Source organism: Nanorana parkeri, unplaced genomic scaffold, assembly GCF_000935625.1.
Source record: "Nanorana parkeri isolate BGI_ZX_2015 unplaced genomic scaffold, ASM93562v1 scaffold1376, whole genome shotgun sequence".
NCBI lineage: Eukaryota > Metazoa > Chordata > Amphibia > Anura > Dicroglossidae > Nanorana > Nanorana parkeri.
Window position 1 is genome coordinate 327,270 of NW_017307644.1, and position 72,089 is coordinate 399,358.

The window sequence follows — 72,089 nt, forward strand, 5'->3', positions numbered from 1 at the left end:
GGCTAGTGTTAGAACATATGACAGTTCTCAGTCCTAGGGATTGGTTGCTAAGACCGGACACTGCATCATCAGAGGAGGTCACATGATCCCACATACCTGACAGAATTGGGTAAATTAAGTGGTGGGCACAGAAGAAGGAACCTTGAGGCATTGCTGAAGAAGTAAGTAAGTAAATAGTGCAGGAGTGGGCCTGAATGTGCAAGGTGACAGGTTTTCATTAATTTATTATCAAGCAAAAATTAGTTAGATGGATTGGATAAATTGAGAAAAATGCAATCCGAGCAAAGAAGATTGTCATGTTGTCCACACATTCTGCATTTTAATTTTTTTGGTTAACCTAATTTTTTTAGTTTTCTTGGTAACCACAGAATCTCTCTCTGAGGTCACTCATATAGTTTACTATAGGAATGAGACCTGTAAGAGTATTAGGGTCAAGTATTTTACAATAACAATTGTATAGAGTCAAGGATTAGGGATAAAGGGTATATTTGGGAACTGCCCCCTCATGAATATGATACTTGAACACATTATATTAGTAGGACACATGAGTATGGTATTAGGGGTTTTTCACTAGAATCTCCCCCCATTTTCTTTTTTTTATAAACTATTTTTCTTTTGAATGTTTGGGGAAAAGAGTGCAAAGTTAGAAGAAGCTAGGAGAAATGGAAAATAAGTGAAATATAGAACTTGTATATTGTAGGGAAGAAAATAGTATAAAGTTAATATTTGTTAAGCTAGGGGTATATTTGGTTTCCAAACTATTTTCCTTTATTTATTTATTTATTTTTTCTTTCTTTTTTTGTTTATAAATATGTTTTGTATCGTCTTCTATAGGTAGCTATGTTGAATATAGTACAGCGCTATGAGTCTCCTGTTATATTAATTAATATGTTTAAACTAAAAATGTCCGTCAATCTCTACACCATAGATCAATTATATAAATAAATCAAAATTGTGTAATCACCTTCATTTATCCAGTGTGTCAGTGAGTGAAATTATATATGAAATTTTGCACAGAAAATAAATGTAATGGCTCTTCAAACCTAAGTTAATAAAAATATTATTAAATACTATTTTTAACTGTGTGTGTGAACTATATCTATAAACATATGAATCCGCCTATCATCATATGTAAAGTGCAATCAGGTAAGTGGTGTCAAAGTGTTAAAACACAAATCAAGTGAACACCAAGTGTATTGAGTGTATTGAGTGTATATTGATTTGTGTTTTAACACTTTGACAGCACTTACCTGATTGCACTTTACATATGATGATAGGCGGATTCATATGTTTATAGATATAGTTCACACACACAGTTAAAAATAGTATTTAATAATATTTTTATTAACTTAGGTTTGAAGAGCCATTACATTTATTTTCTGTGCAAAATTTCATATATAATTTCACTCACTGACACATTGGATAAATGAAGGTGGTTACACAATTTTGATTTATTTATTTATATAATTGATCTATGGTGTAGAGATTGACGCACATTTTTAGTTTGAACATATTAATATAACGGGAGACTCATAGCGCTGTACTATTCACTAATCAACGTTTGGGGTTTCTTAGCCTTAGCCCTGAGTTCCAGCAGCTTGCAGTCAATCCGGTTTTTCCTCTTTTGACATTTCCTTCTTTTTTGTCTCCAACTTGTTCTATAGCGCAGAATATTTGCCTTATCCAGTTATGTTGAATATGTATGTAAATAAAAAATGTATGTATGTGATGAAACTTAATAAAAAAATATGTTAAACCACATTTTAATTTTTAATCTGATTTTCTAACTTTTTATAAGACAATTTTATTGATTGCACCATTCAACCTACACGGAACACTGTACAATCAAAATTGTCAGGTGCGCAGCTAACTTTACTATATGACGAACCTCCACTATATGTCTATTTAGTTTGAACTGAATGGTAGAGAAAAGAAAATACTGTTCAAAAAAGACATTTAGATTAAAAAATTATTTTCAAAAAAATATTGATAACAAATGTCCAGTTCTACAATCTCATGATGAATATTTTACCCAATCACCATTTCCTACAATATCAATCAATTTGTATGAATATGTTTGATTATATGTGAACACATATTTAAGATTTTTGTACTATTATATCATATCGTGGTACATTGTACAATGCAATTGTGTTCCATAATCAATAGATTGATAGGTCTTGCTAACGTAAAGGCATATAAACATTTAACACATATTTTCGAAGGTACTTATTTAGTTTGTGAATAGTCTTGGCCTCCATGCTCCAGGAATTGGCTCAGTCCTGCAGCCTTTTGTGTTACCAGTTTCTGAAATAAACAGCCCAGCTTTTATAGCCACACTGTTTCTATTATTATTATTATTAATATTATTATTTCCACTGTAGGTACTCTGCATAGCAAATTGATCCTTTTGCAAAGCCCTTGGCATAACTTGTACACAAAGGTCTGTGAAGGTTCTCATTCATCCAGGTCATGGTATATCTGTTAAAAAATAAGTCAAGGCAACTGGACTTGCTGTATTTTTTCCCTTGAAGATGTTCTGAGAAAGCTGGTTGGATGTCCAGTGAAACGTCTTCAAGGAAATTAATTCAGCAAGTCCAGTTGCCTTGACTTATTTTTTACAGATAGTACACAAAGGGTTCATCTCCCCGCTCTTTCTGCTGATGGGACACTGTCACGTGGGGTGGGGCGAGAGTTCTTATCCCTGTGTAAGCTTCAGCAAAGCATCTTGAGGTGTATCTTTTTCTTACCAGCATGGGTTCACTTTAAGCTAAGCTAAGCTAGTTGCTAGATAGTGTCTGCCGCAAAAACTAGACTGGTTTAAAAACAGTCCTGAAGTAAGTGGACAACCCTCCAGGTGATTGAGTTCCAGTACACAAAGCCAGATCCATAAAGACATACTGTAGTTTGATGAGTTTGGTGTGGAGGAACTCATGTGTCCTACACACAGCCCTGACCTCAACCCTAATAACACCTTTGGAAGGAAGTGGAACATCCATTAGGAGTCAGGTTTGCTCATCCAGCATCAGCATCTAGCTCCACAAATGCTCTTTCAGCTGAATGGGCACACATTCCCACAGACTTACACCAAAGTCTCCCAAAGTTCCCAGAAGACTGGAGGCTGCAATAGCTGCAAAGGTAGGTAGTCCATATTAATGACTATGGTTTTGGAATGGTATTGTTATAATTACACTCTCTCATCGCTTCGACCAGAATGTGAGCTGCTAGACAATCAGCTTCAGCATGCGCAGAGATTTTCCAGCTCTGGGACAACAACATAAGTACCAGCAGAATGAAAATAATTGTCCTTGGGGCAGATTAACTGAGTAGTTAACCGTTTACACAGATACATGGCAGCCACTACCAATTTCTCTACCATGGAAACATGTATTATTCACAGCATCTGCAATTCTGTCCTTAAAAGAAAATCTCTGGTTCACTTGCTGCCCTGCCCAGACAGGAATGTAACAGAGTTTCACAACATGGTAGCTTATTTAAAGCGGCAAAAGTTCCTCAATTTCTATGTAGAGCATGCAAATCCTTTGGCTCAACTGTGGGTTTCTCTTTAGATTGAACTTTTTTTTCCAACCTGAGTAACTATGTAACTATGGAGATTCAGATTAATGACAATACAATATCTTTTTAATAAAACGAAATAAAAATGGTGTAAGAAGATATTTACAGAAAATATATTATGAAGCAGAGAATAAGCAACAGTAAAACAAAAGGGATTTAAAGTGAAAAAATACTTTAGTAAAGACCTCCTTTTGGTTCTGTGAAGTGTCTACTTCTCTTGCAGAGTAAGTCCAATGTCTTATATCAGAATCACTGGTCCCTTAGAAAAGTGACTCACAGTAACCTTGGTAATTTCAATGTCAAACCAGAGCTCCAAAGCTGTAAATGCAACCATATGTTGGTCCCTGAAGAGGGCCTTACATAATTACCACACTCAATTAACGTGTCAGAGGCAGGTGTTGAAGGGACTGTCGAGTATTTTATTTTGCTCCATGGGACAAACGCTTACTGCCAACTATGCTAAATACATCCACAATTCCATCTCAAAAGTTTTCACAATCCAATACACCAACATATTATTGCACTGAATTCGATTATGATTCATTAGAGACCAAATATGATGTCAGTCGGATGGCTCCCGGGTGGTCTAATATAACTTAAAAGTCTTACGGCCATTGTAATATGGGTATGGTGTGTTTGGTGTCTAACTGATTGGCTTTTGCCCATACAATATGAGTAACTAATTTTTTTTTTTGGAAGTGTTTATGGTGGATTTGAGATTGACATTTATGACAAGCCTCATAAGGAATCTATTTCAGACCCTAGCTAGTAGGATTCAATGATTTCTCTGCATTTTGTTAAATGTATCTTAAGAACATCAAAGCACATTTTATTACATGTGTCACCTTTCATGAATGCCTAGCACAGACATTTACGGAGATTGAGATCTGAACGTGTTTGTTACCAACTTGTGACAGTGCCATCCTCAGGGGAAACTGAGGATGGCACTGTGTTCAGTATGACTCCCCAATTCTTTATACACAATATGGGGTTTGTCAGATTATTGTTATTATTGTCACAGGGAGGTCCAGCAAGATAATTTAGGTGTCGGGGACAGGTGCCCACAAACGTTTGGCCATATAGTGTACTTCACCATGTATAGGGGTTAGGGATGAGCCGAACACCCCCGTGTTCGGTTCTAATCCAAACTTTCGAACATGGAAAAAGTTCTAATTCGAACTTAGAACTCAATGTCAACTTTTTTGGTAAAATATAAAAGACGGGGTCACGTCGGGTAAATAGACACCAAACATGCCAAGCTTAAAAATTGCACGCACTCGCTAAATCGCCAAAAACTAGCATACCCAAAATTGGCCATAGGCGACACTTAAAAAGCTTTTACCGCTCATCAGTTTAGTGTTATCAGTGATTGATGGCCCTAGAATTATTGCTCTCACTGCGACGTTCGCGGCGATATGTAACATGTGCGGCGTAATGGGCGCAATCGTCGTTTTTGCAGGTATGTGCACCTGATGCATGTTTACATGCGTGTATGTAAGGGTGGGGACTTTTTTTAAAAATTGTTTTTTTTTATTCTTTTTTAGGTGTAACTTTAAAAAAAATTTGGGGAAACTTTACATTTTTTTCCTATTTTTTTTTCCACCTAACTTTATTGATATCACAGAGGGGGGCTAAGAAACCCCTATATGTGATAGCAAAAGAAGTGACAGGTCCTCTTTATGGAGACATCAGGGGTCTCCAAGACCCCTAATGTCACCTAGGACCCCCCACTGAGTGAGCTGATCCGTTTGAAGCAGCTCAGTGTGACGTGTCGCAGAGACTCTAGCAGGTCTTGCAACATGATCCTAGAGCAGGGGTCAGCAACCTTAAACACTCAAAGAGCCATTTGGACCCGTTTCCCACAGAAAAGAAAACACCGGGAGCCACAAAACCCTTTGACATCTAAAATGAAGATAACACTGCATATATCATTTTTTACCTTTATGCTATGTTTAGCATGTATATAGGTATATGTGGGCTTAGTAACGCACTGGACTCAGGGCTTAGTAACGCACTGTACTAAGGGCTTAGTAACGCACTGGACTCAGGGCTCAGTAACGCACTGGACTCAGGGCTTAGTAACGCACTGGACTCAGGGCTTACCGAAACCCCGCAGAGCCTACCTGAAAGTGACCCTGCAGAGCACACCATAGACCCAGCCCATCTGAGACTCTCTATGGTGGGCTCTGCAGGGCCTCAGGTGGGCTGGTCGCCAGGGTCCCTTCTCTTGTAACTCCTCCCAACTCCTCTTACCTGCTGCTGCTGGGGCTTGGCCTCCTCCACCCCCTCCCCTGTCACCTCTGTCATGCCGCCCCTGGTACAGCTGATACTCATTTAAGAGGCCCCCCAGGCTGCCCAGACTCCTCTCATGGGTACCGGCCCTACCCCCCTGATGGCGGTGTTCTATCAAAGTTTGTGACTACGTTACAATGTGTGACTGGTGACATGGTCACACATTTCAATTTAATCATGCCCAGTTTTTTTGGCGGTGGAATGTGTGACCACCAATAGCTCAAGCATTTCAACACATTGTCAGCTGTTCCAGGAGAACTGATCTGCCCTGGAACAGCTGTTCGGTCCTGAAATGTCACTTCTATCCGACTTTGTGAGTGCGATCTCACATTCCACCCCACTCATAAAGTCCGAGAAAAGTGACATTTCAGGACCGAACAGCTGTTCCAGGGCAGATCAGTTCTGCACATACCATCTGCGATGCCGATCTCCCCTGGACAGGGAGCCGCAGAAGGGGGATGAAAGAGCCACATGTGGCTCCGGTGCCGCAGGTTGCTGACCCCTGTCCTAATATGAAAGCCAGGCTTCTGCCAGCCCCTCCCCTTCCAGCCCACCACTGCAACCAATCACATCTTTGAGTCACAGTACACGGAGTCTAAGAATCGAATGAGTCTACTGGTTAAAATAATCAAATGATTCTACTTAGTTAGTAGACTCATTTGATTCTTTGAGTTAAAGAATCCTTAGTCATCAGAGGAGTTACTAGTCCCCACCAGTAGAACAATTCACTGACTCAATGAGCAGGTCGCAGCAGTGATAAGGGGCAGTCAGCAGGGAGATTTACACATTTACAAAAAAATAAAAAATACAATTTTTAAAACAATTTTTGGTTTAAGTTTTTATTTATTTTATTATTTTTCACTTACATTTATTAATAGCGTTCATATCAATGTTCCCCAGGAGCTGCCTGACACCCTTCTTTGAATCAGAGTCCTCTGATTCGGATCTGAAGGTTCAGACAGCTCCTGAGCTTCGGTTCACTTGCTTGTCAGCCGACTCAGCAAGTGAATCGAAGATTCGGTTCATGAATCGGTTCTTTTGAATGAACTGATTCAAATGAACCGATTAATTTAAAAGATCCGAACTTCCCATCTCTACTACATAGAGCCGCGGTGTCAGCAGCCTTATATAGTGTGCTGCAGGGACTTAGCTGTGAGACATGATTGGGCAGAGTCATCATGACTTTGCCCAATCATGGCTCTAAATGTGTACTGAGCCCTGATTGGCACAGTCTGCAAGACTGTAGCCAATTACAGTTTTGGAGGGCGCAGTGCATTGTGGGATGTTCCGCGGTCGAACAGACCGCTAACATCCCGCAATGTTTGACGTTCAGCGAACGCTAGAACAGGTTATGTTAGTTTGAGTCTAACCTATGTTCGATTCGAACATGCAGCCCATCACTAATAGGGTATATGGTGGGTGGATAGGAAAAATAGGCAGATCCCCATTTCCTTCATGTGACAACAATTCCCATTACCAGTGTTGGGCTCTGTTGTATGTATTGGGGGTGAGGGGAGGCTCCTAATCCTACACATATACTAAGTTTCAGAACTATGTGCATGGTAGTTTAAATGTTTAACTCTGAAAACTAAAAAATGAAGAATTTTGACTGGCGTTACGCTTTAATGTGCTTAAAGCTGCATTGAACATCTCTTGTGTTATGATGAAGCAAAATATATTCCCAAATCTACAGTAATAAATAAGGGTCATAGACATCATTTATTTGCTAATTACCATTACTTCAGGCCATGTGCACATCCTGAACTGTTGGTCTATGGAACAGATAAGGCACTCATAGAGAGAAACACCTATTTACTGTATACTGTAAGTCTTCTGCAAGAAACACAAGTTCTACAGCTAGATTCAAATATGTGGTCATTTATTGATTTATTCATCAGTGCCAGTGTTACAAACAAACTGGAGTTTTACAGTAGATACTGAGTGACATAAACATGGCGTACAGCTTCCATGACAAAAAGGATAATAATAGAAGACACAAGACATAATCAAGTGTAAAACTAAGGTTGTTGTATTTACAACAGTGATCATTAGTAGCAAATATAGTATAAGTAATGTTTATTCAGTATGGGCGAAGTACAAGCTCACTATAAAGTGGAATTCCAGCTTGCCCACCCCCTACCACCACCACAACTAATTTTCTTTTTATGGTGCTTCTCCCTCTCTTGGTTTGAGCTCTTCTGCACAGGGACTTCAAGAGGTTGATACCAAGTCAAATTCACCTACTGGGAACAGCTTGTGGACAAAAAGACTGCAGTATACTATTATGATTTGACACCAGCAACTATACCAGCTTTAAAATTTCATATAAAAGTACAGTAAACCTTTAAAGAGAACCAGTGCTGATTGGGCTTATGCATGTTAATGAATCGTACATGTACAGACATACCCATGACCACACACTGATAAAACATGTCACCACTTGGGTGGGTATAATCTTATCACCGAACAGAGCCTCTCCTGATTCAACTCTTCTTTTTTTTTTTGATGGAGTGGGGAAGAGTTAAAATTTCTGCCTGTGACACCACTGGGCAAACTTTTTTTCACTTCCTGTCAATGTGGCACCATGATGGGAAATGGAGATACATAGGACACAGAGGCAGGAATGAGGAAGGCACAGACAGCAATAAAAACATTGTCAATAGTGCTATGTCTTATGTCTATATATATATATACTTTTAAAACAATTTTTTTAATGTATTTATTTATTTGCCTGCATCCCCATTGTACAGATTTACTGTCAATTTCTGTTTACACTTGAAGTGAGGGGAAATTTCTACAGTAGGGACTCTGGAAATAAAACCAAATAGAGGATCTAATCCCTCCATGCTCTCCAACATAAAAAAATTTAAAAGCTGGAAATCAAAAAGAAGGAGAAAGGGCAATGGGGCTCTGTGTTTGATGCTTTTATGGTCACTTAGGAGCTGGAAGGCAAAAATGGTTTGGTGTGACCCATGGTTCTCAGCCATGCAGGTTGAGGGTCTCCTGGATTCTTGTTTCATATGAAAGAAAATTGATTTTCAGATTACTCAGGGATTTATGAATTCTGGATTGACTCTTGGAGCTCAGAGGCTTTGTGGAGTCTTGGGTGGGATGAAGCCTTCAGCCCAAGGTTCACACTTTTCCTACAATCAGCACTCTGATTGGGCAGATACCCACAACACATTACATTTTTTACAGTAAAGACTGTGCAATCATAATAATTAAAATCTGAATGGCCCCTTCAAGAACAAACCTAGTTTTGGCTCGTTTGTGTTAAAATAGAACTACATGTAACTCATTTAAAAAAAAAATTTGAATAGAGTGGAGAGGCATTAGAACCACTGTCAGGTTTTGTTGCTGCCTGTGTTCTCATTAAAGATATTCACTCTCTCCCATTATCCTGATGTGATGGCTAAATCCAAAATGTTAAGTTGCCACCAGAACAGCAATAGAGGGGGGCACCTTTCAATCGAGAAATTTGTTCCTCTGACAAGTAAGACTGGATTTCCCTGACATTGTACATATATCCTTCTTCCAGTGGAGTCTAGGGGACCTGATGTGAAGGGAAATCTGCCTAAGACACAAATGGCAAAAACAAAACTGACAGCGGTTTTACCCAAAAAACTTTTGGCTAAAGATATACTTTGGGCTCCAAGCTTGATATACATGCCACTGCTACCATTAACAGGCCTGGGGAAGATATATTGTTGATGGTACTTACTATAGTACCATAGAACAGTATTTACATATGGTACAATAAGGAGAATTTAGATTTAAGAACTCTGATTTAAAGGCCCAAGTGCTGTAGTCACCATGTGTTAGAAAGCCAATATATAATGTCCACTCTATCGGTTTTAGGTGGACTAACCCTTTGAAAAAAGCCTCAAGTCTACATTACAAAGCCCTGGGCGGCATGTCTTACATACTGTGATTTATTTAGAGCAACAGCAATGTGGCTATTAGCCTCTTTTACGGACAATAAAATAATCTGACAATATACAGTACATGTGAATGAAACATTTAACGTTAAAAAGAGATTGGTGATCAGTACTTGCTGAAGATGACGACAATATGCTCATTGTTGCTGGGTATGTAGCTACTGACACCTACAGAAAGAAAAGGTGAATGTGGTAAAGTAAGTTGAACAAGTTAATTGTGTAATCTTTAAAGGATAACTGCGTTAAAAGTACCCCACAGCACCCCCACACCAAAACATATGTCTATCTTTACCCCTCCTCCACACTTACTTGGAGCTAAACAGCCTATTCTCTGAAAGTCTCCCAGCTCTGCTTCTTCCTTGAATTACCATTAATTTCTATGGAGATAGACAACCTTTTCATAGGAATTACTGTGTGACTCCCATTGAGCCATTGGTGACGAGGAAGCATGGAGCCGGCTTCCCAGCCATGTAATGACTAGCTGCCCGGCTTCCTGATTGGTCAAGAAGCTGGCCAGTCAGGAAGCCAGGCGGCGAGTCATTACCCGCCCACCGGCTTCCTGACTGGCCAGAAAGCCGGCTCCATGCTTTCTCGTCACCTGGTGATGAGGAAGCATGGAGACGCATGGAGACGGCTTCCCTGCTAAATCGGGAAGCCAGGTGGCGAGTCTTTACACACTGACTGGCTTCCTTAATGGGACTACCGGTATCGCATTCGGTATCGGCAAGTACTGAAACAAAAATATCAGTACAGTACTTGTACTCGGAATCGGTGCATCCCTAATTTTTAGTCATCTGAATTCTTTTAGTTTTAGTTTTGTCAACTAAATCTCTAGTAGAGAAAATTGCAATGTATTTTCGTCATAGTTTTAGTCCTATTAACTTAGTTACTTTTAGTTTTCATCAGTGACAAACATGTGGATGACGAAAATTATGACAAAACATTTTAGTTGATTAAATTAACACTGGGTACAAGGGAGAGGTAGGTAATCAATTTTGATTAAACTGATTTTGTTGCAAAGTTACTGATTTCACTGTCAGCAAAATTTTGCCGAAGTGTAAACTCTCAATTTTGCTTAAAGGAGAACTATGGGGTTAACACTTTTCCCCATAGTTCTCCTTAGGGTAACGGGAGGACACAAACTAGCGTCCTCCCATCACCCTAGGCTCAGTATACCGCGAGCTACAGCTCGCGGTATACTGAGACGCTGCAGCCGGAGCGGGTCCCGACATCGATGTCTGGATCCTCCCAGCTGCTTGAGTGACAGCTGGCTCTGACTATCTAGAGGCAGAGCCAGCTGTACCCGCCCCCCCCCCCACCTTTAATGAGCTTCTAAGGTAAAATTTTCTTTAAAAAATATCTATTCTATATTTTCTCATTCTTCATCATTTTTTTTATTTTTTTTTAACTTAGGGTAGATTAGTACTAAAAAAAATTACAGTGATGATACACAAATAATGATTAGAAAAAAACCACACAAGTTTAAAGAACATTAAAGGAAATAAACTTAATTTCTTTTAATGTTTCTTTGTATTTGTGTTTTTTCCTTTTTCTAATTTTTTTATCATTATCTGTGTATCATCACTTTAATTATTTTAAGTTAATAAGGGGCCATTTTTTGTGGCATAGGAACAGATCTCAGAGACATTTTAAGTCCATTACATTCTTGAAAACCAAAATCCAACTTAATTTTACGTTCCCCCTTAACTCCAATGCATTTTGCTAAAATGGCGAAATTTCACCAAAATCTCTGTTCCTCCCTGAAATTTCAAGGAAATGAAAACCTCTCATCATTTTCTCATTTCCAGAAATCTGCCCTTCTAGTCAGACTCATAATGTAGGACGGCACACCCAAGTCTACTGAGTACTCACCTACTTCCAATGGACTTATACCACTGAAGAATTGCCAGTATGTTTTATCATTAGAGTTTCCAGCAAGGTGGTTAATGGATGTAATAAAAACTCCCCAAGAGGAAGTTTGTGTCGTAAAGCTGAGGTATAGTAAGGCAGAAAAAGGAGAAGAGTTAGGAGATGCAACATTTTTATATAATTACATACTTCAGTAAAAAAAAAAAAATGACACATTTCCTTCTAGTTCAACCAAAAAAAAAGAAAGAAAAAAAAACATTCTCACAGTGCTAAACTATCCCTTCATGCAGAGGAAGTCAGACAACCATTATAATGCTTAGTCCAGTTTGTTTTAACAGTTAAGAAAAATCCTTTCCAGTCTCCAAACGCAACCAGATACTCCTTGGATCAACAATCTACGGTACAATGCTATTTCTTATAGCCAACTCTATTTTGTGATTGAAGAAACACATCTCGCTCCCCTGGAAGTTTATTTTACATTTTGAAAGCTCTCACCGTAAAGAAGCATTTCTGCATGTTGTGGGGAAACCTCTTTTTTTCCATGCACCAAAAATTGTCTTGTGTTTTTTTGCGGTAACCTTAACTGGACAACTTCACAAAATTTACTATATGGACCATTGACACTATATTGCTAAAAGTATTGGGAAACCCCTCCTAATCATTGCATTCAGGTGTTCCATTAAATTCCTTGCTACTATATATTCCACGGTCAACTGTTAGTGGTATTATAACAAAGTGGAAGAAACTGGGAACAACAGCAACTCAGCCACGAAGTGGTAGGCCACTTAAAATGACAGAGAGAGGTCAGCGCAGGCAGAAGTGCACAGTGCGCAGAAGTCGCTAACTGTCTGCAGAGTCAATAGCTACAGACCTACAAACTTCATGTGGCCTTCAGATTGGCACAACAGTGCGTGGAGAGCTTCATGGAATGGGTTTCTATGGCTGAGCAGCTGCATCTAAGCCTTACATCACCAAGTGCAATGTAAAGCGTCGAATGCAGTGGTTTAATGCATGCCGCCACTGGACTCTAGAGAAGTGGAGACATGTTCTCTGCAGTGACGAATCACGCTTCCCTGCCTGGCAATCCGATGGACGTGTCTGGGTTTGGCGGTTGCCATGAGAACGAGCGAGTTTGGGGGTGGAGGAACTTGACTGGCCTGCACAGAGTCCTGACCTCAACCCGATAGAACACCTTTTGGGATGAATTGGAGCGGAGACTGCGAGCACAGCCTTCTCGTCCCACATCAGTACCTGACCTCACAAATGCGCTTCTGGAAGAATGGTCAAACATTCCCATAGACATACTCCTAAACCTTGTTCACAGCCTTCCCAGAAGAGTTAAGGCTGTTATAGCTGCAAAGGGTGAGCCAACTAATTACTGATCCCTATGGACTAAGACTGGGGTGCCATTAAAGTTCATGTGCGTGTAAAGGCAGGCGTCCCAATACTTTTGGCAATATAGTGTATGTATCTATAGCAACAAACAAATTGGTACAACAAACGGCGAAAGCGCACTGACAGCTGAGTAAAAACCTTAAAGAGGGTACATATGGGCAAAGAGATTCAGTATGCAAGCTCTAACTGAACAGGGAGAGGAGCCCTGTGAATACACGAACAAAATCACACAATGAAAGAGCGCTACTACTGTGGAGAAGACTCCCGTTTCAGTTGTCAGCATGTCGCATGTGAGCTGGGCAAATGATCTTACGATGCCGGGAGTGTTCGCAGGCAAACAGTCTGAAAGCTGTGATGGATGGTCGTTAACAACGCGGACTCAGCTGGCCAGGCTAAGCCGCGGTGCCAGGGGTAGGAGGAGGTGCCAGGGGTAGGAGGCGGTGTCAGTGCCGGACCGTTCAGGGACCTCGAGGGTCTAGGCTTGAAAAAGGGCAGAGCCTCGAAACGCGTAGCCGCCGATAGTTGGACACTCTCCTTGTCCTTTCCTCTCATCCTCCCTTGCTTGTGACAGTTTGGATACACCGCTAGCACAGACCCTCGAGGTCCCTGAACGGTCCGGCACTGACACCGCCTCCTACCCCTGGCACCGCGGCTCAGCCTGGCCAGCTGAGTCCGCGTTGTTAACGACCATCCATCACAGCTTTCAGACTGTTTGCCTGCGAACATTCCCGGCATCGTAAGATCATTTTCCCAGCTCACATGCGACATGCTGACAACTGAAACGTGAGTCTTCTCCACAGTAGTAGCGCTCTTTCATTGTGTGATTTTGTTTATGTATCTATAGGAGGTGATCATATATGGTATAAATGACAACTTCTGAAGGTAAAATAAATACAGGTCAGTTAATCTTTCCACATAGCATAGCCCCTCTATGCCTCTTATTATTACATTTCCCTTCTCAACATGGTAAAGTTCTGCTTAAGTGGGTTGGTGGGTGGGTTTTTAACAGACTATTACTTGGGTTAAAAAAATAAATTCAATAAAAAGTCTCTGCAATAGAAGATGTATTATACTCACCTCTCCTGTGGGCTGTATGTCTACCGATCCTCAATTTCATCTTTGCAGCCTTCATAAGACTCTCCAGTATTTGACAGTTGCAGGAGTTCCGAATTCCTGTGCCCCCAGCTGTGTGCTGTGGTTCCTTTCTCAGTCCCCTACCTCAATGATGGGCCCTGTAGTGTCATAGGTGATGGAGGATGGAACTACAGTGGCAGAGGACACTGGCATCCATTACTCCTGATAGTGTCAAAGGCCAAAGTGCCTTACAGAGTTTTCAGGTCTGAAATTAAGGGGAAGATACGACCTCCAGAGAGTTTAGTATTATACCTCTTCTAATAAAGGGACTTACATAGTATTTGAGGTTGAATAAAGACATTAGTCCATCAAGTCCAACCTATTAGGATCTCATTCTAGGAGTACCCGTACCCCTGTATATTACGGTCCCTTAAGAAATCGTCCAAAAGTTTCTTGAACAATTCCACATTATTTGCTGAAATCACCGCCTGTGGCAGTGAGTTCCAGACCCTAACTGATCTTACTGTGAAGAACCCCCTTCGCCCCTTGTGCTGGAATTTTTTTTCCATCAATTTTAGGTGATGGCCTCTAGTTTTTGTAACGGAGTTAATTTTAAACAGTTTATCGCTAATGTTGCTACCACCATTAAACATTTTGTACATGGAAATCATATCCCCCCTTAATCTCCTCACCTCTAATGTGAACATGTTTAAATTTAGTAGCCTCGTCTCGTAGCTCTGGTCCTCCATACCCCTAATTAGTTTGGTTGCCCTTCGCTGGACTTTTTCCAACTCAAGGACATCTTTTCTTAGTACTGGTGACCAGAACTGGACCGCGTACTCCAGATGAGGTCGAACCAATGATCTATAAAGTGGCAAAATTATAGACTTGTCCCTGCAATACATCCCCTTTTTAATACAGGACAAGACCCTGCTTCTCATCTGGATTTGTTTTTTAACCTGAACGGGTTGCTTTAAAGGTCTGCATGCGCACAATATCGTAAAACAGTAATGAATTCTATTTTTAAAGCTAATGTAACATAGCATAGCAGCCATGGGGCCCTGAGTTCAAGTACCATGAACATACTCTTTGCATAGAGCTGTTCTCCCTGTGTTTTCCTGGCTTTCTGTTGGATGTTTTGATTTGGTCCCACAATGGTTGCTATCTCATTAAAGAGGTCCCCGATTAACTTTCCTGTATGGAAATAAGTCCTGGCAGCCCAAACGTTAGTCACAAAACGGCACTTATTTAAGACATCGCCATAAATCGACATCTACTTGACAATACTAGACAGACACCTTTTAATTTTGGATGTAGTAGGTGAGGGTTAGAATGTCCTTCAGGTTTTTTTGTCTGTTTCACTGCTGGTAAGGCTCATGGTCACTGTTTTTCTTGGTGACCTTCATAGCTGCCCCAGAGCTCATCTCTCCTCCTCAAAGCCGCATAGCCACCCTACCTCTGAGAGCCCTTCAACTCGCATAAAGCCACGTGGAGCCCCTTACTTTAATGCATCCTATAATGTAACCCCCAGCCTTTCACCTCCCCTGCCTCATCCCACTGACAACAACACAGTGGATTTTTTTTTCCATTGGCACTGATGCAGCGCCATTTGTTTCCCTTCCAGTGACACCACTAATGCAGGAGCATTTTTTCAATTTGCTAAAGTGTGCCACAGCCGTTGGCACTATTTCGGAGCATGCCGCCCCCTGCCCCACCCGTATTTTCAGCTCAACCTTTTTAAAAAGTTCCCAGGCATGCTTAAAGTGCACCTGTGCCCAGAATGTAAATAATAGAACTTTAAAACAAGCCCTCATTCACCTCTGTATTCATAAGCATTAGAAAAAAATAATAATTTTCAAACTTCACCACAGAGGCAGGGAAATCTTCTCTGCTTTTTTCTATGAAAGCACATCTTGGCAGGCTGCCAGCCCTCTAAGGTAAATGCAGAGCAGATATTTCTAAGCTGTTAGAAACTACTGAAACCTTTAAATTAAAGGTAAAGTCCACATAAAAAAAAATCCAATATTCATAAATAAAAAAAAATTGCATTTATTATTGCTTGCATTAGATCCAGTAATGCATTGCATCCGTGCTCAGTGGAACGAGGGTGCAATGCTTTAGCTCATGCAGACTCCTCCTCTGAATATGGGTGTAACCTGACACATGGTATAAATGGTAAACTTAGCCTTTAAGAGTCTGTTATATCTTTGAAGAACTTTGGGATTTAGTTTCTTCTTAGTACCAGTGACCAAATATCCGTAGTGTGAGCACAGGTGCCCTTTAAAAGTAATATTTAGTGTGGAGCTAAGCTTCAATGACCTCCAAAACTGTAAGCGTGCCCAGACAGAGGCTATGGCCCGGCGTGCTGATAAACACTCTGAGAACTGTACATGTGTTTCATTATCAAAGGTCAAACAGAAAAATAGTTTTTGTCAATGCTAGGCTTCGAATTCTCACCTGAATTCCTTGGAGTTCACTTCAGCAGCTTTTTCCATGACCTGCAGTAGAGTGGACCCTTCTCTCACCTCTACAATGATGGAATACTTAAAATGGTTCCCTATTAAGTCATTCACAATGGAGAATTCCACCGAGATAGAGCGAACTATGTGTGGAAGTGAAAAACAAAACGGGATAAACATGCATATTGAAGAGGAACACAACTTTAATACCAGTAAGCAAACAAACTGTATGGGAGGGCAACACAAATATTGACAGATTTTTTTTGTAAAAAAATAAATACTTAAAGTGACACTAAACAGGAATTAAATATAAAAAATGCATTCAAGTACCTTAAAGTGACATAAAGTCACAAATCTTTTCCTCCCCCAGCCATGCTGCTTTAAGGACTTACCTTAAATGATGTCTCTTGATCCGATCATCTTCTTCTTTCCACTTGTATTCAGCAATCCCTCCAGCGCTGGTGACGGTCTCTGATCCAGTGTGTCTTCTGTGTACCACAGTGTCTGTCCGATGTGCACGCTCCCAGCTGCGTGCATTGACTTACACTGCGTCTCTACTCCTCTCCCCGCCGAAGATCTCTACTGCGCATGTGCCAGACCCATCATCCAGCTTGGCTGCTGGAGAAGCTCCAGATCTTCAGACGGGAGCAAGGGGCGCTGACAGAGGTAAGTAAATAGCATTTTGGTAACTTTTTTTTTTTTTATGTTTTTACATATATCTACTGCTTGCTAGAGTTTAATTATACTTTAACTATTAACAAAAATGTATCTTATTTGTGCATCACTCGGCTGTAGATCCTCAAATCATCTCTGAATTGGTGCTGACACTGTCCTTCCTTCTGGAGGGTGGCTACTTTTGTTCCCCATGGTGCCTGTGTGTCTTGCAAAGTAGCCACTGCTCCAAGCTCACTCATTTGATGTACTACAATCTCATGTTTAGTTTACTCATTTGTATTGGCATTGTAGTCTATCATGGGAGCAAGCTTGGAACGTTGGCTACTTTGCAAGACACACAGGGATCATGGGGAACAAAAGTAGCCACCCCCCAGAATGAAGGGCAGTGTCAGCATGAATTCAGAGTTGATTTGAGGATGTACAGCTGAGTGATACACAAAGAAGGTCCACAATTGTTAATAGTTAGGGTACTTGAATGCATTTTTAAGGTTTAACTCCTAAGTTTAATGTCACGTTAAAGATGCTTCAATGACCAGTCCACCCAAAGTGATGAGTGGCGCCTGGTGAGTTGAGACACATGCTGGATTGGAGTACTCAAACAGAAAGATCTTCCCACCATAATTCTTGGCTTTGCTACGGTCTAACTGGGATTTGTGGGTGTTCCCACCAACTTTTTGTATTCTAGCTCCTCAGTTTACATTCACCATAGTATCAAATCAATATAAATTGCAGCAGGGGGTCCTTCATAATGGGCATTGCAGGTCTGCAGACCTGGGAATTAACCTTGTCCCCAAGAGATAGAATAGACAGGTGGTTTAATTCTCCAACATGTAGCAAATAATGAAATATGAGTTTTGGGTGGGCTGACCTTTTTCACTGAAGTCATTAACATCTGGTTTCCGGTTTACTGAACCTGATTTGGTAAAATACTTGCAACATACTTAAGTAAAATAAATGTAAAATACTTCTTTGACAATTTCAGCCCCTTAATATTGCACTAATTGATTATGAAAAGTGAATAGATATCCATATCAGAGTTAAAATCTGATATCAGCACTATAAACCAATGTCCATATTTGGCACTCACCATCTTCCTGTGCTCCCGTGCCCTGGAGGCACAATAGGCAAGCAACACAGAGCAGGTACGCTAACATGCTCACTGTTGGGTCCAAATAAAACACCTATGCTTCCAACTCCTCTTTATATACCCACATGACCATCCAGTCCAGATCTCCACCTCTTCAAACCACGAGTGGAACATGTCATATTATCTGAAAGTTTGAAACCTTTATCTTTTGACTCAGCAAACAAAAGGCGCTTGGAGACTAGGTTCTCCCGGAGAGTTATGGCTGTGTACATTACTCTGGCTGACAGACAGACATTCTCTCAGACCAATATTTTAAAAGCTCTACATATTACAAGGTTACCTTCAACACAACATATTGGATACTACTGTTGCCTTTAAATGTATGTCAGGGCAAAATAGTAATAATAATAATAAAAACAGTAATAATAATAATAATAAAAACAGTAGTAATAATAATAAAAATAGTAATAATAAATAAAATATGCAGTACATCCCTGAAATACACACAAGTTTTATCCCTTTAAAAACAATGCAAGAACATACAAATATAATGATCTGCCAGAAATCTAGTGAGCTCCTTCCTGTAGCAAGCTGACAATGCTGCCAGTGCTATACAGAAATCCCAAGCAGCTTTGTCAGCAGTTTATGAGTTCTCTGCTGGACTATATAGTTCCACATACCCCGTCTCTCCCTATCCCTCTCCACGTCTATACATTGAATTTTTTCCTGGTAAAACAATGCTGCTGTTTTGACTCCTAAAACCTGCCAACAGACTTGTCTAAATTTAGGTCATGCATGGAGATCACCTTCAAAGTTCACATATAGCTAAAACTAAATGAATGACTGCCTACCCACTGGCTGTTCCTCACTTTCCTGGACAGCCAGGCTACATGCTCAGATAGGAGACTGCTATAGATTTGTTTTTCTGTATGGGGTCCTCCCCAAAATCCATACCAGACCCCAAGGGTCAAGTTTGGGTTTTGAGGGGGGCCTCACATCTTTTTTTTTGTGAGTTTCCCTTCAAAATTAATACCAGACCCCTATCCAAGCGTGTAACCTGGGTGGTCAGGGTAGGATTTGTCAGCTGAACATGTCCTCCATTGCCACTTCTAAACCACACCTGGTCATATGCCCTGAAGAAGAAATTAAAAACAGCATGGGGTCTCCCCAAAGTCTATACCAGACCCTTATCTTTGATAAAGGTCTGGCATAGATTTTAGAAATGGAGATTAGAATCTTCGTAGAATGGAGGTTCTCCTAAGCATGCTCAGAAAAAAAAGAGACAATGCAGCAGACTTCTTCACCGGTGTCTGTGCAACTCCCTCACTGCAAAGAGGAGAAAGGACATGTATGTATAAAACAGGTGCCCCCATTAGAAGATTCCCCGTTATGCCCTGTAAGAGACAAACATACAAGCAGCCACTCACCACCACCACAACAGGACCACAACAGGACCACAACAGGCCTCTCTTAGTTCTTACATACTTTGCACTTACATCTTTCCAACTAAACATGTCCTGATGGGACATGATACCAACAAAACATAAGATGCCGTAAGAGTCACCAAGAACAATGTATCAACCCTCCAAAGTAAATTCTCAGGGTCTCATTAGCATCTAAATGGAAATTTCTGTAGCTGTGTTTTTTTTTAACACAATAGTAGACAGAGGTCAATAAATAGTGGAGCCACGTAAAGGTAACAAGTGATACAATGGTAACCTGCAGCTTTAGATGAAGCATACTACTGTAAATTTGATGTATGTGATTCTGTGCTTTTGGTTATTAAATGAAATAAATCAGATACCATCATTGTCTGGACATGGCAGACTTTTCACAGAGACATAGCTTTCACCCCAAAGGAAAGGCAGCAGTTGGGCGGCAGCGATGGGCAAGGAGTATGTCTTCTGGGGTATTAGTCCAATCACTTTCTGTATCGTTCTAGGGCAATCCCAGGAGTCCAAGGAGTAATACGCCTGTGTAGCTAATAAAGCCTAAGAAATCATGGAGACACAAGGATTTAAACTACAAGATCCAAACATTTTAAAAGAGGCTGATCTCTACTCCACAAGTCCTAACACTAATGAAAAGCTTAAAGTAGAACAACACCCTTCTATCCCTTACAGCTAAGAAAGGTGCCATCTTAACCTCTATTTGTATTGCAGTTGCCATGATGATGCACATGTGATCAGCTATGAAACCAGCTTGAGGAGTGATGAGGGACGAGGGAGCATGGAGCCGACATCTCGGTCAATCAGGATGCCAGACAGAATGTAATGACTCGCTGCTCAGCTTCCTGATATTGGAAGTTCGGGTATCAGGACAGGCATCGGATCATTTGGGCGAGTACGAGTACTCGCCCAATATTCGGTATCGGCACCGATACCAATACTAGTATTGGTGTAGGTGAATTCCTAGTAAATACTATATAGCATTGTAAGTGTTTTGTTATATGTGTTTAAATGCAAAAAAATAACAGCATGCCAGAAATTCAGAGCTCAACTGCGTCCTGTTTACACTTCCTGAGTTATCTCAGGGAGCCCTCTCAGCTCTTATCTTGAGCTACAGAACAATTACTCTCTATGTTGATAAGATGAGGAGAATGGGATGAATTAAGTAGTTAAACAGGGCAGGGCGGACAATATTGCTTGCTATGAGCATGAAAGGTGATCTATAAATGATAAATGTAGCTCTTTCATTAAAAACAAAACTAACACTTCCCACCACCATTGATGACAATATACAAAAATCTCTAAATATTGCAAATAGATGTTGTTCTGCCCAGCAGTGAAAATTCCAATTCTCTGCCTGCAATATCAAAATCAGCTACAAGATGGAGCTGAAGAGAAACATCTCTATTTACACTAGTTTAGACCAGTGGTTCTCAACCTGTGTAACCTTAGGACCCACATTTGTCCTTGGTCATTAGGTCGCGACCCAAATCACACTGCAATGGAACCCATGTCATTAGAGTACTGTGCGTTCCGGTGAGGGCGTATGAACTGCGGGTGGGAAGTACGTATGGGGTATCATTCAAATGAATGTATTGTAGGTGTGATTGCGTCGTGCTGTTTAAGCACTGTACTAGTGTGAAAGGACCCTCAAAAACACTGACATACATACACAGACACAATCTCACACACTCACAGACATTCTCACACACATAAACACTCCCAAAATTGTTTTAAAGATCCACCCAATCTTCCTACCTTACGAGAACTGGAGTAGATCCCCAGCCTGGGGTCCAGTTTGGGTTGCTGTGATGGAGCTCCATCCATATGTGCATTGTTTGTACAGATCCTTTGCACACCCCATAGAGGTGCTGGGAGCCACAATGTGACATCACTCTGGTCTAGGCACCTTTACAAGGCACATGAGGGAGCTGTAAGCAAGGCAGGTATGGATGGAGCTTCCTCGCGGCCATAGCCCCATCTCATCCCACCTTAAGCTAACACCCAGTGCCGGGCAGCATATTTTGAATGGCTGCTTGACGCGAGAATTGACAGTGCTGTGAAAGGCATGCAGCGACCCACTGAACATGGGGTCGCAACCCACTTTTGAGTCACGACCCACCAATTGAGAGCTATGGGTTTAGACTGTTTTTCTTAAGCAAAACTCCCAGCACTCTTCTGCTCAAAGAGAAGGAAACAAGAGCATTCTGGGAATTCAGCTTCCATTTTAGAACAGAGAAGAGAGTCCACTGCCATCCTAAGCACATGTCTGGAGGAAAGCGCCCAAATGCCTTTAGGCAGCATCACTGGTATGGTATATTTGTGAGCTGACACTATATTTACATGTTTTATATATGGATTGTATGTTTCTATGGTCTTTCACCAGTTTCACCCATCCTGTTTTGTTAATAAAGCATCAAGATTTCACTCAGTCTGGCTTATTGCAGAATAGGAGGGTTTACCTGCATGTCGAGCTACATACAGACCACAGGTAGCGGAGACAGAACAGATGCAATTTGGCATACATTAATAAAGTGCTGCAGAAATCAAAAGTCCATTATATATAGGGACAAGCTTTGGGCTCGGGTCAACAATGAGTTCAATCCAAATCCAAGCTGTTCACAGTTTGTCAGATGGGTGAACGAACTGGCCAGTGATTAAAACAGCCCTCTTATCCCTTACAGCCAAGGGAGGTGCCATCTTAGCCTCTAGCAATATAATAGAAAGTAGAGGGACTCCTGGACTGTGATGCAATGCAAAAATCCTTTAAAGGAGAACTATGTGGTTAACACCTTTCCCCATAGTTCTCCTTAGGGTAACGGGAGGACACAAACTAGCGTCCTCCCGTCACCCTAGGCTCAGTATACCGCAAGCTTGACTAATGTCTGCTTTCCAAGAACTGTAGCATTGTTTCAAGCCGTAAATACATTCAGTGATTGTTTGCAAAGTCCTATTACATCAAGTGGCAGCTTGAATTATAGTCAAGGTGTGAGCATACGTGGAACTTCCTGGGATTTACAACACATTAAAGTTTATGCAAGTATATTCATGCCGGGCAAGTAGAGAAGCATCCTATTCAGGGAGCAGAACTTGCTGCTCCTGCCCTGCACACAGGCTGCTGATCAACGCCCATCTTATAGCATGGTTCACATAATTCCTATGCAATTTCTCAAGTCAGTCTTAGCAACACTAGCTGATTGTCTGTAAGCAAAATCCTTAATCAAGTACCTAGAGCCCCAGCTCATCCATGGAATAGAGAGGTAGAGGCAATGTTCATAGAGTTAAAGAGATCTATGCTACATGTAAGCCCAGCTGTTGGGCAGCAGTGAAGATATCATTCTGCCTGGTAATGAGGAGTAGGAATGGGCTGCATGTTCAAGTCGAACATGGGTTCGATTCGAACAACGCTAGTTTGATCGTTCGCCAAGCGCAAGAACTTTGTGGGATGTTCACGGTATGTTCGACTGCGCAACATCCCAAAAGGCAATGCAGCTTTTGAAGCTCTAATTGGATAAAGGCTTGCACCTGACCACAGGTCAGGTGCAAGACTTTGCCCAGTCAGGGCTGAGTACTCTGTTAGAGCCATGATTGGGCTGAGTACTCTGTTAGAGCCATGATTGGGCAAAGTCATGATGAAAACAATCCTTTCTGAAAGTTCTACACACATTGACTTGCTTTGAGTTCGAGTCCAAATTCAAACTCTTCGGAAGTTCGAATACAAACCGAACTCGGGCCTGTTCGGCCCATCACTAATGAGGAGACCGGATTGACATACAGTCTCACGTGTTTCACCTGTATATCTGCAGACTTTGTAAAGATGTAATCCCAAAGTGCCTCCTAAATCCTTTAAAACACCTGCCTATTGCCTAATCAATACTCTTGTAAAGAAAAATGCCTGCATGCCTGTCTGTGTGCTTCAGCAAAGTTTAACTACTATTTTGAGTACATTCAGATCATTCATACAAAGGACTAACAAGTGAAGGAAGAGAAACACTCCAGGATTTAACGAGTCATAACATTAAAATTAAAAGGCAAGTGTGTAAAACGTACATGGCAGACTCAAAGAAAATGATTTGTAACTAAGTGGCAGACTAAATGTATTGCACATGGAATATGTGTTATAGAGCTGATAGTGGAGGAGGAGAAAATACAACTTAAAGGGGTTCTAAACCCTCTGATTTTTTTGCCTATATCTACTGCTAGCAAGCAGTAGGTATACAGTAGGCAAAACGTTTAAAAAAAAAAAAACCCGCTTTAACAGCGGTTTAAACTTACCCTGTTTTCGCCGCGTGCTCCCGCCCGAGAATCCGAAACTGCTCAGGCGGCTGCAAAGCATCTTGGGGTGGGCGCATGCGCAGTTCAGATTTTCGGCCGGGAGACGAGCAGAGACACAAGGTAAGTCTATGGACGCAGGCACCCGCATGCAGACACCGTGGGACAAGAAGTGCCAGCAAGCAGAGAGGAGTCAGCGCTAGATAGGACAGCCGACGCACCGCTGGAGGGACAGATGAAAACATCAGGAAAGAAGAGGAAGATCGGATTAAGAAACCTCATTTAAGGTAAGTTCTGACATTAACATTGGGGGAGGGAAAAAAAATGTTTGACTTTAATGTCACTTTAATGAGTTAGAAAAAGAAATAGGTTTTGGGAGAGGTGACATTTCCTATGCTCCTGTAGGACGAGTGATGAGTGAAGGGCCGATGACATAGTTCCGGCGCAACATCCGTGCACGAGACTCGCCGCAACGCTATGGGAGAAGCCTCACAGCTCCGCGCTCCTCATAGCTAAACAGTAGAAAAGCATCATGGCACACTCACAAACCAGCATGTAAAACAACTTGTCTCACCACTAAGGATAATAACAGAGGTTTGGATACACGTCTTCTGCAGAGGATGTGAAAGCCGCACTGCCCCGCCAAGGCACTGGTGACAAATTGTTGAGTGCGTTGTCGTTTGTTTTGCTTGACCTCATAGCTAAACGCCGCATATTAAGCCGACTACAAGCCGACCCCAAGGCACAGATTACTGGACCCCTGGATCTTACTTCTCTCGGTCTTTTTCATATGATCTCCTTGCAGCGTGCAGGCTACCGGGCTCCTTTCAGTCCACCATCGACCGCAGCATACATCCAGCATCCCAGCAACCAGCAAATCTGAAAAACGACTGTGGATTGCAGATGGGGGGCAACAGCAAGAAGAAGGACAAACAGACCTCGCAGAAACCAATTACTACAACCCGGACCTCCCGGAACCCCCCTACAACATCAACGATTGGGACATATTTCCCAGGTACAAGGTCGAGACTATCTGTGGGGGGGAGTACTGGGGGTTCAGTGCCGGCCTCTCCTGTGGGGATAGGCCGGGAGCATGGTAGTAATGGTGCCCGGGGTGGTGTGCAGGAAGAAGCTGAGCACCATATGGGTTCCCCTATGATGCACCACCAGGCAGGTGCAAAGACACCCCAAAGTGGGCGAGAGGAGTCATTTGGGGGCCCGGTGCAGCACAAACCTAGCCTAAAGACTAGGGATGCACCGATACCACTTTTTTAAGGCCGAGTATGAGTACCGATACTTTTTTTTTTCAAGTACTCGCCGATACCAATTACCGATACTTTTTCTTAAAGGGGCAGGTCACATTTTTTTCTAAAGCAATACAAAATCATGATTTTAGGTCAGTTTCTTAATATTATGAAGAACATGAACACTCTGTAGTGTGGCACAGCTATATCCAATTCTGCATACCTGGCTTTATATTATAAGAACTTTATAATATAAAGCCAGGTATGCAGAATTGGATACACTGTTCACTGTCTAGACATGTGATAATCTATTTTCCCCACTAGGGGGATACAAGCCTTAGTTAGCAATGGCATGATAAATATTAATTTCATTATTCAATGTCTTTTTTTAAGACCGCTGAATTGTTGGAGCAGGAGGGGGCGGAACAGCAGGATATAGGGGTATACCTACGAATGCTCCCAAACAAAGAGGACATGGAGGGCTATATTGCTAGATTGGAAAACACATATAAGGAAGAGATACAGTCATTAAAAATCGACATCATAAACCTAGGAACTCGGGTAAATGAACTGGAGGAGGATATGGAAATAGGATCATCCAGGCTCGATGCGCAACAGAAAATCATTAAAAAACAAACAAATATGATCCAAGAACTGACATATAAAATAGATGACATTGAAAACAGGAGCAAACGTAACAATATACGGATCCAGGATATACCCGAATCAATAGAGCCGCATGCCTTATTTTCCACAGCTAATGCCATACTGAATGCTATACTAGGAAAAGCACCTGAATCTGAGTTGGTGATTGATACTGTATACAGAGTTCCCGGACTGGTAAGAAAATAATCTACAAGAACTAGGGATGTGATTTGCCGGTTACACTATTATGCTGAAAGAGAAGCAATATTTATAGCAATGAGATCTAGGAAATCAATAACCTATGATGGATATAGTGTGACATTATTCCCGGACCTTTCAAGACAAACACTGATTTTTTTATCGAAGCCCGTGGACGTGCATCAAACTTCCCCCTGTGAACAAAAAAAGTGAACCGTGAAATCACAGCACACAAAAACGTGCACAAGGGTGCAAGGTCCTTCGAAAGAATGGACCTACTTTCCCGACCCCGGGGCGCAAGGCTCCTGACAGGGATTGAGACTGTTGGTCCACCAACCCGAAGGCCGGTGGACCCATTTCCTTCGGGGACCTGCCGCAACAGGTCCCTCACAGTATCCCCACTTTTTTCCCTCACAGTACTAGGCAAGGCGTCTCTCCCGAAGAGAGACCCCCTTCCTGGGTGGGAGGAGACAGAGAACCCCGTAGGAGGCACGGAATCTCCTCCCAGCGTCAGGAATAGGCCCCGAAGAAACCTGCACCATCAGCATCTGTGGGTCAAATTTAAAATAAAAAAGTGCCAAACATGCATAGAGTGCATAAATAAATCTAAAGTGCCAGTGCACCATGCTGACAGGCCTTAGGGGCCGGAGTGCAAAAATATTTCCCCAAACTAGCCATAAGGCCTGTCCAAGAGGCTTGTGCAGAAATAAGCAGTATGGTGTGTGACCAAGTGCTACAGTGAGTCATGTGGGGTCCCATACCCAAGTGACTTTCTGAGCACCCCTGGGATGCCACCCCCAGGGGGCACAACACCACGGGCTTCCTGCGCCCCCGAACCCTCGAGCCAGACCAAGCTTCGCATCTGTTCAGTCAGAAAGCCATGTACTGAGCGGTTCCCCTCTCACAGGAAGCCACCCCACACGCTCTTTCACTCCAGCGAGTACTAAGTAACCATCCCCCGCAAGGATGGTTCTTTTCCCCACCGAAAACTGATAAGAACAGATACTACACTTGATCTTAGCCAAAAGGCCAGAAACACTGATGCTCAGAAGAGCATTGAGGCCCCTATTAGAGAAGTTACAGGAAAGATCTATTAAATACAGATGGGGGTATACCTTCCAATTATTAGCCTACAGAGACGGGAAAACAGCAAAATTTAAGTCACTAGAAGATCTCCCAGACTTCCTAGATACCATGGAATTACCCCCAATACAACTACTTGAATGGCCATTTGAACAAATTAAAGCAGGAGAAACATCAAGGCAGGACTGGAAATCAGTAAAGCCACAAGGAGTAATTGCAAAATGAGTAATCTATGTCGGCTTTTGATAACATTATGAAACAAGGGGAGGGTGGAGACGCATTGTTGGAATGTTAGCGCACTGCCCCGGGGGCCACCCCACTCTCCCTACGGTTGGTGGAGGGCAGGGGGTGAGGGCAATACACGGGACGGTGAAAGATATAATTGAGTTAAAATATAATATGCATAGAAATATAGGAAAATAGAACCAGGCTATAGAAAACTTGACTAAAGGGCGAGTCTTGTGAGGCGTGGTGCACTGGACGGACGTACACCTGGCCATCACAATCCTCAATAGAGCCCTATTTTTTTTAAGGGCTCTTCTTGCTTGAATATGTGGGATATGGGAAAAAGAAAGATGTCTTACATACAAGAAAATTACAAATGTATGCATGTTGTGAAGTCAATTGGAGTGAAGTTGTATAAATGCGAGGTGAAAGAATGGAATGGGAAGCAAAGGAAGCAGTATAAGTTGTTGAATCTGAAATGTTGTTATAATGTATGTGAGGTGAAATGGTCTTATGCACAAAGCAAAATGCATTTTGAAGGATTTATAGTCAAGAAATGAATAGGTTGACATTTGCTACTTATAACGCTAATGGTTTCAACACACCAGAAAAACGCTCACAGATTTTATACCATCTCCATAAAAAAAGAATAGATATCCTATGTTTACAGGAAACGCACTTTAAGAGGGGGGTTAACCCCACTATAAGAGATACACACTACACGAAATGGTATCACAGCACTAACCCAGAAAAAAAAGCAAGGGGAGTATCAATAGCCTTCCATAAAAATGCACAAATTGAGGTAATAGACACAATCATAGATGAAAAAGGGAGATATATGTTTTTGAAATTAACACACTTTAAACAAATGTACACACTAGCGAATATTTATGCACCAAATAAGGGACAACATAAATTTTGTAAATGGGTATTGGGTAAATTGGAGAAATATGGGGTAGGCACACATATGGTAATGGGAGATATGAATTTAATTTTTGACACTGCTTCAGATACGACAGGCAACCCCCCCCCCCCCCCCCCGCTAGAGATAAAAATAAAAAATATTATAAAGAAGGAGACAAATGTGGAAAATTATTAGCCAGGAAAATCCACCCAAGGCCCCCTAATAGAAATATAACACGAATCAAAGATGGGAATGGCAAGTTACAACACTTCCCGTCCGCGATAGTAGATAGCTTTGGAAAATACTATGCTTCCCTATATTCAATACGTGGAAAATATGCTGATATGCAACCAGCAAACTATATTAAAAAAATTCAGAAATATATAAAGGATGCAAAAGTACCATCACTAAATATCGAGGAGGGAGACAGGTTGAACTTGACATTTTCAGAAAAGGAAATTAAAGATGTAATATCCTCTATTGAATAATAAAGCCCCAGGTCTGGATGGCTTTACAGCCCGTTATTATAAACAGTTCGAGGAACAATTGAGACCTTTTTTCACTAAGACATGTAATTCAGTTACTGAGGCATGCCCCTTCCCCACACAGACAATGGAGGCACGTATATCAGTGCTTCCTAAACCAGGGAAAGACCTAACGGAATGTGGCCACTATCGCCCTATTTCTTTGATAAATATCGACTTGAAACTATATGCCAATTTATTGGCAAATAGACTAAAAAGTGTTTTACCTAAAATCATACATAATGATCAAACTGGTTTTGTCCAGGGACGGGAGGCCAGAGATAGTACTACAAGGGTTATAAACCTAATAGGACTAGCACAGAAAGAAAATAAACCACTATGTCTCCTGTCAATAGATGCTGAAAAAGCATTTGACAGAGTAAGTTGGCCCTTTCTTAGAGAATCCCTTATACAAGTAGCAATGGGAGAACAATTTGTTTCCAAGGTGATGGCATTATACACGCACTCAACCGCTAAGGTAAGGGTGAATGGGGATTTGTCCGCCCCTTTTCCCATTCTCAATGGAACACGACAGGGATGTCCACTGTCACCCTTATTATATGTCATAGTGATGGAACAACTAGCGGCTACAATTAGACAAAACACATCGATAAAGGGCATGATCTCCCCAACACAACATCATAAAATGGCATTATACACGGATGATATACTCTTATTTATAACCTCTCCACTGATAACAATACCGAATGTTCTTAGGGAAGTAAAGGAGTATGGCGACCTGAGTAACTTCCATATAAACATATCAAAATCAGAATTCTTGAATATCTCATTAACGAGTAAGGCACAAGAGGGAATTATGCAAAGTTACCCCTTTAAATGTCAACTTCATTATATTGTGTATTTGGGTATTAAAGTCCCTAAAGATCTGTACACACTGTATGTAATCAACTTTAGGGACTGGTCAGATGGGATATTCGATCAATTCAATACATGGAACTGCCTGAGCCTGTCGTGGATGGGCAGAGTAAATGTCCTAAAAATGGACATCTTGCCGAAGATCATTTACAGGTTTCAGACAGTTCCTATTGGTCTACCAAAATAATTTTTTCAGAAACTCAAATCGGCCGCAAGGAAATTCGTGTGGGCTAATAAAACCCCACGAATCAGCGTAAAAACATTATCGAGACCAAAAGAAAGAGGTGGGCTGGGAATCCCAGACTTTGAATTGTACCACAAAGCGGCCTTGCTATTAAGAATATTGGACTGGATACATGGAGGCCAAAGTAAGGGGGGAGTAAAATTGGAGATTGAAACATCGCCCATACCAATAAGTAAAGTCCCTTGGTTGCCAATAGAACATAGACCCAAGTGGAACACCCTACCCTTTTTGTCCAGACCTGTGCTACAAGTATGGGATAGGTCCATTACTAAATACAATTTGTCCTCTAGACCTGGACCCCTGATGCCCATTATAGATAATCCTCAATTCCCTCCAGGTATGCAGTCGGCCCCCTTCTTAAACATGGAGAGTAGCTCCATGGAGCGACTATGCCAAGTTCTAGAGATAGGAAAAGACGAGTTGAAAATAGAATTAAGACCAGAGAGACAAATTGATGGGAAACTTTGGTTAGAAGCAATGCAGTTATCAGATTTTATAAGGAGCCTTAGGACCTATAAAACCTTAAATAGGCCACTCACGCCATTTGAGAAGATGTGCGTGAGTAAAACCCCTATCTCGCATATGTTATCTGCGGTATATGGCCTGCTGCGGGAGGAAGACGCTAAAGGATATACAAAGTATATGAAAAAGTGGGAACAAGACTTGGGAAAAGAAATTTCAGAGAAAGAATGGGAAATAATATTTACCATGGCCCATGGCTCTGTTACCTCCACATTCCTTCAAGAAAACAACTATAAAATTGTGTCTAGATGGTATAGGTGTCCAGAAGGAATTAAACAAATAAACCCAGAAAAATCAGATAGATGCTGGAGGTGTAATGTTGAGGAGGGGACATACATACATACATATCTGGTGGAGCTGCCTGAAAATACAGCCGTTTTGGGAATCGATATTTGAAATATACCGTACAGTGGAGGTTTCAAGTATTGAAAAGGATCCCTTAATGGCACTACTATCATTGTACCCTGGTCCTATAATAAAGGTAAAAAAGGATATTTTAAGATTTGTATTGTCGGCCGCCAGAGTAGGTATATCACATAAGTGGATGTCTACATCACCACCTACAATAGAGAGTTGGGGGAACATAATGGAAGAAATAAGATACATGGAGGAACTACAGTATGTGCAAGAGATGCCGACAGGAAGATAAATTATGATAGGGTGTGGGAATATATTAAGGAAAAATTACCGAAATTTAAAAAAAAAAAAAGTTTCCCCTATATTAAATGATAAAACATTTATTATTACCCAATTTTTTGGTAAAATATAAAAGATGGGGTCACGTCGGGTAAAAAGACACTAAACATGTCAAGCCTTAAAATTGCGTGCGCGCGCGAAACCTCAAAAAACGATAATACCCAAAATTGGCCATAGGCGACGCTTTAAAAGCTGTTACCGCTCATCAGTTTAGTGTTATCAGTGATTGATGGCCCTAAAATGATTGCTCTCACTGCGACGTTCGCGGCGATATGTAACATGTGTAGCGCAATTGTAATTTTTGCGCGCTGGGGCACCGGACGCGTATTTACGTTTATAGGCGCGTAAACGTGGGGGTGGGGGAGTTAAACATTTTGGGGGGGTTTTTTCCCCTTTTTTTATATGTGGCTTTTATTTTATTTTATTTTTTTATGTGTTACTTTTCTTTTTTTTTATTTATATATATTTTTTTTGCACTTATTGTTATTGCTATTATATAGGGGGATAACAACCCCCTATATAATAGCAAAGGCACACTGACAGGTCCTCTTTATGGAGATATTAGGGGTCTCTAGGACCCCTAATATCACCTATGGACCCCAAAAGAAGCTGATAAAGCAGAGATCTGCTTTATCAGCTTCTTCTCTCTCCAGATGACTGACAGGTGAATGCGGAAGTGATGTAATACACATCACTTCTGCATTCACAGCCGCGAACGAGCACATATAGGCGATCAGCGGGCTATGGACCCGCTGATCGCCTATATGTGAAACACCCGGTGCCGGGTGTTCGCATTGGACGGGTCTTTTCTGCCCGTGCGTGCCCGCTAGGGGGCGCGCGCGAGCAGAAAAAAATTGCCGTCTGGAGACGGCAACCCGCAGATGCTGCAGTGCCGTCCGTCCGTTTTTTTACTACGGGCGGACGGCAAGAGGTTAAGATAAGTAAAGAATAAAGTAACACATCACTAATAGAGGGAGGGGAAAGGGTAGAATGGGATCCACAATAACACTTCGATATTAGGAATTATAGATCTATAGCACGGAATAGTACACAACGATTAAATACACAAATAGGGTAGGGAACACAAGGACAATGATAACACAAGAAATAGTGTGTAGATACACATATGGGTATGATGGAGAGTAATTTTGGAACAAAAATGGAAGATGAAAATCACAAACACATATAAAGAAGATCCCCCCCCCTCCTAGATAAGGTCATGAGTTAGTTATGAGTCAGGGTTGTAAGGTGTGAAAAGAGAAGAGAGGGGAAAGATGAGAATGAATGAGGAAGGATAATGAGTCGGAATGGGTAATGTTTGCTATTGAAAGGAATGTTTTAGACACTTGTAAAGTAGAATGTGTTTTATTTATGCTATGAAATAACAAACAGATGTTTACAAGTTTTATGAAATTGGTATAATTGAGATGACATAAAATGAAAATAACAATAAAAATATATTAAACCAAAAAAAGAGTATTGAAAAGTCGCAACAGTTCTCTGAAAATATGTCAGGGGCGTCCTGAGGCCGGGTGTCAACCAGAGCGGGTACCGGGTGACACTCCGCCATGACGTCATCATGCATGCGTGTGACGTCACGCAAACGTGACATAGTATTTGAGGTTGAATAAAGACATTAGTCCATCAAGTCCAACCTATTAGGATCTCATTCTAGGAGTACCCGTACCCCAACCGGCCGGCGGCCTTGGTGAGGGAAGCTGGCAGAGAGAGGAGGGCACGTTCACCCGTATCCACGTATGCTCACACCTGGACTATAAGTCAAGCTGTCACTTGATAAAATAAGACTTTGCAAACAATCACTGAATGTATTTATGGCTTGAAACAATGCTACAGTTCTTGGAACGTGGGCATTAGTCTCTACATCAGCTTTACCACTTTTAAACTGCACACGTTGCTTTTTGCTCATGAAGTATTGATCTGATTTATACAGTGGTAATATGTTCCTATCGTGCTCATGCCCAGCTCACTAGGTAAAGTGGCAATTGAGGAGTATTTGGTGGAGAAGTGTGCAGCGGTATGGCAACACTGTCATTGTGTCAGTTTTTCACTTTAGGAATCATATTTACTTTAGGAATGATACTTTGTACATGGGAATTATATTGTGTCTTTTTGTATTTGTTGTGCATTAAAGAACCACTCAAAAAAAATGGTCTTAACCCTTGCAATGGGGCTACCCTTGGACTGCAAAGGTTAAGTGCTCATTTTTGCATGGGTGTAGGAACCGGTCTAGCAGCCAGCCGGCAGCAAGAGTCAGGTGAGTATAACTTTATTTTCACACAAGACAAAAATGAGCACATAAACTTTGCAGTGTGGGTAGCCCCACCCCCGGCAAGGGTTAAGAACATTTTTGCCTGGAGTTCTTGTTTAATGCACAATAAATACAAAACAACATAATATAATGCAATAGTTTAAGATCATTTTTGCCCGGAGTTCTTTAAAGGATTTTTATATTGCATCATAGTCAGGCAGTCCCTTTACTTTCTATTATACTGCTAGAGGCTAAGATGGCACCTTCCTTGATTGTAAAGGATAGGAGGGTCCAGTTCCACTGCAATAACAAGTATTGTTTAAATCACTGTCCAATATCGTTCAGCCATCTGACGAACTGCAGACAACTTACAGTCCGGGGTGTATCTACTGCAAGGCAAAATAGGCATTTGCCTAGGGCGGCACTTTCCAGGGGGGCGCCAAAAAATGCTGCCCCTAAACCAGTTAGATAAGAGAAAAAAAATAAATGATATTATAAATTATTCATAAATTACTGCCAGTACCCCTGGAACTGGTGCTTTGACTGGGTGACCAACGGCAGCTCCTTCCTCTTTTATGTCAACATGCTGTGCAATGTATTAGCGTGAGTGACTTTCGTTCGGATGCACTGGCAGTTCGGACCTCCCTGGGAAGCCAGCACCCAAATCTCTGACTTCAGGCAGCGGAGGAGCTTCCGCAGGACCCCAGGGCTGAGATGCAGATGGTCATCATCCTCATCGACACCTCCGTGGTGGCGAGTCTGGGGAAGTGCAGCCTATAAGCTCCGTGCAGGGTTTTGTCTCTGGAGCGGGGCAAGCTACAGAGCCCAGCGGCCAAGGCAGAAGATGGGTAACTGCAGAATTAGACAGCCCAGCCAATTAAGGCAGAAGATCGGTGTTGCAGCTGCAGAACTACGTAAGTTTAATTTTGTTGTGTGGTGGGGGGGGGGGGGTGCTCGGGTTTAGTCTTGCCTAGGGCAGCACAAAACCAAAATACACCACTGCTTACGGTTGACCCAAGCCCAAAGCTCGTCCCTACATATAATGGCCTTTTGATTTATGCAGCACTCGTTATTAATCGTGTAAAATTACATCTATTTGCAATATATAGAGATTTTGGTATATGCACTTTATGTCATCAGTGGGGGTGTTTTCATTTAAAGTGTTGGTTCTGTTTTCATTTTAAGTACTACATTTATTATTTGTAATCCACAATTTTGCTCATAGCAAGAAACATTGTCAGCCCTGTCCATTTGTATATTGTTAAACTGCGGAATCTCTCCCATCTCTCCCATCCTCCTGATCTTCTCACAGAGAGAGTAATTGTTCTGAGAGGACTCGCTGAGATAACATAGAAAATGTGAGCAGGACACAGGAGAGCTCTGAATAGCTGGCAAAATGAATTCTTTTTTTACCTATCAAACACATACTGTATATAGTCCCAGTGATAGCCACCGCACTCTTTTTGTCAGGTAAATCCTTGGTGTTCATCCATAAAAATATGAATACAAATCCAAAGTTGATATAGACACACTCTATATATATATTAGAGGAGATAAGTCAAAAGCTTCACCATTTAATTGTCAATGTTTCATTGGAGCTCAGTCCATCTTTATTAAAGGAGAACTATGAGGTGAGTGCTTTTCACTCACCTCATAGTTCTAGCCGACCTGTGACAATTAGACTGCCACAGGTCGGCTCAGTAGATCGGAACTTGATAAACTTTGACAATAAAATGATGATGCTTTGACTTATCTCCGCTGCAAGACCTGTATATATGGAAAGGTGTTGTGTAGCCTTGTCCTTGGCTGACAACAAGGCTGCCAAGATCACCAGGTAAAAAAAATAATGCAGCCACCACATCTAAGGACTGATAATCTGCAATACATAACATTTTTATACCTGGGTTTAGATACACTTTATCACACCTCATCCCACATACTATAAGTGTACGTGCATACCTGTCCAGCTAGGCCTGTGCTGTAAGCATTGCCGATGAGTCCATCATTCTGTTGGCTCACTATATACACCAGGAGATCAGAAAGAGTTTTATTCACTGATTTGAGCGTCTTTTCAGGGACATTTTCCATGCCAAGCACACACACCAACCCCATCGTCACTACAGCCGCTGTGTCTGTAAAGCAAGAGCTTTGGTTATGTTGATAAAGAAAACTCAACCTCAGATAAATTAATGTTCACATCTTGCCGACTTCTCAGTTAATAAAACAAGAGTGACAACGCTAACTTCAGCATTCTAATGCTGCTGTAGTGTTGTCACCCTTCTGTGCTGCACTTAGCATGCCGGCAAGGCCCCCTAGTCAGCTTGTATGATCACAGTCAGTTAGCCATGCCTCCAGGAGTGTTTTTCTAATAGCAGTATATGAGGCTGACAGTGACTGGACCCTGAAGCTTTTTTCTACCCACAGTCCTAGAGAGCACAGTTGAAGAAAGGGTTAAAGCAGTTACAAGACTGCTGAAAAAAGTTACTTAAAGCAAGGTATCTAAATGTTTTTTTTCCCTTCAGAATAGAATTAGCATAGTTTATAACAAACATGCAAGCCGACAAAAAATTTGTATCATTTCAGATTTTTCGTTCTTTCGGGTTTCAGGTCTGAGCGCTGTTTCGTTATTCAGATTCAGAACTTTCAGAATTTTGTTTTAGTTTTTGACAGGGTTTTCTGATTCGTCAGAAACCAGTCACATGTCCGATTTAGCTTAATTTGAAGATCTGAAAGTTCATTAAAAGAACATTCAGGTTCTTTTGCATTTGGCCTCAATGAAATTTGGACATTCAGGCAGTGGCGGATCCAGGGGGGGCAACGGGGCAATTGCCCCCCCGAGATAGAGAGCCGCTCCCTGCCTCTCCCAACCGCAGTAGTAGTAACACCAGCATCCCAGCACAGCGGCCGGGACATACAGCTGTCACAGAGTTTACTGTGATTCAGTGTAAAAAAACGGCACACTCCAAGCACTATGCCGTTTTTTTTTACACTGAACCGCAGTAAACTCTGTGACAGCTTTACAGCTATCCGGCCGGCCGCACCAAGCAATCAGGACCCAAAGCAGAGGCAGCACTGTAGTTAAACAAATTAGGCGGCCGTCTCAGCCCATGCCGGGGCTTTGCAGCTGCCTAATTTGTGTGAGTACAGACCGCCCAAGGTGACAGCGGCGGCAAGATCCCAGAAGGAGAAGCCAGGGGAGTGCGTTGTACACCGGGGGGAGAGCTGGGGGGGCAGTGGACACATAGGTGGTGAGAGAGGAAAGGGGTGGCACAGTAGCAGTGGAAGAGCCAGATGGGGCGGGGGGCTTATTTTTTGGCGGTGCCCCTCCCGAGAGTAGACTCTGGATCCGCCCCTGCATTCAGGTGCATCTGATTGTCCAAATTCACAGACTTTCGGCCATATCTGCATTCGGAACAAAACTTACATGTCTAGTTTATAAATAATAAGCCTGAAATACACCCAGAATATTCCTAAAGTGGACCTTTACTCCCTTTTACAAAAAATCACATCAGCATGCAGCTCTGCATCCTGGTTTAAAAGCATCTTACATTTATTAGTTAAACAAACTTGTTTTTCATTTACTTACACATAGAGTTCATCTACTTCCTGGTCCACCTCTGGCACAAATGATGTAAGTACCAAAGCATTGCATCTTGTAAAGGTTACATTGGCAGAGAACTGCTGGGAAATCTAATCTGTAATCTGATGAGATCTCAGGGAAAGGCATTTTTCTCCCCTGAGATGATGTGCATGGTCACATGTCTTAGTCACATGTGCCAGAGTTCCAGGAAGTAAAGGGAGAGCTAGTAATCTGCCCTTAGTTAACATGGCCACTGTCAGAAGACTGGGGAAGAAAAGAGAAATACGGTATGCAAAGAATACAAAGCCTGCAATTATCTAGAAGTATGTGTTTGTTGATTGTCATTGCTAAATGGTGTGTTTGAATGTTATTTGAAAGTTATGGGTAAAGTTCCTTTAAGTATTGAGTTAACATTGTGGCAGTGTAAGCCAATGCCACGGTGTAGGATGGCGACTTTGGCACCCAGGACTCTCAGCCAGAGGGGCTGAGAGGGTCCAGAATGTAAGCAATGTTTTAAGGAAGAGCCTGGCTTTTCAGGTCCGTCCAGGTTTTCCTATTTGTAGCTGGGATCTGGAGCTCTGGAGATTTCGTAGAGCTCTGGGTGGGATGAGATCTCCAGTCCTGGGGCCAGGTGTTGCCAATGACCAGCCTGGGCTAATCAGGTGGCTGAGAGCAGCCTTATCAGGAAGCCAGCTCAGTGCTCAGAGAGGAGTGTTGGAGTTGTGTGTGCGCAGGGAGCACACGGACACAGACCACCTCGGGTGCATGCTGGACGCACACGGAACAGCCAGGGGTGGCTGGGAGCGGTCAGGAAGGTCGGTGACCCCAGGGACCTGTCGGACAAACTGCTGGGAGAGCAGAGTGAGTGCCCACGAGGGGAGAGGTCAGGAAGGTCGGTGACCCTAGGACCTGCGGTACAGACTGCTAAGAGAGCAGAGTGAGGGCTCTCGAGGGGTGAGCAGTGTGAGTGTCTTGAAGCTGAGGAAAGCTACAGAGCCATATAAAGGACTGTCTTATGTTGCTGCTGCAAGCTATTTTGTGTTTGCCCTTTAATATACTGCATTTTACTTGACTTACCTGGACTACAGTGTAGTGTCCTTGTTACAACATATACTTTAAAGCCTTGGTTCTCAACTGGTGTGTCGCGACCCAAATGTATGTCGCAACCCTGTGTTCAGTTGGTCACTGTATGCCTTCCACTGCACTAGCTGAGAGGCTCCTCAGCCTCCCTCTAGCTCAGCACTGATAGTTCTGACGCCGACCAGCCATTCAAAATATGCTGCCCTGCGCCGAATGTCAGCTTGAGGTGTGGTGGGCTGGGGGTATGGCTGCATGGGAGCTCCATCCATACATGCATTGCTTACAGCTCCCTCATGTGCCCTGTAGAGGTGCCTGAACCGGAGTGACATTACATTCTGGCTCCCGGCACCTCTACAGGGCCCACAAGGGAGCTGTACAAGTGATGCACATATGGATGGAGCTCCGTCGCAGCACAGCAGCCCACACTGGACCCAAGGCTGAGGATCTACTCCAGTTCTCATAAGCTAGGAAGACTTATGTTGGATCTATTCTTGGATCTAGGGTGGATCTTAAAAAAAAGAAAATATTTTTTTGGAGTGTGTATGTGTGTGAGAATGTCTGTGAGTGTGTGAGATTATGTCTGTATGGGAGGTGCGTTTCGTTGCCATTCATTTGAATGGCACCCCAAAAGCACACCTCTTGCCCACAGTTTGATCACCCACACCAAATGGGGCAGTACCGCAATGCTGTGCATTCCAGAGTGATGCGCCTTGAGTCGCAACGTAATGACCAAGGACAAATGTGGGTCCTGAGGCTACACAGGTTGAGAACCACTGCTTTAAAGCATTCATGTCTCCATTAAAGGTAATGCTTTACAAAAAGTTCAAATCTGATAGTTACATCTCAGGAAACTGGGTCAACTTGTAAAAAAAGCTTGTTGTGGCATGTGTTTGCCATAGACTGGATCATTTGATCCCCCATTACCATGCCTGTTATAGAGTTTATCTACTGCCATCAAACTTTTTGCTCCATCTGAAAAAGCTATCTTCCATTTTTATGTGAATTACAAGCTCATTGTAGACTAGTGGTAAAGTCCAACAATAACTGATAGTATTTGATCTACACCTGACCATGTGGTAACCTCCCACTCATGCATAGCTGTGCTTTTGAGAACACCGTGACAGGCTCATGAGCTCTGAAAAGGCTGCATTCTTGATTAAGCCTCTAAAAAACAAGATTTTAGATTTGAGACTCCTATTATATAACGCGTTCCCTACTTGTAACAGTCATCGTCTCAAAGTGACAATTAGAACTTCCCCTGTGTGCACTGCAGCTGCTCTTCCAATCACCATACCATTGCAGGGAAAGGGGGTTAACTCCCACGGTGGCTGGAAACAACAGCTTCCTGCAATAGCATCAGATGACATAACCTTTTGCTGGTGAATGGCTTGCTTTGTGCTGTGAGTCCACCATGTTGGACTGGATGCAGCTTAGTAGTTGGAACTGAACTTGTGAGTCAGAGATCACAATCTCAGAATGAGCTTGCTGACTAGTAAGGGACTTTTACAGGCATACATGATGAAATTTTTTCAGAAGACATTGATGTTATTTGCATATTATTTAGTGGGGGTTGGGGGGATTAGGACATGTAACCTTTATCAGTTTTCTTGCTACCTAAATTTTGACCCAAATTTGGAGCTATATTTTTTTTATATTAAGCTACAACCACAATTGTGTTTTATATTGCAGATTTCCATCCTTAAATCCAGTTTGTATGCTCACCTACTGAACCACAATTGCTTGGCGAAATGTTTTTGGCCAGAATGTGTGCTGCTGAAATAGCATAAGGTTTGGACATGATGCAGAGACCGAGAACGTCAAGACCGACTTGGTACCAGGTGGTTAGTACGGATGGTGATGACTGTTTTTTTTCTGTAAAAAGAAGATGGTTCAGTAAACAATTGTACACTATATAACAATCATAATCACTCCTGCCTTTTCCTAAAGTAAAAAATCATGTAGCTTGAAATCTAAATGGCTTCATATCAAATCTTTATAGAAGGGTCAAAACATGGGAACCTCCTAAATAAACTTATGTTTTTCTCAGCAGTGGAAGAAGAAGAGGTACTAGAACACCTTTTTAACCCCTTCGTGACGGGAGACGTACAGTGTACTGTACAGTGTGTCACTTTGTGCCTATATGACTGGCCACATACACTGTACGTGACGAAAAACTATGAATTTTGCAAATGTGGGTGGGATGAAGCAGACTCTAGTACCCACCCAGTTTTCCCTAATCTCCAGCGCTCATCATAGGCAAGACAGTCCACCAACAAAGTGTGGCTTGTTCTTTACATGGAAATTACAATGATTTTATCAATTGTATATCTTTTCAAAATAATGTTTTATGCTTTTGCATTTTACTATAAAGTAAGTGGAATTTATCATAACTGGAGCAGACAGAATGTAAAGCAGCTATGAACAATCAGCTTCCATCTTTCATTTTCAAAGCTTAACTGAACAATCTGAAGAGAGAAGCTGATTGGTTGCCATGGGAAACTGCTCCAGATTTTATAAATCCCCCCAGTGTGTTTTACATTTCCTATATGTAAGCAAATAATGATTAAATACATGACAAAGCACATGCAGAGCACTATTGGATAGCTAAACGGACAGCACAGCAGATGCTCCCTGCTTTCAGGCTTGCTATGTCTGAGGGAAATATCACACAATAAGGGATCACATTGAGCCACTGAATCCTGTAAACAATTAGCTTTTAACATCAGGTAGTAAGTAGACAGAAGAAAACATGAAAAGGCCCCTAAAGCTCCACCTACTGGCTTAACAGAAGACTAATAATGTTCAAACGTAGTATGTCCTATTTACCTGACAAACTATGATAAGTATTCTATTATTTAATCTTGACCATGAAAATGCAAAAAAACATTATATACAAAACTGCTATATATATTCTTTTTTGAACAACATTTGGAGAAGGCAGTGAACAATCTAGACCAAAACAGATGATTTGGACAAATTCTCCAATTCAGCTCACTTTCCACTTCAGCTATGTTATCCTAGATTGTTCACTTCTCCTGCCTTCTCCAAACTCTTCACCCTTTAGCGAATAACCCTGTTAGCTTTCCTTTTGACTGGAACCCTTCATTAAAACTTACCAAAAGCTTGAAGCTCTCTATGAGTTTTGGTCTCCAGAACTTGGACAAGGTCAGCGCTTCCTCCCGGAACAGAGATGTTGCTGGGATCGACACACGAAGAGCGAAGAGCCATAACATAAAGGGCCACTTTCCCAGAGGAGAAGTATTTTTCTACGGACAGAGAAGGCAGAAATCACTCAGTAGACAGCCAATTAGAGATTGGACAGCTGGTCACAAGAATTTTAAGGGACAAGCTCCAACTTCCAAAAAAACAACAATTTTTGTTACTTTTGGATGTAGTAGGTAAGGTTTTTGTTGCTATCTGTGTTCCTTTCGGAAGACTCACCTTCATTAGAGGAAATGATGGGAAATAAAAAATGTTACAGTTGACACCAAAACAGGAGATAAGGGGAAATCCCCTGATAAAGAAATGTAATTTATACATGTTTTACTAATGGTTAAATCAGCTTGTATGATAATGATAGCATTCGGATTCTTTATGAGGCGCTCACCCCCGAAGGAGTCGCTGGAATAACCCGGGTCATCACTAATCTGTCTAGGGGATTTGGTCTTCAGCTGCCCCATTAGCATTAACCGCCCTCTTCTAAAGCCCACAAAGCTGATGTCCACTCCAGTATTGCAATGCTGAATAACATTTATTAACATGTTCATACTGGGGAGAGAGGGTATGGGGATCCTTGACTTCCAGGGTGTAGCAGACATAGACTCCAGACTCACCAGAACTATATCCGAATTCCGAATTACAGACATAACAAATGCAAACGAATCCGAATTTCCATTTCCGAAATTCGGTAGCGGTAGTTCGAACGTTCGTTTCTTATTCGTTTCTTATTCGTTTCGTTCGTTGGAGCAAAGTGACATTAGAGGAGAAAAATATTTTTTCCCCCTCGAATGTCACGAACGAACGAAACGAATAAGAAACGAATATGAAACTAATAAGAAACGAATAAGAACAGAAAATGAAACGAACGTTCGACCTAACGCTACCAAATTTTCGTCCGAATCCGAATTCCGAATCCGAATTGACTTTCACACCCGAATCCCGAAAAACGAAATAACACAAATGCGAATTTAAAACGAAACGAAACTAAACAAATTTTTTGGCAGTGCACATGTCTAATAAATACTCAGCAGGAAAGACACCAGCCTTGCCCCTAAAGTCCTCCAATTCCAGGTAACTTCAAGAGCCATCCATTTTCCTGGTTCTCTTCCTCTGGCAAAAGCATAGGCCTCCTCCATAATTGAGTTCCAGGGAAACTCTTCCCACACTCTAGCCTCTGCCCACCCCCAGGCCTCAGGCCTAGCCTGGGGGGTGGCTGGACAGCATCCAGTCCAGTCCAGTGCTAATCCATGGCTGGTCCCAACTAGTCTAGCACATGGCAATTCCTTCCAGTATATGTACCCTATCCGAGCATGCACCACTGGTTGAGAGAAACCCAGTGATTGGCTGCTGTACTGTACATACACTCATTGGCTGTCCCACAATATAGCAGAGTCACACTACACCCAGGGGGATAAAGTAATTTCCAGGCACCTGGAATTAACCAGATAAATGCCAACTATAATCCAGCCAGACTGACTACAGCACTGGCAATCACTAAATGTCTAGTAGCCACCTCAGAAAAGGTGATGGGGGCTACATTTATATAATTGGTTTTCTTGTTAGAAAGTCTTTTACTTTGAGATGTTAAAAAACATTCCTTGGAATGTGTTATTAGAATGTTCTTGGGAGGTTTTGCTGTGCACACGTTTAATGAATTAACATGAACAATGTGTAGGAGGTGTTATGTGACTACTGTCTTAAAAAGCTCCTGTTAGGGGCAACCTGTAAAAAAAGGCAGAAGTGACTGACAAAGAACACACAGGCAGTAGGGCAGTAAGGTAGCATGAACAGTATAAGTCCAACAGGTACAGTACAGAAATCTTCAGTGCATACATAGCAATAGGATTTTGGTCAGAGGTTGCCTCCCTTAAGCTCACATTTGGTTCAAGCACTGTCTTTTCTTTATTCTGCTACTGTAGGGAACTGTTCTTTTATACACCTTCTGTGGTTTTGTTTACATTAATGTTATCCACTACCATAGAGTTCTGTTACAAACAGATTCTTCCTTTTCATAGGATATGCTTCCTGCCTCTGCTAAAAAGGTTAAGAAACACTAACAGGTCCCCTTAAAGGTTTCCGGACACCAGGGAATCCTGCAACAGGAAGCCTATTCTCTCTCTGTGAACCTCACTTTGCTCTAAGTACAGAGCGACCTGGTATCAAAATCCTCCATCCCTCTGACGGAGGGGTGAGGCAGCAACAGTCTCCTATCTCTCCTTCACAAATGGGGTCCTTTCCCTATATGAACTTCCCCACTATAAGGGCACCCTGGTGATGCAGATCATGCTATGATCGTCATCAAAATCTGCAGAGAGAAGACTAGACACAGGATCTCCCAAGATGGTGTCTGGAGCCCCTGGAAGAGGACACAATAGTCCTATGTCAGCCTGCTCCTAGTGCCAGCAGTAAGCACTATTCAGAGAAAAGGAGGAAGTGATTTAGGGATCACAGGAACGCGGCATCAAACCTTAGTGCTGCCAACCCGATGGAGGGTCACCATCACTCCTTAAATCAGCATCAGTGTCCCAATCTACCTGCTTCCACGTGGCTCCACACAGGCCATGCCAATCCCTTTCCTAATTTAAATTTTTTTTTATATATAAATAAACATTAATTGTGAGCAAAGGTTGTTTTTCCTTTTCACCTCCAATGGGGATGCATGTGCCAGTGACAACAATCAAACGCGGAATAGTTCCTCTGATTTTCAGTTGTGTCCCTCCTGTAGAGGGACTGCAAGAGCACTGTTATGTACACAAACTCCCAGTCGCTATAGCTGGGCATTTGATTATGTTTTTCTCCTGGCTGCCGGCTATGTAGAAGAAGTGATTTGGTTGGAAATCACCACCACCACCAGTAATGTGTCCCTCTGGGGCACCAGGGACCTCCATGGTGGGTGTCAGGATGGAAAAGTGAAAAATTAACCTAGAAGAGCTCAGCTCTGAGCACTTCTGGAACCAGAGCTGTCACTCTCTGGCTTATCAGGCTGGAGAAGAAGCTGATCAAGCACAATCTGTACGCATCAAAGAAAGCAAGCTCATGTGTCAGTCAGGTATACACACATTCGATAATGAAAACTGTGCTATGCATATTTGGTATTGTTGTGGAGGCCAGAGTGAGAGCAATAATTCTAGGGCCACAAAGCTGTAAAAGCTTTTAATGCATCACCTATGGACTATGTGTAGTACAGTAATTTTTCGCAATTACACGGTGCATGTTATTCTGGGGGTTGACATCTGTTTAATTGACTCAACCTTATCTTTTATATTTTACAAAAGAATTGGATATTATATCGTGTTTGTGTGCAGTAAATTAAATTGCCGTATTTTACCTGAAAAAATATAGATTTGTTCATTTATCATGTGACATAAAAAATTGTAACTGCCACCATTCTAGGGCCTGAAAAGAATGTTTCGGAGGTTTTAGGTAATCTTTAGGCCCAAAAGGTTCCTGTTCACAGATGTGCCAAAAATGAAAAATGGGTCTGGCAGCAAAAGGATTACAGAATACCTTATTGACTGTATTGCTGATTGTGCTGCATTCATTTGTGTATTTTATATATGCCTAGAGTGCACCTTCAAGGCTTTTTAATGTCTTTTATGCGATTCTGCATCTTCAGTCTTCGGGTGTTATGGGGTTTCCAAGGTATATATCCAATCTTTAACAATAAATAACTCAGCCTGGCATGAAGAATACCTCTAACGTCTACATTACATGAAGGCAATTGAGAAAATAAATAAGTTGAACATAATGGAGGTGTGTTAATTATTCGGCTATCTATTACCTTGCCTGTTCGCGGCTTCACACTTAAGCCGCACGCACCACGCGCCCACCGCGGTTCAGCCTCCAATCCCGGCGCTCCTTACATCTACCCGGGCCGGTGCGATCACTATGGCTGGGGACGAGCTGGCATCCAGGCTGAACCGTTCAGCAGAAGACATGGAGGGAATGTTCAGACAGTAAGTGCCCCGAGCACCCCGGAGCCTGGGACCCGACACCGTGCAACACAATCCACCATCATACCCATCCTCTGCACCCTATTCCACCATCATACCCGTCCTCTGCACCCTATTCCACCATCATACCAATCCTCTCCATCCCTGCACCTCATTCCATCATACCCGTCCTCTGCACCCCAGTGGGGGGAGGGGAGGGGGACATTAGAGTGTAAGCTCCTCTCTGTACAGAGACTGATGTGACGGGGGGGGGGAGGGCACATTAGAGTGTAAGCTCCTCTGTACAGAGACTGATGGACTGTGGGGGAGGGGACATTAGAGTGTCAGCTCCTCTGTACAGAGACTGATGGACTGTGGGGGAGGGGACATTAGAGTGTCAGCTCCTCTGTACAGAGACTGATGGACTGTGGGGGAGGGGACATTAGAGTGTCAGCTCCTCTGTACAGAGACTGATGGACTGTGGGGGAGGGGACATTAGAGTGTCAGCTCCTCTGTACAGAGACTGATGGACTGTGGGGGAGGGGACATTAGAGTGTCAGCTCCTCTGTACAGAGACTGATGGACTGTGGGGGAGGGGACATTAGAGTGTCAGCTCCTCTGTACAGAGACTGATGGACTGTGGGGGAGGGGACATTAGAGTGTCAGCTCCTCTGTACAGAGACTGATGGACTGTGGGGGAGGGGACATTAGAGTGTCAGCTCCTCTGTACAGAGACTGATGGACTGTGGGGGAGGGGACATTAGAGTGTCAGCTCCTCTGTACAGAGACTGATGGACTGTGGGGGAGGGGACATTAGAGTGTCAGCTCCTCTGTACAGAGACTGATGGACTGTGGGGGAGGGGACATTAGAGTGTCAGCTCCTCTGTACAGAGACTGATGGACTGTGGGGGAGGGGACATTAGAGTGTCAGCTCCTCTGTACAGAGACTGATGGACTGTGGGGGAGGGGACATTAGAGTGTCAGCTCCTCTGTACAGAGACTGATGTGACTGGGGCTGCAACAAGTAATCGACTAAGTCGATTAAAATTGATGATGGAAAATGTTGTCAACGTTTTCCATCATCGATTAGTCGGCCTCCGATTGGTTGCCCATGTTGCTCCACACGTACCGCTCCGCCTCTCCCAGCTCTGAGCTCTCTCCCGCTGCTGCCTGCTAAGACGCTGCCCGCCAAGATGATCACGTCGTTGCAGGGAGACTGCAGTGTGGGGGAACAGAAGCTGCCGGCAGTCCCAAGATCTCGGAAGAAAGTAAACCTGCTTGAAGAGTGTGCAGGAAAGACTACCTGCAAACCCCCCCCGCCCCCATGCTGTATAAAATGTATTAATCAGATTTGTTGTAGTCCTCTATAGCCGGTGCCATTCTGCATTGATTGCTGTATAATTTTACATATCACTGTACTGTATCACCACACTTTTTTTGCTTCTACCACTCCAAGCATAACTGATGTGATTGGCTGTGTACTCTGTACAGCACTGCGGTATATGTCAGAGCTATATAATGATGCAGCTTCTCCGGGGTGATATCGCCTTCTCACTATCAGAGATTTGAGCAGAGGATATACAGTACATGTTTCTGCCTTCGAGGGCTTCTCTAATCCCAGCCTAATGGCAAATCCAGAGGTACTTAGGGCTAGAAACATCCTTGATGCCTCCAGACATGTATCTGAACTGAGGGTACCGCTAAACACCTCACCGCTCCACCCTCATCCCATACCAGTGTTATTTACTCCAGCTCATTGCCTCATCTATCATTTTAGTAGCCAAATGGGGCAGGACTCATGTCACTCCCTTCTGCACTCTTGCTTTCCCCTGGCTCATTTCAGGAACCAAAGAGAGCACTCGCATTCTAAGATTATTTTCCATTTTTATACATAAAGCTATCTATTGCAGCATAATTTTTGTGTAGAACAACTGTGGCATAAACACAATTTACACAATCCAGGACAATCCTAAACTACCTGCTTATTGCAAAACATTATTTCAATAAAGATTGCAATACCATATTTTAAAAGATTGCTGTCATAGGGAAAGGAGTACGCTTTGCCATCTGACAGCTGCTACTGGAAAGATGTACCTCTCACATCCTGATAGCTGTCATTGGTAAAGGTTTACCCCTCTCCTCCTAAAAACTGTCACTGGGAATGGTTTACCCCTATCCTCCAATCAACTGTCATTGTGAAAGGTGTACCTTTTACCTCCTGACAACTGTCATTAGGAAAGGTGTACCCCTCAGCTCCTGGCAGCTGTCATTAGGAAAGGTGTACCCCTAAGCTCCCGACAGCTGTCATTGGAAAAGGTGTACCTCTCAGCTCCTGGCAGCTGTCATTAGGAAAGGTGTACCCTTCAGCTCCTGGCAGCTGTCATTAGGAAAGGTCTACCCCTCATCTCCTGGCAGCTGTCATTAGGAAAGGTGTACCCCTTAGCTCCTGGCAGCTGTCATTAGGAAAGGTGTACCCTTCAGCTCCTGGCAGCTGTCCCAGGAAACTTTTTACCCCTAACCTTCTGACAGCTGTCATATGAAAATGCATACCTCTCACCTCTTGTTCCAGCAACAAAAGCTGGGTTTGACCCTCACTTTTTCCTCTTGTGAAATATGCCAATAACTAATAGGAAATGTACCCAAAAATAACACAGATAGCAATAACAGCCTAAAAGCATGTTTTGACCATAATAATACGTGTAGGCCAATGCCGAGGTCAAAAGAGGAAAGGAGGACAACACCAAGGCTCAATGTTTACAAACTGTGATAACTTTTGATCCCCTCTCCTTGTCCCCTCTAAATATGTGTGGCTAAATTCAACAAGACAACTTGAGGAGGAAGGGGGTGCAGAGAGGAGTCACATGTCTCTTTACAGTTCAGCAAACATTATTATTATACAGGATTTATATAGCGCCAACAGTTTGCGCAGCACTTTAAACATAAAGCCACCTCTGCGTTCTCTTGTTTGTTGGTCTGTAGAGTTTAAACATTCACTGTGAATAGCAGACAACATCCTTCCCTTAACAGCACAATCTACAATGTGGTCCAAACAGAGTTGTGGTTCCTTTGGAATAGGATGGCAAAAAGTGGAAACTAAGGGTTTTGTATCTCAAAGAAGGCCAATCCTTCAGAAAGATGGAAAGTTTTGAAGGAACGAGATACCAAGGAATTCAGGAATCTAAAAGGGTTGTTCTGTACTAAATCAGACCAGAATAATTTGCCCAAAATAGGTAATGTTATTACAAAAATTGACAGTTTTGAAGAAAAGAGGGACTGAGGGATTAGGGAGTCTATAAAGGGTCATGCTTTCCTAAAACAGATCTGAACAATTTTGGCCAAAAGAGGTTCTGTGAACACAAAAAACGGACCGGTTTAAAGGAAAGAACATAGATTGTAGCTTACTGTTTGACACTTTGTCCACAGCATCTTTCTTCAACAGTTCAATCAGGATGTCTTCTGCTGTATGGTCCTTGACCTGTCCCAGGTTCAGTGCCAGAAGAACACAAGGATCGGGGGGGACACATGGCCCCACGTTACGACCCATGTTGATGGCCAGGTTGGTGACAGAAGACTTCATGGTGTCTGGAACAGCTGGGAAAAGAGAAAGAGATCCATTTGATTTTTTTTTATTATTATCAGGATGGAGATGAAACCAGGTCATCTTCTGATCGTTATTATACTCACAGCAGTTTCCAACAGCTTCGCAGGAACAGGTAACGCTGAGCAGCACAAGGCATAAACCGAGCCAGTTCTCCATGATGGCAAAGTCTTACAAATAACTAGCTCCGTCTTATATATATAGGTTATTGTCTTGGCTTTAATCCAGAGATCAACGAAGAAATCTCTACTTCCCTGTTTGTGTATTCTACCTTCACGTGGCACAATGTGGCTAGCTGGCTGTAACATGAAACAGACATTAAAACAATGAAGCATTACGCAGTGCAAGGCACGATTGAACTCCGTCAGCTCCCGGAGAAGGGCGTATTGATTGCAAAACATCCATGCAAATATTTCTGAGAATGCTCACTACCTTTAAAGCAGAACTCCAGACAGTCAGCATAACACTCAATTGAGATATATATGATTTTCGCAAGAGGATGTTATGGAAAGGGTTAAATTGTATTTACAATTTTTTTTTTTATAGTATTGGACATGGGCATTAGTGTGAAGGGTTAGAACCTCAGATCATTGTGAGTTGTCACTAGAACAGTGGTAGAGGAGAAATCTTCCAATTGGTACCCTTTTTTCTAGTGATAACTGTCTAACAAGGGATTTCTTACCCTTTGAGGAGACTTCCACGCACTACTACTTTTTGTGTATAAGGGACAGGAAGTAGAGGACAAATAGAAGACAAGCAGAGGGCAATGTCCCTAATATCTTGCCCTACCTGATTCCTCTTCCTCTCATTAAAATGCTAAATAAACCCTTTCTTTTTTGAATTACATACCTTATTTTAGACTCAGTGCTGTCATTACTGGACCTCTGTGCTTCTTTGTGCAAAGTAAGCAGATTGTGACTGGTGGGAGGGATCAGCAGGGTGCTGTACATAGATCCTTGAAAACATCACAGCACTCTGCCTCAGTAATCTCTCAAGAGCCCTCAGCCCTGATGCCAGGGGTTATACAAATATCAAAATGTATTGACTGGTGGGTGTTAGCCTGGAGAAGTGGGTATTCCTAAGCAGACTATATTGTATGCAGGGTGTCCTAGGTGATGCCCAAATGTGATGCCGAACCTCCATGATTGAAAGACCTGAAATCCAATGAATGAAAGGGGCGGTCCAATGATAGGTAGGCTAAGGAAATACTAGATGATCCTGGACATCCTCCAGCTAGGAAATTAGGCTCTATTTCACTTGCTGCAGCTTCTAATGCTTATTGTGAGAATCTCACAGTGTGCATAGAAAACAGAGTAAGTAATTTCTGTCTAGGTATCGCTTACCAGGATGGAGACCCAACTGAGAAGGGGGATACCCATGCACCGCTCATCCTACACCTCGGGAGGTGGTGACAGGGGATGTAAGAATGGGGAGAGGCACAGGCTCTGGAACTGGTGGCTGGCCGGGTTTCGTGGAGTGCGTTGCACCGGCTGATTAGTCTGCAGAACAAGGATGACACTGGGATCTCTCAGAACTGGATCATAAAACAGATGTGGAGCCAGAGAAGCACTGGCTAGATGAGGTGGCTCAGGGAACTGGTAGGACGAGGCACCTAGTAGCAAGCCAGGAGTACAGTCAGGTTTGAAGCCGGGGTCATACACGAGAAGCAGAATCACAGATCAGGAGGAAGGTCAGGAATCGTAAGCCAGGATCATACATGGTAGAGCAGAGAGTCGAGGTACCAAATCGGAAGAAGGAGGAGGAGTCAATGATCACAAGCTGGGTTCAAACACAGGAGATCAGGAACGCAGGGCACACAGGGACAACCTAAGGACCACTCAGCAACTTGATCGTGACTTCTGTTCATTAAATAGATAAAGCATGCATGAGCATGTACACCATTGCGCGCACACATCTATGAACCAAAGCACGTTTTAGCATAAGATTGCGTGCACATGTGCATGCACGTCTAACAGCAGGGACCAGTTTGCGGGTAAGTATCTCATCAGCAGAGGAGCTGGTACAACTGTGCAAGACTGAAAGAAAGGTTGGTAGTTCAGATTTAAGTGGACAACCTAAGTAGAAGCTTATGTGTAGATAGCCCAATATCACCCCACTTTTTCACGAAGAAGTAGATGTGATTTTGTTGGGAAGTCAGGAATGTCACATGTATCCCTAACCATCTTCTACAGTCTGTTGTAGAATCCATCTTTGGTGGATGTATTAAATCCTGCTATGAAAATTGCTCATTTCAGAATTACAGAACATTGCACTGGGTGGTAAAAACAATACAAATGCGACTACTGGCATAATATTCCAAGAAATCCAGGATATTTACATTACACGTTCCTTTTGGAAATACAAGAACAATTCTCATCATGCATGGCTACTTTTCTATCAGAACACATCCAGGCTGAGGAATAGGTTTTATCCTACAGCTGTAAGACCTTCAAATGGTCAGTGGTGATTTTACTTTACTCATCCTATATTAAATAAAGTATTCATGTGTACATTACTGTGACAGTTTAATTTTTACAGGTCACATGGCAAAGCTATTCAATGTACTGCTGACAGACCACCCACCGTCTTCTCTGTCCAAAGATTTACATGATTATGTTATCTCTGAATCAGAATTTCAGTCTGAACAGTAGACAGTAAGATGTTGTTGTCCTTTTGGAGAGAATAGCAGTTAAAAGCATTGTCAGGGGAAGCGATGTGTAAGGTAATAAATACATGAAAGTGTTACACTTACACATTGGATGCCCCGATATCAATATCAGTAAAGGGGTTTGATACCGGGCATTTTCACAATGCTCCGATACTATGTGCCGATACCGGCACTTAACATTTTTAAACACATGAGGCTGCCATAAGGTCCCGTGGTTGCTGGGGACCTCAAGGCAGACTTCTGAGGACCTTGCGGCACTGTTTACAGCACCGGCTGCATATCTGCTCTTCCTTCGGTACTTGGTATCGGAGAGTATCAAAAGGTAAATATCGGTACTCGTACTTGATACCGAAAAACCGGTATCTGTGCATCCCTACTAATTAGTATATAAGTTTTCATTGAATCTGACTGAGCACTTTTTATCTGCAATAAGAAGAGAACCTTCAGATTTACAAGGCGCAATGTGCACAGTAACCCGCACTCCCCCTTCCCCAATGTGTATGATCCAACCACTATTCACTTTTGCGGCTAGATAGCTTCTTGTATCATCTGTTTGTTCATTGGTTGAATAGCAGCCATCATTACACTGTTGATGGTTTCTCCAAATCTTCCTGTCCCTGTAGATCAGGGGTAGTCAAACGTCGACCCTCCAGCTGTGGTGAAATTGCAAATCCCATTATACATCTGCCTCTGGAAGGCATGCCTATGGTGGTCATAGTCTTGCAATGCCTTATGGGACTTGTAGTTCTACAACAGCTGGAGGGCCAAAGTTTGACTACCCCTACTGGAGACTATCATGGTGCCTTCCCCTGCAGCCCCCATTATCCAAAATCATGTGATATTGACAGCACTGGGCATTGCCTAAATAAGCACTTTAATGTTTTTTTGTTTCTAGTGGAGAACTTGTAATACATGCTGTGATTTTCTTCACTGAAGCTGACAGACGTTTCCTTTAACTGGAGGAAGTCAATAGCTTCTATGTTGTTAGTCAGACAGATCCAGCCTGTTAAACTTGCTGTAAGAGAGGAGGATCAACACAGAGAAACCAGGAATCACAGCCTGTAATGGGATACAGTTTCCAACATGCCACATATGATTTTTTTTTTATTACATGGATACACCCTAATAATACCATTTACATAAAGCTGATTTCGTTCACATGCATTAAAAAAGACTATGTACCCATGGGGACTTAGATGCCTTCTGGTGTGCATACCAGGTCATTATATCTGATCTCAGCAGCCTCTCCCAAACACTGAACAATCATTCCTAAACTGCAGGTGTCAGGTCCAGTTTGGTATCCATCTCTACCTTGTAGTCTCAAGCAAACAATCGTGCAAGTTGCACACCGCTGTGCATGCCCAATCCAACATCTTTACCCCAACCAGACATGCTACCTTTCATAAGGGCTTCATCATAGAGATCCTGGACCTTTGTTTGTAGGGTTCAAGTCACAGAATGGTCAAGCCAGCCATCAGATCTCTCCCTCCCTTCCTTTTTGTTTCCCTTCGTACTTGTCTCTATTTTGTACCTTTTTTCCTTTTTTCATTTGTTTTTCTTTCCTCCATCCCTCTGTTCCTTACTTTGTACCTTCCTTCCTCCTTTTTTCCCCCTTCATCCTTCTTTTTTTCCCCTTCATTGGTCTCTTCCATACTTTGTGCCTTCCTTCCTTTTTTTTCCCTTCATCCCTCCCTTCCATACTTTGTACCTTCCTTCCTTCTTTTTTTTCCCTTTATCCCTCTCTTCCATACTTTGTACCTTCCTTCCTTTTTTTCCCCCTTTCTTTCGCACCTGTTTTCCTTACTTTGTTCCTTCATTCCTTCCTTTTTTTCTTTACTTTATCCCTGTCTTGATTTCTTTGCACTTTCTTTCCTTCTTTTGTTTTCTTTCTTTTGTACCTGTTTTCCTTATATTTGCTTATATTTCCTTTATATTCCTTCATTCCTCTTTTTTTCTTTCTTTTCTACATATGAGACGATCTCAAGACAAAATCTTTGTAGCTAGAACTGGATAAGACTGAAGTTAGTTGTAAACTAATTGTGGGTGTGTGTTACAAACCCCCGGACATAAGGGAAGAAGAGGAGGTTCACCTACATTCCCAAATAGAAATAGCTTGGAAGCAGGGAAACATTGTTATAATGGGTGACTTCAATTATCCGGACATTGATTGGCTAAATGGAACCATTCATTCTATAAAGGCTGGACATTTTCTAAACCTGCTGCGGGACAATTTAATGTATCAGAAGGTAGATGTCCCAACCAGGAAGAATGCAAATCTATATCTAGTCATTTCAAATAACGCAGACCTAGTTGCGGAAATAGCGATTAGGGATACATAGGGTAATAGTGATCACAGGGTGATTAGTTCTAATGTTGGGTATGGAAATAAGAAGTGTGTTGCATTGGCAAGAATGCTAAATTTCAAAAAGGAAAACTTCGATAAACGGCATCATCTAGTGAAATCCATTAAATGGGACAAATTATTTCTAACAATGAACACTGAGGAGAAGTGGGATTGTTTTAAGAATACATTGCACAATGCTATTGGCAAGTGCATAGCATTGGGCAAAAAAATTAAAAGAACGAGAGCTAGACCTGCATGGCTGAATAAAATGGTAAAACAACATATCAATGAGAGGAAGCTGGCATTTAAAAAATATAATCTGGATTGGCATTCCAGAGCTACAAGGAATGCAATAAAAGATATAAACATGAAATCCAGGCAGTTAAAATAGATTACAAAATTATATCGCTACAGTATGCAAGAAGAACCAAAAAAATATATTCCAATATATAAATAGTAAAAAGGTATCAAAAGGAGCATGTGGGACCAATAAAAGATGAACATGGGGGATTAATCACAAACAGGGAGAAGGCTGAGGTATTAAATCCATTTTTCTCCTTAGTATTCACTGGAGAAAAAGACGGGTTTAATGGATATAATAAAGATGTGAGTAGCTTAGTGCATAAAATACTGCAGTGGTTGACTGTAGCCAGGGCTCAACTTAAGGTGCCCATACACCTAAAGGTCCCCACACACCTTACGATAATCGTACGATAATCGCGGGAAATCCCGCGATCGTACGATTATCTTAAGGTGTGTGGAAGCCGTGCGACCTCTACTACTGTAAGGTCGCACGACTTTGAACTTACAGGCATGTTCGAAAACCCGCCAAGCATCGTACGACGTTCGGCGGGTTTGTGGCATGTCCGTACGATAACAGCCGTACGGGCCGGTGTGCGCAAGTGCACACTGCCCGTTCGGCATTGCGGTCATCGGAAGCCCGCCCCTCAGGGGGCGTGGCTTGCGATCATCGCAAGTACGATCTGCCTATGCAAGATAGGCAGATCGTACGTTTTTTTTAAGTACCTTACAACCATCGAAAGACAAAAGTCTTGCGATGGTTGTAAGGTGTGTGCCCAGCCTTACAATTATCTGCAGATTTTCTGTGGTCAGATGGAAAAAGTGCAACAGATTGGCCCAGGTGGAGATTACTCCATCCACACAGTTAAGTGTTGATGGAGGAATCTGTTGCACCTTTTCCATCTGACCACAGAAAATCTGCAGATAATTGTAAGGTGTATGGCCAGCTAAAGACTGGAGAAACTCAATGTGATTAAATCATTAGGACCAGATAACCTGCACCCAAGGGTACTTTAAGAGCTCAGCTAGGGTATTGCAAGTCCATTAATCCACATTTTCAATACTGATTTGAAGGGTACCAAGTGACTGGCGTAAAGCTATGGTAGTACCAATATTCAAAAATGGGTCAAGATGCCAACCTGGGAACTACAGACCAGTCAGTCTAACATCAATAGTATGCAAACTATTTGAGGGAACGATAAAGGACTATTCCGTGGATTTTGTTTGTGACGGTGGTATAATAAGTGATAATCAGCACGGATTTATGAAGGACCATTCTTGTAAGATCAACCTACTAACATTCTACGAGGAGGTGAGTAGAAACCTATATGGAGGAAAGGCAGTGGATGTGGTGTACCTGGATTTAGCAGAAGCATTTGACACAGTACCACATAAATGCTTAATACACAAGCTGCAATCTGTGGGCATAGACAAAATGATGAGTACATGGATAGAGAACTGGCTACAGGAACGTGTCCAGAGAGTATCTGGCTCTCTCCCCCCACCTCCCACGGTTCTGTGCTGAGCCCCATACTGTTTAACCTGTTTATTAATTATATTGGGGAGGGTTTTAATAGCCATGTTTCTGTGTTTGCAGATGATACTAAAATTGGGAGGGTAATAAACATGGGCTTAGATATTATAACATTACAGGGGGACCTGGATAAAATAGAGGCGTGGGCAACTATACGGCAGATGAGGTTTAATGTTGAAACATTTTAAATAATGCGTTTTGGGGTTACATAGTTACATAGTATTTGAGGTTGAATAAAGACATTAGTCCATCAAGTCCAACCTATTAGGATCTCATTCTAGGAGTACCTGTACCCCTGTATATTACGGTCCCTTAAGAAATCGTCCAAAAGTTTCTTGAACAATTCCACATTCTTTGCTGAAATCACTGTCTGTGGCAGTGAGTTCCAGACCCTAACTGATCTTACTGTGAAGAACCCCCTTCGCCCCTTGTGCTGGAATTTTTTTTCCACCAATTTTAGGTGGTGGCCTCTAGTTTTTGTAATGGAGTTAATTTTAAACAGTTTATCGCTAATGTTGCTATGTCCGGAGTGGCTCTTGGCACCGGCAGTATCTCTGAGAAAACTACCGTGGAGGTCCTTTCCTTCATCCTAGCACCTAGGTCTCTAAACTCCCTTTTTAGGACACTCCAGTTTCCTCCTATTTTGTCATTGGTGCCGATGTGCACCATGACAGCGGGGTCGTGCCCAACCCCATCTAGTAATCTGTCAATTCGTTCCGCAATGTGTCGAACACGAGCCCCCGGCAGGCAGCACACTGTTCGACGCTCACGGTTCCGATGACAGATTACCCTGTCAGTCCGCCTGATGATGGAGTCTCCCACCACCAGGATCAAAAAACATGCAAGCAGAATGCACATTAATGGGAACTTCAGGCTGCAGTAAACAAAGCAAGCAGAGTACTGTCTTGTATTAAAAAGGGAATGTACTGTAGAGACACAGTGATAATTTTGCCACTTTATAAATCACTGTTTCGGCCTCATCTTGAGTATGCGGTTCAACTTTGTCACCAATCCACAGAAAGGATTTCCTTGAGCTGGAGAGAGTCCAGAGAAGGGCAACAAAACTAATTAAGGGTCTGGAGCACCAAAGCTATGAGACAAAGTTGCTAAATTTAAACTTGTTCACTCTAGAATTAAGGCAAAAGAGGGAACATGATTTTGATGTACAAAATGTTTAATGATGATGGCAACTTTTTAGTGTAAACTCCCTAAAGAAGACTAGAGGCCACCACCTACAATTGGAGGAGAAAAGATTTAACCACAAAGGCGTAGGGGCTTTTTTCAGTTAGAGCGGTTACATTTTGGAACTCTCTTCCACAAGCAGTGGTATCTGCTGAGAATATTGAATCAATTAAGCATTTAGATACCTTCCTCAGAGATCATAACATACTGGGGTACAGGAACTCTTAAAGACTAGAACACATAGGGCCCTGTATTACCCTAAATGTCAGACATAACCAATGTTAGGGTAAAAAAGGAACTAACAGCATCTCTGCCCACATACACCACACTCTTTCTCAGCCACATACATTCACCCAGTCATTGGTCAGGCCACAGTGTTGGGGAACAAACGTAGGAACACTTTATTGAGTAACAGCACACCTTTTATTGTTCACAGATCCCACCTTACCGATTCAAATTCTGCAGTCCTATCTTAAAACTGTAAAAAGCACTTTTATACGCCTACTATGGGCCCACAAACCATCCATGATTAAATAATTGATTATGCATATGCATAAGAGGCATGGGGGCATAGGCCTGCCTGATGTGATCTGATACCATGCAGCATGCCACCTCGCGAGGGTACTAGACTGGTGCCACCATTCGACCCAGAAACAATGGATAGGAATCGAACAATCGATGGAGGGAGCTCTGTTGTCCACAATACCGTGGTGTGAGAACGGGATCCCGACTTCGATAAAAACTCATCCTACCATAAGTTTTTCCCATTACATGACATCTTCACCAGCACCCTCCCCCTTGTTCCCAATTTTGGGAAACCCTAGTTTCTCCTCGGGATTGGATGATCCGGGACTTCTAGCGGTGGGAGTGGTGGAATTTCACAGGGCACAACACTTTATTAGGCGAGATTCCTGGGTATCCCTAGAGGACATGTCACGGGAACCTCAGTGGCTTCCTCTGAGATTCTGGCAAAAGCTACAGTTGTCTCACTTTCTTAGATCTCTGCCAAACGCCACGGCGTTTATAAGACCTCTAACGGAATTCGAACGGGTATGCAAACCGGGCCCACCACTACGTCACGTAATTTCCATGCTATACACACTGCTAGAATCCCCCACAGAGGCTAGCAACCCCCCATTCATAGCCAAGTGGGAAAGTGAACTGGGGCTCCAGTTCACTCCTAACCAGCGGGACAAAATGCTATATCTTACACACAAGACCTCTAGATGTACCAGGATTCCCTAACCCAAGAAAACCCTAACCCAAGAAAAAGCCACGGCGTTTAAAAGACCTCTAACGGAATTCGAACGGGAATGCAAACCGGGCCCACCACTACGTCACGTAATTTCCATTCTATACACACTGCTAGAATCCCCCACAGAGGCTACGATTTACTGTACACCAGTGTATCTGTGCAGCGCCCCAGGATCGGACGTCTGTGAACCAAGCACTTTAGGCCCCAGAAAACATTATTATTTCAGAGGATATGTATTGTCGAGGTACGACACATGTTTTCCGTACAAGCTATGTGAATTCAGGGATGTTGAGAAAGGCAACAGGTTTGTGTATGTATAAACTCATATGTCTTCCCTGTATCCCCGTGTATGTATACTGTTGTTTATCTTGTTTTGTTTGGAAAAGTTACAGGACCCGTGCAGTGGCACATATGCCTCCTATCTGTACCGAAATTTTACACCATGCTTAGATTGTATTTTCACCGGCATATAGTGTTATTGTATGGATACTCCTGTCCAGAAAATAAAGAATTTATAAAAGAAGAAGCAAAAGGAATTTTGAACCCTTAAAACCCTAACCCAAGAAAAAGCCACAGCGTTTATAAGACCTCTAACGGAATTCGAACGGGAATGCAAACAGGGCCCACCACTACGTCACGTAATTTCCATGCTATACACACTGCTAGAATCCCCCACAGAGGCTAGCAACCCCCCATTCATAGCCAAGTGGGAAAGTGAACTGGGGCTCCAGTTCACTCCTAACCAGCGGGACAAAATGCTATATCTTACACACAAGACCTCTAGATGTACCAGGATTCAGGAGTGTAATTATAAGACACTCACAAGGTGGTATAGAACCCCTGCAGCCCTTCACAAGATCTATCCTGAGGCGCCCGCGACCTGTTGGAGATGCGGCCAAGCCGAGGGCACCATGCTACACATTTTTTGGACCTGTCCGGCTCTCCAAGACTACTGGAAAGCGATCAGGCTCCTCTTGCCCACATTTACTGATCGAGACATCCTACATGACCCGGCCTTCTTCCTGCTGCACCACAATGCTTTCCCCAAAAAGGGATACCTGAGATCAGTGTTACCATACTTGCTCAATGCAGCGAAAGCATGCATTCCTGTACTCTGGCGAGACACCAGACCCCCCACGGTGCAAATGTGGCTCAGCAAAGTTAATGAAATCTGGCGAATGGAGGACCTGACGGCATCGACCCCTGAATTGCAAACCACCTTTAATAAAATATGGTTCTATTGGACGGAATTTCTACGCTCCCGGAATATCAGGCACTTGTCACATCGTAATCAGCTGTGGACCCACTGGTAACTTGGGTAAGTCTGATCTGGTGGCTCGCCTGGAGAGGCCCTTCCTCCTATTTCTCTTTCTCCCTTCAATCTCACATCCTTCCTCCTCTATTCTGCATCTTTTATGCCATGAACCTGACCTTACAAATACGGGTATGAACGTACCTCCAGTCATTATGATACCTCACTGTTATAGATATAAAAAGGCGCCTCATGATCTGGGGTAGACAGATATATCCTTTTAGGATGACTAACTCCGGCTACTGGTTTCCTGTACGATTTACTGTACACCAGTGTATCTGTGCAGCGCCCCAGGATCGGACGTCTGTGAACCAAGCACTTTAGGCCCCAGAAAACATTATTATTTCAGAGGATATGTATTGTCGAGGTACGACACATGTTTTCCGTACAAGCTATGTGAATTCAGGGATGTTGAGAAAGGCAACAGGTTTGTGTATGTATAAACTCATATGTCTTCCCTGTATCCCCGTGTATGTATACTGTTGTTTATCTTGTTTTGTTTGGAAAAGTTACAGGACCCGTGCAGTGGCACATATGCCTCCTATCTGTACCGACATTTTACACCATGCTTAGATTGTATTTTCACCGACATATAGTGTTATTGTATGGATACTCCTGTTCAGAAAATAAAGAATTTATAAAAGAAGAAGCAAAAGGAATTTTGAGCCCTTAAAACCCTAACCCAAGAAAAAGCTATTTAAACTCCAAGAAGCATTTTTATTTTTTTTATAGCTTATGCTATGTGAATAGGAACATATAACAAATATAAAATAGGTGTTATCCCAATTTAGCTGTGAAAGTGGAAATGCACTTTAATTGATACAGGTATTTATACAGCGCCACCAATTTTATGCAGCGCTTTACATAGAGCACATTCACATCAGTCACTGCCCTCAAGGAGCTTACAATCTAAGGTCCCAATCTCACATGCATACATACAGGTACAAATTAGAGAGGAGCCAATTAACTTACCAGCATGTTTTTCTTCCAGGCCAGGGTCCATAGTCAGTGGGGAGGAGGCTGGCCTTCAGTCCCCTCCAAATGCCCAGGGCACGGAGGCTTTCGTGACACGTTGTACCTTCCCTCATTGCTTCCTTCTTTTTTTCCTTTCCTTTATCCATGTCTTCCATACTTTGTGTGACGATAAAGAGGCTTGTGCCTATTAATATTAAATATAATATTCTCTTGTCCCCCAGCTTAGAACGAATGCAGCCTTTAATACAGTTTATGTGATTTAGGCTGCCCTCAGTTTGCTAGGCCTCTTTAAATTCCAAAAAAAATAGATCTGCTAATCTGGCCTTTATTTCCCCCCCAGCACTAATTATCTAAGTGAGGTATCCATTTTGGTCTTTAACATTTTTATGACAATCCCTAATAAAAAGCCAACCATGCATAATTGCAGAGCAGCCATACATTCACAGTTGACAGCTTTAGATGAACACAGGAGGACCTGGTAAGGATAATGACCCAGGTGACTTTACATTCACACTTAATCCTAAAACTGAGTTACGTTATCAACCCAATATTTCATTACTTGGATTTGGACAGCGATATTGTAAAATAATGGCACAAATAGCTGTGTCTGGTCGACAAAACCATACATGCCAAGAATAGAAAGGTTATGGTGGTCAGAGCCGTAACAAGCTGTATTCAACTTCCTTGGCTAGCCATAGGCCATACACCTACCAAATTTAGACTTTATTAGAAGCTCATTTAATGAAACACAATAATCAATAGCCTATTTAGGATTAGCTCATGATCAAAGACGAATACAATTATTTAAATGAACGTTAATCATGTGGGAGGAGCAGAAGAGGACATTGTAAAGGCTTAGCCCTCCTGCTCCCCCAACCCAGCTCTGCCTTAAGGGCGGCTCTGTGACACCCCTTAGAGGGCTGACAAAAGATGCTGCAGAGGCAGCTAAAGAAGCTCTTGTTTTAACATCAAGAAGAGGGACTCCTGGAACATCAAGAAGTTAATTAAATCACAGAAAAGTTTGATTTATATAGCTGGAAATCCTCTGTGCAAGCCTTGCTTGGAGAAGAGTCATTCAGACTCATCTTTTCTTTATTGAATTGGACTCTGTCATAATTCATAAACCCAGGACTGTTAAGTATTCTCTTTGTATTCCTTTTTAATTTACTGTCGTTATATATTTGTCTCTCTTTATTAATAACTTTTTCTGAATATTTTTCTGCACTGTTTCTTTTTTTTAAAAGACAATCTTAAAAATTGTCAAGCTTATCTCTATGCTCTAAATAAGAACTTAAAGTATCGTTGCCTCTGTGAAGAGTGCTATAGAAAAATCTGTCATATTCCTGTCTGAGAGGACAGTGGTATCATAGGCATTGTTTAAATGTTTTGAATTGTCACAGCACTTGTTGGGAAAGGCCCGTGTTTCCATTAAAAATCATGTGGTGGCACGATCACTCTCAGCCTGCTGGCCTGCGATTGTTGTCCCTCAAGCTAGGAAGTGTCTGTGCAGGGAGAGACTGAGAATGGTATCACCACACCCTTGTGATGGCTCGCTTGGTTCAGAACTGTGTATAGTCACATGTGATTGAAGTACAGTGGGTTTGGAGCAGCCATATCCATCACACTTGTCTCTTTTTTCCTTTCTTCTTTTTTTCTTTGATTCATACCTGTATTCTTTACTCTATAGCTTCTTTGCTTTCTTTTTTCTTTCCTTCATACCTGTCTTTCTTACTTTGTATATTCCTTCCTTCCTTCTTTTTTTTCTAGCCTTCATATCTGCTTTTCTTTTTGTCTTCCTTCCTTCATAACTTTCTTCCTTTTTCATTCTCCCTCCCTTCCTTGTTTTCCTTTTCTGTTACCTGTAATATAACACACTCTTGTCATTGTACTCTCTAGTACAGGAGCTAGTTAGCAGATAACATGCCCGCATTAAGGAAGTATGAAATAATTGTATTTTTTTTTCCAGTATTGATTCGATGACATATATTTGTGTAAATGCCTGAATTGTGTCCCGGTCAACCACGCATGGACAATAAAAAAGTAAACATGCTATGAGAACTCTAGATTATGTCTATAGGTGGGTAGAATGTAAGGATTGAGCTATGAGACTTGCACTCTGTTGATCCAGCTGGTTTGCTAAGTATAAGATAAAGAACAGACAAAAATAACTTAGATAATAATTGAGAAAATACAGAGGGTGTGGAGAGAGGGAAACAACTACACAAGCCAGATTAACTGAATTAACTGCTTCTTGCTTAAAGATGAATGCGCGAGAGAGAGTGATAGAGCAACCGAGAGAGATGGAGAGATTGAGAGAGATGGAGAGATAGAGAGCATTGTGAAGCACAACTCCAGACGAATAGCTAAACACAGAGTGAAAATGCCTACATGCAAACTGTTTAATCTTCCACATGATGTGTACTTGTGTCGTGATCCAGACACCCCACACAGCCAAGTCCTGGACCTCAACCATATACACAGAAGTTAGGTGGCACACACTGGTCAGGACCCGTGCAAGCCTGTGATTGGATAAGGTAGAAGTACACAATGATGATGTTATTGCTCTACCTCTTGTAAGCCTACTCACACTATTTGGACAAAGCACCTGAATTCTGATTGCTTTACGGTTCTGCCCTTACCTCTCTGATTCTAAATGTTGCTGTACTGGGGTTAAAGGAGACTATCAGCACAGATTTAAGTAGACATTCTAATTGTATGTAAGAATATTGTAGCAGTAAATATACAGGTGAGATGATATTTACCTAATTCACTGGTCAATCGTTAGACAATTCTAGAGAATTTGATAATTCTATGCACTGGCCTTCTGTGTACTAAGCCAAGAATTAATACTCCTAGAGAGATTGTTGTCTTGTATTACTCATGCCTGCATGCAAATTTGTTGTCAATCTGTGTGAGAATGCATTGTGTGACAGTATCCTTAGGTTCTCTGCAGCAGTTGGCTGACAGAAAATGAGTCGGCTAATCTGACTGCATACAGTTTAGCGTTGGTGTGTGAAAGCTATTGTATCTGCTACATAGGGATCAGTGTGTACTGTGTGTATGGATATGGTCATCCAAAATCTTATGGTGTGTGTAGGCAGTGGAAAAGGTGATAATTCCAGGATTGATGCTCACAGGATAGCTTGGGGAATTTCAGAAGTGTGTGAAAATAATTTAGCTTCTCCATCCTTAAAGTACAGCAGATTCTATGCTGGATTTGTATCTCCCGGCATATGCTCAGTCATCTAATTGCAGGCTATTAGACATGTGCACTCGGATTTGTGTTATTTCGTTTTTCGGGATTCGGGTGTGAAAGTCAATTCGGATTCGGAATTCGGATTCGGACGAAATTCGGTAGCGTTAGTTCGAACGTTCGTTTCGTTTTCTGTTCTTATTCGTTTCGTATTCGTTTCGTTCGTTCGTTCGTTCGTTTGCAGCAAAGTGACATTTGAAGGGGGAAAAATATTTTTCTCTTTCTCTAATGTCACTTTGCTCCAACGAACGAAACGAATAAGAACAGAAAACGAAACGAACGTTCGAACTAACGCTACCGAATTTCGGAAATGGAAATTCGGATTCGTTTGCATTCGTTATGTCTGTAATTCTGATACATCCGAATGTCCGAATTTCCGAAAATTCGTCCGAATCCGAACGAATCGCACATGTCTACAGGCTATGATAACTGTTTCACAGACCTGTTTTACCTTCTTGAAGGAAGCTTTCTACCCAATCCTCCTCCAGCAACCAAGGATCTCACTTCAGTTAGCTAATTGCCATGGGTGTGATTTTGTTGACAAATATCTTTATTCATTTTATAAATAACATAACCTAATTAAATACTCACCTGAATCTTCAGCCATATGACACACCAAGGTTCAGGATTTCTTTCATTCGGACTGATCTGAGGGAGGGTCCTTTTTCAGGTGCCCATGTTTCGTGTCACATGAACATTCCCTATTGGCTGTCCAGCAAGATAAGATTCTCTCATGACTGCAGATGTGTGAGGAGGCCATGAATAGGGGCAGTGACATAATCTGTCATCAGCTAGTCTAGACTGCATAAGTAGATCACCAGTCTGAATAGGTGACCTAATGGATAACATGACATCAGACTCAGGAGAGTAGAAACTGCTTTGGAGGGCTTAAAAAAAAAGATGGTGGGAATGAGAGAACCTAAAAGGTATTTTCACTTGCAGCCAAATTTGAGACCCCCCATATGTTTGTTATGTGTTCCCATTAACACAGCATATGTCAAAATAGTTATATATCAAAAAAGTACCTTTTTAACTGTTTCCTTGGAGCCGAAATTATATATAGGAAGCTACAGGCAACTTATAGTGGTCAGAATTTATGCCTGTAAGCTGATAAGGGACTGACTGAGTGACAGTTATAATACTTCATTAACATACAACAAAGGGAATTTAATAAAGCACTTTTCTGGCGATATGAACATTTAAAAGGTCCTGCATCAATTTAAAAAAAGATCTGATGCCAATTTCGGTAACTTTACCAGAACTTGCATCAGATTCTTAATACTGTAACAGGGTGTCCCTAGGCAAACTGTATTTTATGACAGCACTAAGTAGCGCACACATATAATGCATATGCTTTACAATTAAAAGAACTGAAATCCAATGAATGAAAGTAGTAGGCTAGGCACAGTCAAACTGGGGAGAAAAGCTTGAGATGATGCTGGATGTCCTCCAGCCAGGGAATGAGGTGGGCTCTATCTGACTTACTGCAGCTTGTAATGCACATTGGGATAAACTTATTTAAGTAGAGAAGCTGAGCCTCTACAACGGTTACTGTATATTAAAAAAAAAAAAGAACACTACAAGTCTTCTTTGACCTTCCCTCTTTTTAATCAGCTGTTTATGAGCAAAATGTTCTGCTATGAAGTAAACATAAAAGGATGATGAAATGCCAGAATTTCCACTTCATCGGTGAGGAAAGACGTGGAGCAAGAATTTGGGATTGCACAAGATTGTAACAACTCTCAGCAGGCAGAAGGATGAAGGAATTACATTACACAATATAAGGTGTTGCTGAAACAGCTTCTAGAGTTCCCATATAACGGCATGAAATCTGCAGAGACTTCAGAAATAATTTTGTACTTGTCTGTCCCAACAATTCATTAGTTTACGTTATCCCTTTTAAAGATGTCTAGATGCCCAAGGCAAATTTAGAAAGTGACAGTATGTATTGGTTAACCTAAAGTAATATTAAACTCTTAAACTTTTTTTTCCCCAATAATGAAACCAGATCAAACAAATATACACTATATTGCCAAAAGTATTGGGACGCCTGCCTGAACACGCACATGAACTTTAATGACATCCCAGTCTTAGTCCATAGGGTTCAGTATTGAGTCGGCCCACCCTTTGCAGCTATAACAGCTTCATCTCTTCTGGGAAGGCGTCCACAAGGTTTAGGAGTGTGTCTATGGGAATGTTTGACCATTCTTCCAGAAGCGCATTTGTGAGGTCAGGTACTGATGTGGGACGAGAAGGCCTGGCTCGCAGTCTATCGGGTTGAGGTCAGGACTCTGTGCAGGTCAAGTTCCTCCACCCCAAACTCACTTATCCATGTCTTTATGGACCTTGCTTTGTGCACTGGTGCGCAGTCATGTTGGAACAGGAAGGGGCCATCCCCAAACTGCTCCCACAAAGTTGGGAGCATGAAATTGTCCAAAATGTCTTGGTATGCTGATGCCTTAAGAGTTCTCTTCACTGGAACTGAGGGGCCAAGCTCAACCCCTGAAAAACAACCCCACATCATAATCCCCCTCCACCAAAATTTACACTTGACACAATGCAGTCAGGCAAGTACCGTTCTCCTGGCAACCGCCAAACCCAGACACATCCATCGGATTGCCAGACAGAGAAGCGTGATTTGTCAATCCAGTGAACACGTCTCCACTTCTCTAGAGTCCAGTGGCGGCGTGCTTTACACCATTGCATCCGATGCTTTGCATTGCACTTGATGATGTAAGGCTTGGATGCAGCTTCTTGGCCTTGGAAACCCATTCCATGAAGTTCTCTACGCACTGTTGGTGTGCAAATCTGAAGGTCACATGAAGTTTGGAGGTCTGTAGCTATTGACTCTGCAGACAGTTGTCGACTTCTGCGGACTGTGCGCTTCAGCATGCTCTGACCCCGCTCTGTAATTTTACGTGGCCTAACACTTTGTGGCTGAATTGCTGTTGTTCCCAGTTGCTTCCACTTTGTTATAACAGGTGACCGTGGAATATTTATTTGCAAGGAATTTCACGGATTGACTTATTGCACTGGTGGCAACACACAGTACGACGACACTTGAATTCACTGAGCTCCTGAGAGCGACCCATTATTTCACAAATGTTTATGGAAGCATACCTAGGCGCTTGATTTTATACACCTGTGGCCATGGAGGTGATTCGAACACCTGAATCCAATGATTTGGAGGGGTGTCCCAATACTTTGGGCAATATAGTGTATATTGCCCAGCAAAGTATTTATTTACATTTTTGCCCAAGCACTCGCAGTCATCATGTTTCCAAACAGCTCCAACTCTCTCAGCTCGGCTTCCCTAAATTTCCTGTCCAGTACAAGTTTCCAAGGGAAGAGCAGTTTCCAGCAGCCGTCCATCTACTAGCTTGGAGCAGGGAGGAGGAAATCAGGGAAGTGTCTTTTATATTCAAGTGAAAAATAAAAAATTGATGGATAAATGAATAAATTAATGAATAAAGATTCATAAATTAGTGTAAAATATGTATAATAAATAAATAAATAATTATAATTAGTACACTGTGTCTTTGTTCTGTTCAATATTTCGTTGGTAAAAAATGTGATAATAAAACAGTATTCTGTGATTAAACGCTCAATCCAGGGAAGTGTCTTGCCTTACTCTGTCTGTGTGTTTGCTAAAACACACAAAGCTAACTAGCACACACAAGGGTGGCTCCATAGGACCCTGCAAGGTAAAGGAGCCCACCTAAAACAGGAAGCCAAAGCCAGTGCTCAGGGGACCAGCTGATTCTGCAGGAAATTAAGGGGGTTAATCACAAAGGGGCCAAAGCATTGGCTAATCTTTCGGCTCACTGCGGCCGCTGGAGCCCATAAGTTCAGCTGAACCGAAGGGCTGCTGTATGGGCTATTCCCAAATGCAAACAGCAGGGTGGAGCCAGCCGTGATGTCATGGCTGGTTCTGCTCAGTTGTGGTGATTTAATGATGGCCCAGTGTCCTCAGGTTATTTGAGGACACTGGGCTGTCACTGAATGAGAACAACTGGGCGGCGTTGTTTTGATTTGGCCGGGACCTGCAGGAAGATTCTGACAGGTGTCGTACACATGTAAACAGTTGGGCGGAGCTAGTGGTGATGTCACTTGTTTATATTTGTCGGCATCTGTAGAATGTCATTTTGCAGCGGGAGTTCTTCGTGGGCGGTCAGGTCTGCGGGCATCTGTTTTTTTTTAATTTCGACTAGTCGTCATCATCGTGGACAATGCTTGACATCGTGATTGACACTGGATTGTGTCGGATCAATTTTTTTTTAAATAAAGGAATTGTCAAAAGTCTTTAGTGAATGGGTAGGGATACAAGTACACCTTACTCATTAACAAGGTGGGGGGGGGCGCATCTGGGTGCCTCTTTAATACAGGGGTACTCCGATGCAAATAAGCCCCCTGCCCGCAGACCCACAACCAATGCCAACCACCTTGTGTTATAGAGTGGGTCAGGCTCCAGAACAGCAGCAGGCAGAGTAAGGCTGGGCACACACCTTACAACCATCGCAAGACTTTTGTCTTGCGATGGTTGTAAGGTACTTAAAGAAACGTACGATCTGCCTATCTTACATAGGCAGATTGTACTTGCAAAGATCGCAAGCCACGCCCCCTGAGGTGCGGGCTTCCGATGACCGCAATGCCGAACGAGCAGTGTGCGCTTGCACACTGGCCCGTCCGGCTTTTATCTCATGAACATGCTACACACCCGCCGAACATCGTACGATGCTCGGCGGGTTTTGAAACATGTTCATAAGTTTAAAGTCGTGCGACCTTACAGTAGTAGAGGTCGCACGGCTGCCACACACCTTACGATAATCGTACGATCGCGGGATTTCTCACGATTATCGTACGATTATCGTAAGGTGTGTGGGGACCTTAAGGCTTGAAGCTGTGATTGGGGAAGTAAATAGGCAAGATTTGGGCATATGTTGGGAGGGATTTGTTGGAGGGGGTGTGGAAGGAGGGTGGGAAGAAGGGCTGGATGTGGAGAAGGCAGGCTAAAGGTGCCCATACGTGACTGCACGATTCTCGTACGAGAATCGCGGGAAATCCCGCGATTGTACGAGAAACGTGCAGTGTGAATGAAGACGTGCAACCGTTTCTACTCTATGGTCTTTTGTCTAAGGAGCATGCTAGAAAACCAGCCGAACATCGTACGATTTTCGGCTGGTTTGAATGATGCTCGGGAGACAAATGCCGAACGGCATTGCGGTCATCAGAAGCCCACCCCTCAGGGGGGCGGGCTTCCGATGATCACAACTACGATCTGCCTGTCCACGGGGTTACTTTCAGATAGCACCAGCTATTAAAGAAAACTTCAAAAAGAAAAAAAAAACCCCTGCCTGAATTTGCAAGGCTTGCTGGATAAACCTATAGTAGACAGACAATATTATAAATAAACAATAAGCAAGAATATTTTTTCCTTAATAAAGATTTTTTTCCATATACCTTATTCGTATTATTCAAGTAAAATACATACAATTGCCAATAATTCAACAGAATGGTCAATAATTGTCATAAAAGACTGCCTACTAACAGGCTATCACAATATGTTGGCCATTTTTTTACAACCCATGGTATTAGCTTTACAAGCATACCTCAGAGAGTCCACCCATTCATTAGATACACTATCCAACTACCTTTGAGAACCACAGTACACCTGGCTTTCCTTAGATCAGCCTTTCTCAACCAGGGTGCCATGAATCTCTTTAGATCAGCCTTTCTCAACCAGGTTGCCATGAATCTCTTTAGATCAGCTTTTCTCAACCAGGGTGCCATGAATGTCTTTACATCAGCCTTTCTCAATCAGGGTGCCATGAATCTCTTTAGATCAGCCTTCCTCAATCAGGGTGCCATGAATCTCTTTAGATCAGCCTTTCTCAATCAGGGTGCCATGAATCTCTTTAGATCAGCCTTTCTCAATCAGGGTGCCATGAATCTCTTTAGATCAGCCTTCCTTAATCAGGGTGCCACAAATCTCTTTAGATCAGCCTTTCTCAACCAGGGTGCTATGAATCTCTTTAGATCAGCTTTTCTCAACCAGGGTGTTCCGGCTTCCTCGGGGGTGCCTTGAAATAATTACACAGCTTCATGACTTTCCATGGTGCAGGCTTCTGACGTGAAGGGGGCTCCTGATGTAAATGGAGAACTCCGATGTGAAGTCCTAGATGTTTGCTCCCTGTATGCATCCATACCTCATGACATTGGGATTTAAACAATTATCCTTTTTTTCATAAACTTCAAAATACATTCTAAGCAAGCCTGCTTTTTTATTGATTGTACAAAATCCAAATTGGATCACAATTATCTTTTGTTCTTAAATCAATACTTCTGCCAAATGTTGGGCACTGCTATTGGAGCTAACTATGCACCAGGTTATGTGGATCTTATCATGAGTTACTGGGAGGACAGGTGGGACATACGGAAGCATAACCTATTTGCCTCCATAGTCATGTATGAGCACTATATTGATGACATCACCTTTACATGGAGGCTATATAGGAGCAGGATCCACATATCAACTCAATCTGACAAAAGGTCTCATAGTGTTTGCCATTGAAAACATTCTTAAAACATATATTAATTAAATATTTACAATTCTCTGCAAAAAAAAAAATATACTGAATTTTTAAAAAGAAACACATTAACACCGTTTGAACTTGATGAGGAGTTGGAAATCAGTACTCTCCTGACATTGACCCTGAGGCACAAAAAAAACCTAATAGATGTATTTGTATTCCTTCAGTCTACCATATGTCCATTAAATAATAAAATGGTAAAATGGCGTGTTTTATTGTATAAATCCCTCGTACAAAAGTGTTCAATTTTTACAGATACTTTGTGAAAGAAGTAAGCAAACACTTGACAGATGTTGCCACCTAGTGACAATCATCTCATATTGCAACTTGTGGCACCTAAGGGATGTGTTTCTGTTTTGATTAATATAGTAGTTACTTTTACCTCCACTTTATAATAATCTAAAATTTAGATTGTCTTTTTATATCTTAAAAAATTTGCTTATAAGAATATTTCCCCTTTTTTTTTTTTTAGAGAAAGGCAGGAAAGGAGCATACAACACGCATACATAGATGAACTAATCTAAGCTGCCACCACCCACAGCTTACAGGCTTGTGGGGAACCTTTCCCTGGAGTCTTATAGTCTGTACACTCTGCGCTCAAGCAGACTGGCACACAGGCTTTGCAGACCACACACACTGCTGTCACTAGCAGGTACAGGTTAGCTAAACCAGGCACAATTACCTCAAGTTAGTACCTCCACTCACAGTCTCCTGCACTAGTGCCGGTCACCACTGGAGGGAGACTCACCCAACTCTAGCTGGCTGGACACACAGGCAGATGCAAATCTTGTATACAATCTAGTGTGCGCTAATGTTTGTGTGACCGCCTAAGTGGTTTCCTCATGCCCACTAAGTTTCCCCTAGCTATCCTCTCAGCTAGAACCTTGGCGTAGCACCGATGATACAATCAATCGACTATACACATGCAACAGACACACAACAGTCTCTTCAGATGTGTGCATTCTTTTAGAACAATCAAAAACCAACGTATTCATTTTATATTTAATAACCTTAGACGGGCAGCGCATATAAAAAGGTAGTTACAAAAAGTTAGAAAAAGGAGATATTACACAATGAGACATACATACATACATACATACATACATACATACATACATACATACACATACATACATACAAGCAAACAGTATGAAAATAAAATGGAATGAAACTTACAGAAATTATGAGTAATCCTGCTTCTGGGGTTGGATGGAAAAACATGGACACACTCTCATGTGAATGGACCCCTTGAATGTGACCATGTTTTGGTTTCAGATCTCCATTATTAAACTAGGAAAATCAAAACCAGTTTCCACCCCCTGAGATCAGCCAATCAGATGGAAGTGGCTGGAGAAGGAATTTTAACATCTTGGTCTTATAGTATAATTTTTCTATTGATTATCTCGGAACCCTCATAACTGTTTCCAGTTATGAATTACGGATCTGAAAGTGATGGTTCAGGTTCCAGCAATTGTTCTGCTATCTGCAGAGTCCAAACTACGGCACTCTGCAGCTAACAGAACCAGAAATAAAGAGACCCAATTATCAGAACTCCTCCATACTGTATCGTAAAACTCTCATGTTTGGTATCAGGCAGCTCACCTTTGTGCCACCACTCGTTCCCTGAAGGTTCTACAATCGTATAACGCATGGAACAGGAATTATAAGGTATGACCTTTTTTAAGCATTTTGAACATTGAAATACACACAAGGTGAGGTGACACCTTTTTCAGTCTGGTGAAAAAACCCACC

At 42.3% G+C, this 72,089-nt stretch overlaps 1 protein-coding gene across 1 annotated transcript; it reads right to left on the reverse strand.

Annotated features, from left to right (window-relative positions):
* Nucleotides 1-6,726: 6,726 nt before the first annotated feature.
* Nucleotides 6,727-49,189, reverse strand: LOC108797973 (gastric intrinsic factor-like). The gene is made up of 9 exons (XM_018569662.1): nucleotides 49,011-49,189; nucleotides 48,729-48,917; nucleotides 41,292-41,441; nucleotides 39,898-40,047; nucleotides 35,475-35,647; nucleotides 20,170-20,356; nucleotides 16,602-16,746; nucleotides 11,683-11,797; nucleotides 6,727-6,786 (listed from the first exon to the last, which is right to left on the reverse strand). Exons 1-9 carry the CDS (start codon nucleotides 49,081-49,083, stop codon nucleotides 6,727-6,729), a joined length of 1,242 nt encoding a protein of 413 aa, XP_018425164.1. The 5' UTR covers nucleotides 49,084-49,189.
* Nucleotides 49,190-72,089: the final 22,900 nt, after the last annotated feature.

What these genes read in the sequence shown, in the direction of transcription:
- LOC108797973 (XM_018569662.1), bottom strand. Translation starts at nt 49,083, where the DNA reads ATGGAGAACTGGCTCGGTTTATGCCTTGTGCTGCTCAGCGTTACCTGT. An exon ending in TAGAGAGCTTCAAGCTTTTG is followed by an intron (nt 40,048 to 41,291) that starts GTAAGTTTTAAT and finishes TTCTTTTTACAG; the next exon opens with AAAAAAAACAGTCATCACCA. An exon ending in GTGGTATAAGTCCATTGGAA is followed by an intron (nt 6,787 to 11,682) that starts GTAGGTGAGTAC and finishes TCTGATTCAAAG; the next exon opens with AAGGGTGTCAGGCAGCTCCT.